Source organism: Panicum virgatum, chromosome 4N (assembly GCF_016808335.1).
Source record: "Panicum virgatum strain AP13 chromosome 4N, P.virgatum_v5, whole genome shotgun sequence".
NCBI lineage: Eukaryota > Viridiplantae > Streptophyta > Magnoliopsida > Poales > Poaceae > Panicum > Panicum virgatum.
The window spans coordinates 31,403,436-31,475,524 of record NC_053148.1 but is presented as its reverse complement, the minus strand read 5'-3'; the positions used below and the strand labels follow the sequence as shown (position 1 = coordinate 31,475,524).

At 46.2% G+C, this 72,089-nt stretch overlaps 3 protein-coding genes and 1 long non-coding RNA gene across 6 annotated transcripts; all 4 read right to left on the bottom strand.

The window, feature by feature from the left end:
• Positions 1–6,647: 6,647 nt before the first annotated feature.
• Positions 6,648–8,425, bottom strand: LOC120670621 (cytochrome P450 94B3-like). The gene has a single exon (XM_039950765.1). The coding sequence runs from the start codon at positions 8,366–8,368 to the stop codon at positions 6,758–6,760; it is 1,611 nt and encodes a 536-aa protein (XP_039806699.1). The 5' UTR covers positions 8,369–8,425; the 3' UTR covers positions 6,648–6,757.
• Positions 8,426–34,770: 26,345 nt separating this feature from the next.
• Positions 34,771–35,310, bottom strand: LOC120669321. Its single transcript, XM_039949094.1, has one exon. The coding sequence runs from the start codon at positions 35,308–35,310 to the stop codon at positions 34,771–34,773; it is 540 nt and encodes a 179-aa protein (XP_039805028.1).
• A 12,214-nt stretch (positions 35,311–47,524) lies between these two features.
• On the bottom strand, positions 47,525–48,103 carry LOC120669320. The gene has a single exon (XM_039949093.1). The coding sequence runs from the start codon at positions 48,101–48,103 to the stop codon at positions 47,525–47,527; it is 579 nt and encodes a 192-aa protein (XP_039805027.1).
• An 8,439-nt stretch (positions 48,104–56,542) lies between these two features.
• LOC120670739 lies at positions 56,543–61,352 on the bottom strand. 3 transcript variants are annotated; one of them, XR_005673345.1, is made up of 4 exons: positions 60,722–61,352; positions 60,480–60,593; positions 60,072–60,199; positions 58,310–58,578 (listed from the first exon to the last, which is right to left on the bottom strand). It is a non-coding gene; the product is annotated as an uncharacterized LOC120670739 (long non-coding RNA). The 3 variants fall into 3 exon arrangements; XR_005673344.1 differs by lacking the exon at positions 58,310–58,578 and adding an exon at positions 56,543–56,628 and having other exon boundaries at positions 60,072–60,593; XR_005673343.1 differs by having other exon boundaries at positions 60,072–60,593.
• Positions 61,353–72,089: the final 10,737 nt, after the last annotated feature.

Below are 72,089 nucleotides of genomic sequence, written 5' to 3'. Positions count from 1 at the left end.
TGGTCCATTCTTGTATACGCCGGTCCTGGACCTGCCTGAGGCTCTCCTGGGCAACCACTACGGTGTGGGGGAAAAGAGAGAGGGAGGTCCGTGGGGTCTATTCCCGGCCGCAGCTCGGGCGGAGGTGGAGCGAGGCGGCCTGGCCACGACGACCGGCGGGCGGCGGTCGCCCTGGGCCGGCATCCTGGAGGCGCGGCGGCGGTCAAGGAGGGAGGGGGGGAAAGCGAGAGGGGACTGAGAGGGTTCTATCCCCTACCTCGGCTTGGGCTAGGACGCAGCAAGGGGAGCTGTCCACGGGGACCGGCGGCGGCGGGCAGAGGAGCTTTTCGCGGCGGCGCTGCAGAGCAAGGGAGGAGGCTGGAGGTGGTTGTGGTGGTGGTGGTGGTGGTGGAGCGCGACATGGAGCCTATTTATAGGCGAGGCAAGGCAGTGGAGTGGGCGGTGCGTGGTGGAGGCCGGCGAGCATCCCGGGCGGCCTTTAATGGCGCTCTACGTCGCGGGGCGGCGGCGCGGGTGGCGAGGCCGGCACAGGACGACGCAACGGCTCGGGCAGGGCCGAGCGGTGCGCTGGGCACCGCAGGCGCGTGGAGCACGTGGGTGCAGTGTGCGCGTGCGGCCAGGGCGCTGTGCGGCCGGCGGCGAAGGCGGGACGCTGTTGCGCGGCTCTGCTCATGCGAGCTCGGGCGCCGAGGCGGCACAGGCGACGGGACTGCAGCGGCAAGCGGCGCGGTGGCGTGGTGCGCATGGGTGCGCAAGGACGCCCGAGTGCAGCGCGTGGTGGGGCACAGGGAGCAGCCAGCGGCAATGGGTGGCGGGGCGTCGACCGTGCGAGCTCCGTTCGTAGCGTTCGCGGCGAGCGCAAGCGTCGAGGCGAGCAAGGGGGCACGGACGCGTAGAGAGGATGGGACAGGGTGAGCAGGAGGCGGCCGTGCAAGTGGGGGCGGCGGTGGCCGGGGCTGGGCGCGCTCGGCGCGGCGCGCCTGCGGGAGAGGAGAGAAGCAGGAAGAAGGAGAAGGAAGGAGGAGGGAAAAGAAAAAATGAAAAAGGGGAAAAGGAAAGGGAAAAAGAAAAAGAAAAAGAGAGAGAGATGAAAATTGCTAATTTTGCGGATGATGGATCATGAAAGGATTAATCAAAGGGAGATTAGGCTTGGGATGGATTTGAGCTCGAGACTAGTTTTGAAAAAAAATTAACGAGTGATTTTAATTAGTGAGTTATTAGAGATCGAAAACGCGGGCGTTACATCGATCCACCACCACTAAAATGCAGTTATAGCCCTTGGATCTTGGTATGCCTTCAATGAAATCCATACTTATCATCTGCCAAGCATGGTCAGGTATTGGTAATGGTTGTAGCAGTCCAGGGTATTTGCTTCTGTCAGGTTTGGCCTGGTGACAGATCTGACAGTGCTGAACCCAGTCCTTGATCATGTTTTTCATGTTGGGCCAAGAGAACAATTGATGAACTTGAGCATATGTAACAGGAAAACCTGAATGGCCACCCATAGCACTGTTATGCAAGGCTTGAAAAACTTGGAGTTGCAATTCTAGACTGGATCCCAGCCAGATTTTGCCTTTATACCTGATGACACCCTGATGCAAGGTGTAATGGCCAGAAGTGCCAGCTGACAGACTGAGTTGTTGGAGGATCTCTTGAGACTTGGAGTCATGAGAGTAAGAATCCACTAGAGCAGTAAGCCACTGGGGCACAGAAGTAGTTATGGCCATAAGTTGAGCAGGTGGTGCTGGATGTCTTGACAAGGCATCAGCTGCAGAGTTGTCCACACCTTTCTTGTAAATCACCTTGTATTGAAACCCCAATAGTTTTGTGAAAACCTTTTGCTGCCAGGCAGTATGCAGCCTCTGAATGTCCAATTGAGCTAAGGCTTTTTGGTCAGTGTAGATTGTGAATTCTCAGTGTTGCAATTAGGATCTCCACTGCTCAACTGCTAGAATAATAGCCATGTACTCTTTTTCATAAGTGGATAAACCCATAGTTTTGGGACCAAGAGATTTGTTGACATAAGCCAATGGGTGTCCATTTTGAGACAAAACTGCTCCAATGCCCACTCCACAAGCATCAGCTCAACACAAAAAGGCAGTGAAAAATCAGGAAGAGCCAGAACTGGTGCTATCACAAGTGCTTTCTTCAGAGTTTGGAAGGAGGTTTCAGTATCGGGTGTCCAAACAAAGGGAACTGACTTTTTGAGCAAGTTGATGAGTGGTTTACTGATGATGGCATAGTGCTTGACAAATTTTCTATAATATCCAGAAAGTCCCAGAAAACTCCTAAGTTCTTTAACAGATGTTGGTGATGGCCATGACTGAATGGAGGAAATCTTTGATGGATCAGTGGCAACACCATCAGCAGAAATGACATGCCCCCAAGTAGGCAATAGATCTTTGAGCAAAAGTACATTTACTTGGCTTAACCTTCCAGCCATCTCTGTCCAGCAGTTTGAAAACAGCTTCAATATGAGAGATGTGATCAGAGAAGGTGGAGTTGTACACAAGGATATCATCCAGAAATACTAGAACACACTTTCTCAGTAAGGGAGAGAGAGTTGCATTCATAGCAAACTGAAAAGTGCCTGGTCCACCAGTGACACCAAATGGCATAACAAGGAACTCATATTGGCCAAAATGAGTTGAGAATGCTGTTTTATGTTCTTCTCCAGATTTGAGCAAGATCTGATGGAAACCAGACCTGAGATCCAATTTGGTAAACCAACTTGCCTTAGCTAATTCATCAAGAAATTCATCTATTATGGGTAGAGGAAACTTGCTTTTGATTGTGAGAGCATTCAAGAATCTGTAGTCGACACAGAAACGCCAGGTGCCATCCTTTTTCTTGGCCATTACCACAGAGGAAGAATATGGACTGGAGCTGGGTCTGATGATACCCTCCTGCAACATCTTAGAGACCTGTAGCTCAATTTCAATTTTCAGAGCTGGTGAATAGCGATAAGGTCTGATCACAAATGGCTGTGCTCCAGCAGTAAGAGGAATGGTATGATCACAGGCACGAGATGGGGGAAGACCCACTGGCTCAGCAAAAACAGAACTATACTGATCAATCAAGGCTTGAATTTCAGGAATGACAGGTGATGGAGCAGGGGTGTCAGACAGCATACTCACTTCCAGCAGAGTGATCTCAAAGTCTGAAGGAAGGTCACCTTGTAGTCGAACAACAGAGCCATTGTATGGTATTGTGAGCCACTTGTGAGACCAGTGTACTTGCATAGGGGAGAATTGGTCCAACCAATCCATGCCAACAATCATATCATAATGTTGCAGGGGAAGAACCTTCAGTGTTGAAGTAAAAGTACAGGACTGAACAGACCAAGACATGTTGATGAATTCAGTATTGCATTGAAGTTTGTTACCATCATCCACATGGACAGTAATAGGATGACTCATCAGGGAAGAACCAGATAGCATAGAAGCTATAGTAGAGCTAAGAAATGTGTGTGTACTACCACTGTCAACAAGAATGAGCACAGGGCATCCCTGAATAGTACCATGGAGCTTCAGAGTTTTAGGAGTTGACTTGCCTGTGACAGCTGCTGGGGATATGGCCATGCACAATTCTGAATGATCTGGAGAATCAGATTCCTCCATACTCAACTGAAAAAGCTCCCACAGTTCCTGAACCACATGAAGTTGTACTGTGGGTGAGCACTTGTGATTGTGTGCCCATTTTCGCCACATTTGAAACACTGACCCATAGCACGCCGATAAGCCTTCAGAGCTGCAAGCTTGTCGAATTTAGACTGGGGCTTGGTACAATGAGAAACCGCACTGTCTTGGGGAGATGCAGAATTCTTTGCTTTATCATAGAGAGGTGGAGGTGGCAAAGGGTGGGCTCCTTTGGTTGCCGATGATGGAAATGGTGAAAATCCCGGCTTCTTAGGATCACGTTGACGTGATGCATCAGTTACTTCCTCCTGCAAAGAGGCCAGAGAATAGGCAGTATCCAAATCCTTTGGTTGCTGTAAAAGAACAATAGATCTAATATCGGCACGCAGGCCATCAATGAAACACATAGTATAGTGGCGTGGATCAGCAGAGGACTCATATGTAGCCAGCTGATCAATCAATTCAGAGAAAAGGGTAATGTACTCAGCTACTGTACTAGTCTGATGAATATGAAAGAGCTGCCTAATCAAGGCATCGTGCTCGTCTTTACCAAAGCGATCTAACAAGAGAGAGCAAAAGTCTGCCCAACCAGCACTAGCAAGGCAACGTTCAACAGACTGAAGCCAACGTGCAGCAGGGCCTGTGCAGTAATGGCCAGCAACTCGAATCCACATATCTGATGGATCCGAGTACATCTCAAAATAGCTTTCACATCGAGAGATCCACAATTTGGGGTTGGGACCGTCAAATGATGGAAATTGCCGCTTCGGTAAGCGACCAAAACTAGAGCGATCGGATGAACGAGAACGGAACTCAACATCAGGAGAGCCGGAAAAGTGCTGGGGAGAGGTGGAATTGTAGAGAGGCGTACCCTTGACCGGGATATGGTGGGTGAAAACCATGCCCGAACCATGATCCCGGTGATTGTTATCATTGCGGTGCCCAGCGGGGCCGTCGGCGGCCGCTCCGGCCGGAGGTCGTGCGAGGGCCGACTTGGGAGGATCCAGCAGACCGGAATCCGGATATCGATCCAGAAGGACACGATCCATGTGCTTGTTTAGCTTCGACACCTCCAGCTTGAGATCAGTGACGGCAGTATCAACCTAAGGGCGCCAGGACTCGAACTCCGTGGAAGCCTGCGCGATGGTGGTCTCGAGCGCTTGGAGCGTGTGTCGTGGTGGTTCTCGATGTCGCCGAAGCGGTGGTTGAGCCTGGTGTTGAGGTCGCCGATCTGCCGCTGCATCTCGTCGGAAAGACGCCGGAACAAGTCGTCGAAGGCGATCTGCGCGTTGGGCTCCATAGCGCCGCGGCTGCGCTGAAGACAAGTGTAGTGATGGTGGGGAAACTCCAGAATCGAAGTGAATCTGATACTAGATTGTTAGGTTGGAAGCACGGATCGAGCTAGAGGAAGGAGGCGGAAGAGAATTGGGAGCCGGAGAGGGATCAGAGGAACGGCAGAGGTCTGTTTCCTTGGGGATAAAGTTTATATAGGTAGTCAGTTCATGCCTTCTCTCGTGCTCACAGGCGCACATATAGTGGCTCACGCAGGAGCGCTCACATACACGTTACACGGTCCATTGTGGGCCGGACACTCGCGCATTGGGCCGAGACACTCGCTTGCTTCTGCCGTTCCTCATGGGCTCAACTCCTGGGCCGTCAGCTGAGCCGGGGACGTCGTCGGTGACATTCACCCTCCCTTGAGCGCCCAAGCAGGCGCATTAGGAAACTTTTGCTTCAAGGCGACTTCATCTTCCCAAGCCGTGTTTGGTTTGGCCCAAAAAAAAATTTCGCGAAATTTTTTTGCTTCTTTGAACAAAAATTTAGAGTAGTAAAAAGTCTAATTACAAAACCACCTCCACAACCTCTGTGAAAATCGCAAGACGAATCTATTGAGACCTTTGGCCGCGCGATAAGAGGATGATTACTGTATCATCACTGTAGCAAATCATCAATTAATTACCGTCATTAGATTCGTCTCGAAAAGTTACACTCATCCCTAAAAAGGTTTTGCAAATAGACTTCATTTAGTACTCCATACATGTGAGATTCTTTTCTCGGAGAATGTGCGCGAAAAATTTACTGTAGAGTTGTTTGGCGCGCGCGGCGCGCGAGTAGGCAGTAGGTATTAAAAATGACTATAGTAGAGTTGACTTCAAAATAGTAAGTGTACATATATGTCTTGTTTAGTTGAGAAGCTCGCGGTAGTTATTCTTCATTTATTAGATTCAAATCTGACATGCATGTTGCGTGATGTATTAGAATAATGATTTAACAAATAATTTCCTCGAACCCTAATAAGCTGTTGACTTGTAACGTATAAGCAAACCAACGTATTTCGTCCATCCTGAAATGTAAAGCATTAGAGAGTTTAAAATTTGTACTTAATGTAAGGTATCCAAACACTACTGGCTGGCTGGAGACCGCTGGAGCAGAACAGGATCATAATAATAAGATGAATGGAGATCTCCTAGATTTTGATGTGACAATCAATAGCTAGCTGGTAATTTTACAGTTAATTAACCAAATAGAGAACTAATGAGGAGTATATGTGTCTTTTTTCCATCTCTTTATTTTATTGTCAAAAGCTATAATACCCAAATTTCAAGATGGAGGGAGTAGCAGCGAATCTTCTAAAATCTTGACAATAAAAGCGTTGAAGCACATAAGTAGCTGCATCTGTGCCGGAACGTGCACTGCAGGTAAGGAAAATATGTGCTAAAACTTTAGTACTCAACTTTTTGGACCAGCGCTTATTTTCTGCTACCGTCATTTCAACAAAACATTTGAGCAAACATATATTATTGTGAGCTGGTACAGTTCAACTTGACATATTTATTTTATTCAAGGATTGATATGATCTGTTTCATTTTCTGGCAGTACGTTTTCCATTCATCGATGCTTGTTTTAAGCAACCAACCCTACTATCACTACTAAAAAAGATTTTTAGAGGCGGGTTGGTCTGGCTGCATTCTCCATAGAGAATACACAGTGTGTATATATACATAAGAATAACAAAGCAAAAACATTCGAACCGGCCTCTGCAAATTAATATACGTGATAATAGATATGGAATGGCTAATAAAGTAGCCCAGGATTATTATTGGTACAACAGTTAATATCTACGCTAGATCTGCCTCTGCCTCTGCCTCTGGCACCGGCCTCTGCTTGGTCACTTGCATCGGCAGTCCGCCTTTCATCCTTAGCATGAACATTAACTCCAGCTCCGGGTGCTCGTCGCCGCCTTGGTACGGGAAGCTGAACCTCTCAAAGGCGCAGGAGACGATGAACTTCATCTGGATGTAGGCCAGCTCCTTGCCGAGGCACATCCTTGGCCCCGCGTGGAACACGGGGAACCTGAACGGGCTCTCTGGCTGGAACGTGCCGTCCTCTCGGAGCCACCGCTCCGGCCTGAACTCCTCGCAGTCCTTGCCCCACAGGCCCTCCAGCCGTGACATCGCGTACACGGAGTGTTGCACCGCCCACCCTTTCCCGACGAACGTGCCGTCCGGCAGGACGTCGTCCTGGTTGCAGTAGTGCAAGCCGACGGGCACCGGCGGGTACAGGCGCATCGACTCGGTGATGGCAGCCTGGATGTAGTGCATCTCCCGGAGCTCGTCGAAGGTGAAGGTCGTTGTCGTCGTCTCGCCCGTGCCGCCGCCATGGCTTGACGACCTTGATCCGCGGACTCTACGGATCTCGTCCACGATCTTGCTCTCGACGTCAGGCCGGCCGGAGACCAGCCAGAAGAACCATGTCAGCGCAGCTGACGTCGTGTCGCGCCCGGCGAGGAGGAGGTTGGTGACGACGTCCCGGAGGCTCTCGTCGCTGAGGTCGCCGCGAGCGGCGACGATGTGCGCCAGGAAGTCGCCCCCGCTCTCCGACCCGGCGGCGGCCGCCCATTTCTCCCGGCACCTCCGGACGATCCTGTCGGCGTAGCCGTGGATGACACCGAGCGCCTCACGGATCTGCTTCTCGGGCTCCATGTTGAGCGCCCTCTGGAGACGCCACAGAAAGATTGCCGGCGGCCTGAACCGGCCCACGATGGCGCTCTGCACGTAGTCGAAGGCGCGCACGAACTCCGCGGCCTCGGGCGTCGCCGCGCCCTCCTTGGCGAGGCACCCCGGGTCCTCGCCGAAGGCCACGTTGCAGATGTTGTCGAAGGTGAAGCACTCGAAGATGTGCTGCATGTCCAGAGTGCGCCCATGGCGCTCAGCCTGCTCGAGCAGCGGCAGGAGGCGCCCGACGACCTCTGACTGGACGGTGTGGACGATGAACTTCCTCAGCGAGCGCTTGCTGAACTCCATGCTGGCGGCCTTGCGCTGCCACAGCCACTGCTCGCCGTCCGAGTTGAAGATGCCGTGGCCGAGGAAGTCCTCGAGCTTCGACGACAGGAAGTCACCCTTGGGGTAGTTGGCGAAGCTCGTCTTGGCTATGTGCTCAATGTTGTCCGGGTTGGCGGTGATGACGACGCCGGGCAGGCCGGGGGCTTTGAAGGCCGTGGTCTGCGTCGGGCTCCGCTTCGCAACCTCGACGGACCATTCGATAAGGCGGTGGCCGTTCTTGGCCAGGTGAGGAAACCTGCCGACGATTGGGTAGGCCTTGAGGTCGCCGTCTGATGCGCGAGGTTGCTGCTTCCTGTTGTGATCGTGGCGCAGGTATAGCAAGCAGACGAGGGGGAGGAGCAGGACGAGGAGGAGAGGCCATGAAGCCTGGGAGAGTTGCATTTCCATCGGCTACCTTTGCCTTTCTCGTGCGTGCTGCAAGGCGATTTTGTGTGTGTGCCATGCCGACCTCTTATGGCCACCCATTATCGACCTGCACTGCACATGTGAACCATCGGTGGACCAACAATGCGGTACGAGGTACGACCTCGTGCTCCGCGTGTGTCCTCCATATATTATAGTAGAGTTGACTTCAAAATAGTAAGTGTACATATATGTCTTGTTTAGTAGAGAAGCACGCGGTACTTATTCTACATTTATTAGATTCAAATCTGGCATGCATGTTGCGTGATGTATTAGAATAACGATTTAACAAATAATTTCCTCGAACCCTAATAAGCTGTTGACTTGTACTCCCTCCTTCCCAGTTTATAAGGCATACACGTATATCAAGATTCAAACCTTCTCATCTTTGACCAATAATTTGACTATTAAATTTTTGTTTTTATAATGCAAATTTCATATGATTGGATTCATAATCAAATATAGTTTACAATGATTATAAGCTTATAATCAAAAGTGATATAATATATGATAAATAAATGGTCAAAGTGTTGTTTAGAAGACCGTGTCATGTTCCACCGTGCCTTATAAACGGGGAAGGAGGGAGTAACGTATAAGCAAACCAACGTATTTCGTCCATCCTGAAATGTAAAGCATTAGAGAATTTAAAATTTGTACCTAATGTAAGGCATCCAAACACTACTGGCTGGCTGGAGACCGCTGGAGCAGAACATGATCATAATAATAAGATGAATGGAGATCTCCTAGATTTTGATGTGACAATCAATAGCTAGCTGGTAATTTTACAGTTAATTAACCAAATAGAGAACTAATGAGGAGTATATGTGTCTTTTTTCCATCTCTTTATTTTATTGTCAAAAGCTATAATACCCAACATTTCAAGATGGAGGGAGTAGCAGCGAATCTTCTAAAATCTTGACAATAAAAGCGTTGAAGCACATAAGTAGCTGCATCTGTGCCGGAACGTGCACTGCAGGTAAGGAAAATATGTGCTAAAACTTTAGTACTCAACTTTTTGGACCAGCGCTTATTTTCTGCTATCGTCATTTCAACAAAACATTTGAGCAAACATATATTATTGTGAGCTGGTACAGTTCAAGTTGACATATTTATTTTATTCAAGGATTGATATGCTCTGTTTCATTTTCTGGCAGTACGTTTTCCATTCATCGATGCTTGTTTTAAGCAACCAACCCTACTATCACTACTAAAAAAGATTTTGAGGCGGGTAAAAACCTATTTTTACAGGCGGACGTGATACTCGCATCTAGTTTTCGCAGCTAAAAATCGAATTTCTAGAGACGGGTAATATGACCGCCCCTACAAATAATTTTTAGGGGCGGGTCATGGGCTCACCCGCCCCTACAAATCGATTTGTAGGGACGGGTCATGGACTCACCCGTCCCTACAAATCATTTTCCAGAATATGAAAAAATTAGAAAAAAAACTCGAAAATAGCAAAATAATAACAAATATCCCTACTAACCGGCCACCACCACAAGCCCCTCTCCTATCAAGGTACAATTTTTTTGACGACATATGCCCACTTGCGTAAATCAGTTTCGAACTGCTTACCACAAGCCTCGCGCGTACCTTTCTTACCACCACACTACGTAGTCACTTGTGACTCTATAGGGTATGCTATTGTTTTATATTAATTCTAAAATTGATATGTAGGGGCGGGTGATGCCACCACCCGCCCCTAAAACTAATTTTCTATTTTATCTAAAAATTTATTTAATTGTTTACATATAGCAAAACAAATACAAAAAATGTGAAACTTCAACAATATGGTTATTGTGAACTATAGAAACATAAAAAAATATGCCATGTATATTTCAGTGTATATAAAGGTTAAGATTGTGGAAACTTCAAAGTATGATTGGTGTTATATTAGATACTATATATTTATTGCTATTAGAGAACTTGTAATATTTTTTAGACCAATAGATGACCTTAAATGAAAAAGTTGTCAACTACAAAGTTTTAGATCTCGTCATTCTCTACAATTTTGGTGTAAAGTTTGACTTCATTTGAGATCATATGAAAAGTTTATGAATTTTTTTTATGTGCAACCATTTGTAGGGGCGGGCCATGCCATCACCCACCCCTAAAAATGGATTTGTAGGAACGGGTGAGGACATGACCCGCCCCTACAAATGCCACCATTTTTAGGGGCGGTTCATGGCGTCACCTGCCCCTAGAAATGTTCTTTTTAGGGGCAGGTGATGCCATTAACCACTGATGGTGGGTGAGTACCGCTAGCAGGGATTCGAGGGAACCCCCGTTTGGAGATTCGGCCAGGGGTGCAAAGCACGCAAGGATCTCCCTTACAGAAGTGAGCTGAGACAGTGGTTTTTAGACAGGTTCAGGCCGCCCAGAGCCGTAATACCCTACATCATGTGTGTTGCGATTGGTTCTTGCTGATCCCGAGTTGGAGAGCCCATACCCGGAATGAACAAATCAGGTCCCGAAAAAAGGGTCCTCTTACATGTCCTGAGATCTTTCTATTTATAGGCTACAACTGCCTTCCCCTCGTCACGTGGGGGAAGTGGGAGAGCTGGGAGCAGCAATGGTTGTACGTCAAGGTGGACGACCCATCTCCTCGCCTTCGTCTTCCTCAGGGACCACTTGTGGCAGTACCGCCCTAATTAATCCGGCTCAAGTGCGCTAACCATCATCTTAAAGAGAATCCCGGCTAACACGCACTTCAAACGGAGTAATTCGGCAGTGCTGTCGGGTAAAGTCCCAAAGAATCCACCTTAGCGTCGATCGAACCCAAAGCTTACATGCAACCCACACGAAGGTGAGTCCAGAGAGTACAACATTTCACAGATACATTACATTACAGGGTCTTAACTTAATTATTACAAACCAAGTTCGAAATCTCCGAAAGGTACTTGAAGTTCAAATTGAAAGTAGTTCAGAGTTCATTACAGCGGAAATAAAACGAGTTCTAAACGACGATACATGATGTCATGATGAAGCCCGTACATGACATCACTCGGCATTGCCATCGTTGGCCGGAGTCGTATCCCACTCCACCGACCAACCAGGAGGTAAAACACACGGCCAAGTCAAACTAGCTATCTGATCTTCAAAAGGATCACCTGAAAACAAAGTAGAGCCACAAGCAAGGCTGAGTATACTAATACTCAGCAAGGCTTACCCGACTAGGATATAACTAACCCTCTAACTAGACATGCAAGGCTTTTGGCTTGAGGGGTTCGTTTTCGCCGAAAAGCAGTAAGTCCTTATTTTCCGATTTTAGCTTTCAAGTTCTATTATGATTAACCATTCTACATTAGCATCTATCCTAAAGCATACATGGTGGAAAGCAATTATTTTTCATCATTCAACCATATTTCTCATCATCATTGTTCCACTTCTTACTCTATGTGGCAAAAGGGTTAAGCAGTCTCAATATCCGTGAGAGACGGACGATTCGAATCGAATTTGTTAACCTGGCCAGGCAGACCTAAACACACGCATGGGGAATGCAATCACCCACGCGACTTTTCCCCTTTTTCCCCGGGCATGAAACAGGCCCACCGTCCTAGAGTGCCCTGCACCCGTGCGTGACCATAGACCAGACAGTGGGGAGTATGTTCCACGGCCGGTTCCATCAGGTACTTAAGCTTACCGATTACCATATTCTCGGCATGTGGTTAGTACGTTCAAACGCTTAACCACCACTACCACACACCGCGGCCTTATCCATTTTGACTAAACAGACGGGGCATCACAAGTACAACAACCCCGCCCGTAAACCTTATATTGCAGTGTGTAGTAAGCATTCAACTCCTATGAGCTCGCGAGTGACAGGAAATCACTCGACTTCTACCGAACCATTAGCATAGCCAACTAGCGACCTACACATACTAGTGTTCAAGCATAGGTACCTAGGATCATGCAACTAAGGTTCCAAACAATTCCTGCAACTTAAATGCACAATAAACAGGAATACAAATAGTTGCATAAATTAAAATAGGTAGGACATGCTCCGGGGCTTGCCTTCCTGAGCGGAGCTAGCCTTGGGCTCTTCTGAACTCGGGTTCAGGTCTGCAGTGGCTTCAGTTAGATTCACTTGAGCTTCACGCTGCTCACTCTCGGACTCCGGCACCAACTCGTACGTACCGTCAGGAAGAGTAGTCGAATCTATATGAAATGCATATGCGTGAGCTATTTTAGTGATACGATTTAATCAATTCTTCACTATAGAGTTGTAATCCAACGCAACTCAAGATGATTTGCAATATATTCTGTTATATCATTTTGGGCAATCATTTATAGAGTAATAAACAACAATTATTAGTTCATAGAGTCACTGTGGGGTTTCCATCATTTACCAACACATACCAAAAGTCATTTTCTTTAACAAACACTAGAGATACACGTGCTGTCCAAAACTATAGTTACACAGTGCTTATAGGGTTGAAATTTTTATGTATTGTAGTTCAACAAGTGTAGGTCCTACTGTACAAATTTCAGAAAGTTTCACGCAAAAATAAAATTTATGAAAAACAAAATACACAGCCATAGCTAGGAACAAGATTAATTTGTATAGATCAAACCATGTAAGTACTAGTACTGAAAATTTAACTGAGTATTTATGATCCTATTATGAACCTACTGGAAAATTTTCAGATTTAACTAAATATTACACAAGGCATGAAAAATAGCACAATGTACAACTGCAGTAAAGAAAAATAAATTCTATAGGTAGTTACACTGAGTACCAGGAGCTCAAACATTACTAGCATGATTAAATACTCAAAATAAAGCTTTAGTAAAAGTATCAGATTTTTCTAGGCACAGAAGCTATTTTTCTCAGTTTAGTGCATTTATTCATAGCATAAATCACTTGAGAATGTTCTGCTTGGGTAAAAAGTCTATAAATCTTTCTAAAGCATCAAAGTAACAATTACAAATCACTGAAAAAGTTTCAGCTTATGGTTCAAGGTGGAACAACTTGGAAAATTAAAACTATTTATCCTAGGCATACATAAAGTCCTAAATAAAACCTACATCTAGGAGTGTCAAATGTCTATGAAACTTTTACACAAGGCTACAAATCTAACATGTAACACACTGACCAAAAATGGCTAACATATCATGCATGTAACTTGAGATCTAATAAAAGCTACACTTTCTTTGTATTTTTAATATAGCAAAAACTATTGAGCTAAAGAAAAAGTGAATGTAACGATAGTTGTAGGTTTTGATCTAAGGATTCCAAAACATTTTAGTTTGCATTTTTATGATGTTTCTACGATTTTATATGGAATTTACAAGTTTGCTGTTTTTGAAAACAAAAGAAAAAGGAAACGAACTTTTGCATCTAGGCCCCTGGAACTTCGTTTTCTTTTAACCCGAGGTCCCTGGTCGGACCAGGAACAGAGGAGGGTCGGCGCAGCTTTTTCCCGGCGAGGAGAGGCTCCGGCGGCGTGGGATAGGTGGGGGAGGGGCACGAGGAGGTCGTCGCGCACCTGCTGGCGGCCTTGGCTCGCGAAGAGGTGGTCCGAGGCGGCACCTCCACGAGCACCAGTGGCCGGCGGCGATGGGGCTCACCGGCAGCGGCGCTCCGGCGGGCAAGGGGTGGCGGGCTTTGGCCGATGAGCTTCACTGGGATTCGAGGATCCCGTTCCCGGGCTCTGTTGGGGCAGAAGAAGGCCGGAGGTGGGAGCTCCACGGGAAGCAGGCGGCCGGCGGGGTTCTGTGCTGCGGCGACGGCTTGCCGGCGGCGATTGAGAGGGGCGGACGGGTTTGGGAGGGTCACTGGGAGGCGGTGGTCGTGCTGGGGTACTTGGTTTGGGGAAAGAGAGGGTGATGGCGCGGGGCGCCGCGGTGGCCGTGGGCGGCGGCGGCCATGGCTCACGGCGAGCGTGGCGTGCGAGCAGGGGCCTGCCTCGGCTTTTATGGGCGAGCAGGGTGAAGGAGAAGGGAATGGGCGCGGGCAGGGGGGGTCGGGCAGCTCGGGCAGCGGCTCGGCACTCGGCCGGACGCGGCTGTCGCCGAGCGTGGCGTGTGCGGCGGAGCGGGGAGTCAGCGAGGGTGGCGTGCGCGCTCGAGTGGGGGTGATGGCGTGGCGCAGCGAGGCAGCAGCGCGGCGGCAGCAAGCGCAGCGAGACAGCAGCGCGGCGTCGCGTGGGCGGCGCAGTGAGGGCAGGCGCTCGAGTGCCCTGCCCTGCTCGGCCCTGCGCCCGGGAAGCAGGGAAGCAGGAGGAGAGAGAAAGGAGGGAGAGAGAGTAGAGAGAGAAAGAGAGAGAAGTAAGAGAGTTGACTCTAAATTTTCTCAAAATTTCCAATGGGAGCTCGAAAAAGTTTGAATACGAAAGTTGCTCAAAATGTCGAAATCTACAACTTTTGTTTCAGGCATTTTCCCATTTGAGGTTTCATTTGAAAGTTACAAATTCAAATTTAAACGCAAAAGAAATTACCCTAAACACATCGTTTTTCGAATTTCTCTCCAAATTTTGTGTGCTAACTTGAAAAACTTTGAACATGAAAGTTGTTTGTTATATGAAACTCTACAACTCTGGTTTCGGGCAAAAGTTTAGTTGAGCTATGGTTTGAAAATTATTTTTAAAGCATGTTGATAAAGATTTGAATTATTTCATCATTTCATGTGACCACTTTAAAATTTGAATTTGATTATTCTTGCAAAAATTTTAAACATCACCTAAGGTGTATATCGTTACATTCTATTTGTCATTTCATGGTGAGGGTGAAAAATACATGAGCACTCTATTCTACACATACCTTGCACACATACACCTAGATACACATACATACACATGCATTTGTAAACATACAAGAAATGCATTATCTAATTTAATCTTGATGATTATGCATGATGCTATGTTTAATATTTTATGTTTAGTGTTTTAAACACCCGGGGTGTTACAGCCTACCCCCCTTAAAAAGAATCTCGTCCCGAGATTCGGGTGAGTAAAATTAGAGGGGAACGTGCGTGTGCCTTGGAATGAGATTGGGGAAACACGAAAATTTTGGTTTGGGTAACTTCCAGTGTTACACGTGGCTTTGTCTTCGGTATGGTGACTTCTGAGGATCTTATATGTACATAATTGAATAGTTGCACCGGCACATGCGTAGCATGGAAAACAACAGGATCAACTCTACTACTACTTGAGGCATTTTTAACCCGAGATCTTGTTATGTGGCATAAGCAAGGTTTTCTCAAGACATTCTTGCTCAAAGTTGCTTTTATTTTAATGGAGTTGATATTTATTTTGAGAAAAATAATGTATTATGGAAATGCCAACATGCCAGGAGATCGATGATACAATGTATGGATGCGATGACCGATGCAATTATGAAATTATGCACATGGCGTGCAACCGTGGGAGTCATGCAGATACTCCTTAATACTTTTATTTTGACCCGAATTAGAACCCAAGTCATCATGTTATGCAGGTAGCGAAAATAGTATGCCGCGGGGTTGCTATCGCGGACTATGATACCAGCGCGCACCTAGTGACACAAGCGTATGGCTGTAGCGCATACGAGGTCCTAGGTTCCGTCGCGGCACCATATGTCAGTGACAAACACCACGACAAGATGAAAATATAGCGACCCAAATAATGTGCATGGCTAGGAAGGAAGATAGAGCCCCAAAATGCAGGTGATTTGGCAATGGCAATGCCACAACCATGCATGTAATGATCCTACATGATATTCTCGTATTTGTATGCACCGTCTTTTTTTTTCAAAAGAATTATATGAGCAAGAAGGCCAATTGAGATTTCCTCAAACTTGTCCAAGGGAGATACTATTACTCATCTTTGATGGGCTGACTAGGGAGCCAGGCTGGATCCTGGGATCCCGGCAAATATCTTTCTCAAATTCTACCTCCACTTGTTGTCCAACAATTCTCTCAGATTCTACTTACCAAATTCCATTCCAACTCAAAGCTAGGCTAAAAGTGTGCGGGCTGCTAGGTGCTTGTTCTAAAAATTCAGAAAAGGAGTGGCACAAAGCTGATCATAACTCGAAGTGGGGAAAACGATAAATGCTCAATATCATACAGGAGGTAGGTGACACATTTTCCCCTAGACAGGGTTGGCCCTCTAAAGAAATTATTTGGTGTGTGATATGGGAAAAACTTGTGAATCAAGATGATAAAAACAGATTCTAGGTAGTGCACTAAAGTAGCCATAACTCAAGGAGTTGATGTCCAAAAAATTTTCAAATTTCACCCGAACATGCCTAAGATAGTTGCGCACAACTTTGCTAGTCAACCCTTGGGCTAGATCAGATTCTAAGATGGTCATATCCTTATAGTTTTGCTTTGCTGTCAGCCCGAAATTTTCAGGGACCAGAGAGCCAGTAAACTGAGTGCTGAGGACAATTTACTAAGCCTAAAATTACCAAATTTTTACAGAAGCTTGGTAAGTAAATTTGGCACAAGTTTTGTGTTGAACACTTCTGCATAAAATATCTCTAGGAAGGCCTAAAATTCGTGCAACCCAAGTGCTCAAGGCTGACAGAAAACTGGGTGTCAAAGTTTCTAATGTGCCCCAATGTATACAAGTCGAAAAATTCCCAAATTTAAACAGCAACTAGTAGACAAGTTTTGGAGCAAAATTATCCACTGGCGCCTCTACAGATAAAGTCTTCTACCATGCCAAATAATTCATCTTCCACGATATAGCAGAAATGACAGATTTCTAGATAGACCTTAATTGAGAGAAGATGAACCGTGCTCACGTGCAAACCTTAACCTTACCGACTAACCCACATCTATTTTCAGTGGCTTTCAATTATATGAGTATGATGCATGCACGACCTAATCGTCCTCCCATGGAAAACAATTGCCAAATAGTTTTGGGCTTACGGGGTTAGCACCGGTGGCATGGCACAATTTACGTCTCTCCCTATATAGATTTCTAGCCGAGTTCTAACCGTGCTTAACTTACGTAATTGTGGTTAGTGTACCTGCAGAAAATTGACAGATATAAATTTCATTGAACCTTTCATGCCAGCACACATGAAAGCGTCCCCATACATTACCGCTCACTATAGAAGCGGCATCCATGCGTCCAACACTGCAGGGACAGCGCTCATACGCTACCGAGGTGACGTATTCACGGTTTCCTTTTACTCCCAATATAATCGACCGATGGTCGGTATATTGGCAACAGCTCAAGCGTTCGGTTCGCATCACCGACGGGAAGGTCAGACTCTCTCAGCTGACTGAGTATACTTTACTCCCAATATAGCCAACTAATAGTTGGTATATTGGCAGCACCTCAAGTAAGCCACTGCTTGAGGGCAGCGTTCGGCTCGCATCACCGACGGGAAGGTCAGACTCCCTCAGCTGACTGAGGATCATTACCGTCTTACCTTAGCGTAGGTGCGTCGTTACAAATGTAAATACTGAATTTAAAATACAGAAAGAAACGTGCTGGAAGTCAGTTATAAATAAACCATAAGTTAGATAGCCACCTAAAAACTCTCATAATATCCCTAGGGCTTTACGTACTATACACAATCCTTAACGAACCAACGTATTTACCAAACGTGATTATGTGGCTAAGTTTTAAGTAAAACTTTTAAAACCTAGTCGCACTCTCGGGTGTGCGCTTTGTTCGGCTCTGATACCAGCTGTGGCAGTACCGCCCTAATTAATCCGGCTCAAGTGCGCTAACCATCATCTTAAAGAGAATCCCGGCTAACACGCACTTCAAACAGAGTAATTCGGCAGTGCTGTCGGGTAAAGTCCCGAAGAATCCACCTTAGCGTCGATCGAACCCAAAGCTTACATGCAACCCACACGAAGGTGAGTCCAGAGAGTACAACATTTCACAGATACATTACATTACAGGGTCTTAACTTAATTATTACAAACCAAGTTCGAAATCTCCGAAAGGTACTTGAAGTTCAAATTGAAAGTAGTTCAGAGTTCATTACAGCGGAAATAAAACGAGTTCTAAACGACGATACATGATGTCATGATGAAGCCCGTACATGACATCACTCGGCATTGCCATCGTTGGCCGGAGTCGTATCCCACTCCACCGACCAACCAGGAGGTAAAACACACGGCCAAGTCAAACTAGCTATCTGATCTTCAAAAGGATCACCTGAAAACAAAGTAGAGCCACAAGCAAGGCTGAGTATACTAATACTCAGCAAGGCTTACCCGACTAGGATATAACTAACCCTCTAACTAGACATGCAAGGCTTTTGGCTTGAGGGGTTCGTTTTCGCCGAAAAGCAGTAAGTCCTTATTTTCCGATTTTAGCTTTCAAGTTCTATTATGATTAACCATTCTACATTAGCATCTATCCTAAAGCATACATGGTGGAAAGCAATTATTTTTCATCATTCAACCATATTTCTCATTATCATTGTTCCACTTCTTACTCTATGTGGCAAAAGGGTTAAGCAGTCTCAATATCCGTGAGAGACGGACGATTCGAATCGAATTTGTTAACCTGGCCAGGCAGACCTAAACACACGCATGGGGAATGCAATCACCCACGCGACTTTTCCCCTTTTTCCCCGGGCATGAAACAGGCCCACCGTCCTAGAGTGCCCTGCACCCGTGCGTGACCATAGACCAGACAGTGGGGAGTATGTTCCACGGCCGGTTCCATCAGGTACTTAAGCTTACCGATTACCATATTCTCGGCATGTGGTTAGTACGTTCAAACGCTTAACCACCACTACCACACACCGCGGCCTTATCCATTTTGACTAAACAGACGGGGCATCACAAGTACAACAACCCCGCCCGTAAACCTTATATTGCAGTGTGTAGTAAGCATTCAACTCCTATGAGCTCGCGAGTGACAGGAAATCACTCGACTTCTACCGAACCATTAGCATAGCCAACTAGCGACCTACACATACTAGTGTTCAAGCATAGGTACCTAGGATCATGTAACTAAGGTTCCAAACAATTCCTGCAACTTAAATGCACAATAAACAGGAATACAAATAGTTGCATAAATTAAAATAGGTAGGACATGCTCCGGGGCTTGCCTTCCTGAGCGGAGCTAGCCTTGGGCTCTTCTGAACTCGGGTTCAGGTCTGCAGTGGCTTCAGTTAGATTCACTTGAGCTTCACGCTGCTCACTCTCGGACTCCGGCACCAACTCGTACGTACCGTCAGGAAGAGTAGTCGAATCTATATGAAATGCATATGCGTGAGCTATTTTAGTGATACGATTTAATCAATTCTTCACTATAGAGTTGTAATCCAACGCAACTCAAGATGATTTGCAATATATTCTGTTACATCATTTTGGGCAATCATTTATAGAGTAATAAACAACAATTATTAGTTCATAGAGTCACTGTGGGGTTTCCATCATTTACCAACACATACCAAAAGTCATTTTCTTTAACAAACACTAGAGATACACGTGCTGTCCAAAACTATAGTTACACAGTGCTTATAGGGTTGAAATTTTTATGTATTGTACTTCAACAAGTGTAGGTCCTACTGTACAAATTTCAGAAAGTTTCACGCAAAAATAAAATTTATGAAAAACAAAATACACAGCCATAGCTAGGAACAAGATTAATTTGTATAGATCAAACCATGTAAGTACTAGTACTGAAAATTTAACTGAGTATTTATGATCCTATTATGAACCTACTGGAAAATTTTCAGATTTAACTAAATATTACACAAGGCATGAAAAATAGCACAATGTACAACTGCAGTAAAGAAAAATAAATTCTATAGGTAGTTACACTGAGTACCAGGAGCTCAAACATTACTAGCATGATTAAATACTCAAAATAAAGCTTTAGTAAAAGTATCAGATTTTTCTAGGCACAGAAGCTATTTTTCTCAGTTTAGTGCATTTATTCATAGCATAAATCACTTGAGAATGTTCTGCTTGGGTAAAAAGTCTATAAATCTTTCTAAAGCATCAAAGTAACAATTACAAATCACTGAAAAAGTTTCAGCTTATGGTTCAAGGTGGAACAACTTGGAAAATTAAAACTATTTATCCTAGGCATACATAAAGTCCTAAATAAAACCTACATCTAGGAGTGTCAAATGTCTATGAAACTTTTACACAAGGCTACAAATCTAACATGTAACACACTGACCAAAAATGGCTAACATATCATGCATGTAACTTGAGATCTAATAAAAGCTACACTTTCTTTGTATTTTTAATATAGCAAAAACTATTGAGCTAAAGAAAAAGTGAATGTAACGATAGTTGTAGGTTTTGATCTAAGGATTCCAAAACATTTTAGTTTGCATTTTTATGATGTTTCTACGATTTTATATGGAATTTACAAGTTTGCTGTTTTTGAAAACAAAAGAAAAAGGAAACGAACTTTTGCATCTAGGCCCCTGGAACTTCGTTTTCTTTTAACCCGAGGTCCCTGGTCGGACCAGGAACAGAGGAGGGTCGGCGCAGCTTTTTCGCGGCGAGGAGAGGCTCCGGCGGCGTGGGATAGGTGGGGGAGGGGCACGAGGAGGTCGTCGCGCACCTGCTGGCGGCCTTGGCTCGCGAAGAGGTGGTCCGAGGCGGCACCTCCACGAGCACCAGTGGCCGGCGGCGATGGGGCTCACCGGCAGCGGCGCTCCGGCGGGCAAGGGGTGGCGGGCTTTGGCCGATGAGCTTCACTGGGATTCGAGGATCCCGTTCCCGGGCTCTGTTGGGGCAGAAGAAGGCCGGAGGTGGGAGCTCCACGGGAAGCAGGCGGCCGGCGGGGTTCTGTGCTGCGGCGACGGCTTGCCGGCGGCGATTGAGAGGGGCGGACGGGTTTGGGAGGGTCACTGGGAGGCGGTGGTCGTGCTGGGGTACTTGGTTTGGGGAAAGAGAGGGTGATGGCGCGGGGCGCCGCGGTGGCCGTGGGCGGCGGCGGCCATGGCTCACGGCGAGCGTGGCGTGCGAGCAGGGGCCTGCCTCGGCTTTTATGGGCGAGCAGGGTGAAGGAGAAGGGAATGGGCGCGGGCAGGGGGGGTCGGGCAGCTCGGGCAGCGGCTCGGCACTCGGCCGGACGCGGCTGTCGCCGAGCGTGGCGTGTGCGGCGGAGCGGGGAGTCAGCGAGGGTGGCGTGCGCGCTCGAGTGGGGGTGATGGCGTGGCGCAGCGAGGCAGCAGCGCGGCGGCAGCAAGCGCAGCGAGACAGCAGCGCGGCGTCGCGTGGGCGGCGCAGTGAGGGCAGGCGCTCGAGTGCCCTGCCCTGCTCGGCCCTGCGCCCGGGAAGCAGGGAAGCAGGAGGAGGGAGAAAGGAGGGAGAGAGAGTAGAGAGAGAAAGAGAGAGAAGTAAGAGAGTTGACTCTAAATTTTCTCAAAATTTCCAATGGGAGCTCGAAAAAGTTTGAATACGAAAGTTGCTCAAAATGTCGAAATCTACAACTTTTGTTTCAGGCATTTTCCCATTTGAGGTTTCATTTGAAAGTTACAAATTCAAATTTAAACGCAAAAGAAATTACCCTAAACACATCGTTTTTCGAATTTCTCTCCAAATTTTGTGTGCTAACTTGAAAAACTTTGAACATGAAAGTTGTTTGTTATATGAAACTCTACAACTCTGGTTTCGGGCAAAAGTTTAGTTGAGCTATGGTTTGAAAATTATTTTTAAAGCATGTTGATAAAGATTTGAATTATTTCATCATTTCATGTGACCACTTTAAAATTTGAATTTGATTATTCTTGCAAAAATTTTAAACATCACCTAAGGTGTATATCGTTACATTCTATTTGTCATTTCATGGTGAGGGTGAAAAATACATGAGCACTCTATTCTACACATACCTTGCACACATACACCTAGATACACATACATACACATGCATTTGTAAACATACAAGAAATGCATTATCTAATTTAATCTTGATGATTATGCATGATGCTATGTTTAATATTTTATGTTTAGTGTTTTAAACACCCGGGGTGTTACAGCCTACCCCCCTTAAAAAGAATCTCGTCCCGAGATTCGGGTGAGTAAAATTAGAGGGGAACGTGCGTGTGCCTTGGAATGAGATTGGGGAAACACGAAAATTTTGGTTTGGGTAACTTCCAGTGTTACACGTGGCTTTGTCTTCGGTATGGTGACTTCTGAGGATCTTATATGTACATAATTGAATAGTTGCACCGGCACATGCGTAGCATGGAAAACAACAGGATCAACTCTACTACTACTTGAGGCATTTTTAACCCGAGATCTTGTTATGTGGCATAAGCAAGGTTTTCTCAAGACATTCTTGCTCAAAGTTGCTTTTATTTTAATGGAGTTGATATTTATTTTGAGAAAAATAATGTATTATGGAAATGCCAACATGCCAGGAGATCGATGATACAATGTATGGATGCGATGACCGATGCAATTATGAAATTATGCACATGGCGTGCAACCGTGGGAGTCATGCAGATACTCCTTAATACTTTTATTTTGACCCGAATTAGAACCCAAGTCATCATGTTATGCAGGTAGCGAAAATAGTATGCCGCGGGGTTGCTATCGCGGACTATGATACCAGCGCGCACCTAGTGACACAAGCGTATGGCTGTAGCGCATACGAGGTCCTAGGTTCCGTCGCGGCACCATATGTCAGTGACAAACACCACGACAAGATGAAAATATAGCGACCCAAATAATGTGCATGGCTAGGAAGGAAGATAGAGCCCCAAAATGCAGGTGATTTGGCAATGGCAATGCCACAACCATGCATGTAATGATCCTACATGATATTCTCGTATTTGTATGCACCGTCTTTTTTTTCAAAAGAATTATATGAGCAAGAAGGCCAATTGAGATTTCCTCAAACTTGTCCAAGGGAGATACTATTACTCATCTTTGATGGGCTGACTAGGGAGCCAGGCTGGATCCTGGGATCCCGGCAAATATCTTTCTCAAATTCTACCTCCACTTGTTGTCCAACAATTCTCTCAGATTCTACTTACCAGATTCCAACTCAAAGCTAGGCTAAAAGTGTGCGGGCTGCTAGGTGCTTGTTCTAAAAATTCAGAAAAGGAGTGGCACAAAGCTGATCATAACTTGAAGTGGGGAAAACGATAAATGCTCAATATCATACAGGAGGTAGGTGACACATTTTCCCCTAGACAGGGTTGGCCCTCTAAAGAAATTATTTGGTGTGTGATATGGGAAAAACTTGTGAATCAAGATGATAAAAACAGATTCTAGGTAGTGCACTAAAGTAGCCATAACTCAAGGAGTTGATGTCCAAAAAATTTTCAAATTTCACCCGAACATGCCTAAGATAGTTGCGCACAACTTTGCTAGTCAACCCTTGGGCTAGATCAGATTCTAAGATGGTCATATCCTTATAGTTTTGCTTTGCTGTCAGCCCGAAATTTTCAGGGACCAGAGAGCCAGTAAACTGAGTGCTGAGGACAATTTACTAAGCCTAAAATTACCAAATTTTTACAGAAGCTTGGTAAGTAAATTTGGCACAAGTTTTGTGTTGAACACTTCTGCATAAAATATCTCTAGGAAGGCCTAAAATTCGTGCAACCCAAGTGCTCAAGGCTGACAGAAAACTGGGTGTCAAAGTTTCTAATGTGCCCCAATGTATACAAGTCGAAAAATTCCCAAATTTAAACAGCAACTAGTAGACAAGTTTTGGAGCAAAATTATCCACTGGCGCCTCTACAGATAAAGTCTTCTACCATGCCAAATAATTCATCTTCCACGATATAGCAGAAATGACAGATTTCTAGATAGACCTTAATTGAGAGAAGATGAACCGTGCTCACGTGCAAACCTTAACCTTACCGACTAACCCACATCTATTTTCAGTGGCTTTCAATTATATGAGTATGATGCATGCACGACCTAATCGTCCTCCCATGGAAAACAATTGCCAAATAGTTTTGGGCTTACGGGGTTAGCACCGGTGGCATGGCACAATTTACGTCTCTCCCTATATAGATTTCTAGCCGAGTTCTAACCGTGCTTAACTTACGTAATTGTGGTTAGTGTACCTGCAGAAAATTGACAGATATAAATTTCATTGAACCTTTCATGCCAGCACACATGAAAGCGTCCCCATACATTACCGCTCACTATAGAAGCGGCATCCATGCGTCCAACACTGCAGGGACAGCGCTCATACGCTACCGAGGTGACGTATTCACGGTTTCCTTTTACTCCCAATATAATCGACCGATGGTCGGTATATTGGCAACAGCTCAAGTAGGCCACTGCTTGAGCGCAGCGTTCGGTTCGCATCACCGACGGGAAGGTCAGACTCTCTCAGCTGACTGAGTATACTTTACTCCCAATATAGCCAACTAATAGTTGGTATATTGGCAGCACCTCAAGTAAGCCACTGCTTGAGGGCAGCGTTCGGCTCGCATCACCGACGGGAAGGTCAGACTCCCTCAGCTGACTGAGGATCATTACCGTCTTACCTTAGCGTAGGTGCGTCGTTACAAATGTAAATACTGAATTTAAAATACAGAAAGAAACGTGCTGGAAGTCAGTTATAAATAAACCATAAGTTAGATAGCCACCTAAAAACTCTCATAATATCCCTAGGGCTTTACGTACTATACACAATCCTTAACGAACCAACGTATTTACCAAACGTGATTATGTGGCTAAGTTTTAAGTAAAACTTTTAAAACCTAGTCGCACTCTCGGGTGTGCGCTTTGTTCGGCTCTGATACCAGCTGTGGCAGTACCGCCCTAATTAATCCGGCTCAAGTGCGCTAACCATCATCTTAAAGAGAATCCCGGCTAACACGCACTTCAAACAGAGTAATTCGGCAGTGCTGTCGGGTAAAGTCCCGAAGAATCCACCTTAGCGTCGATCGAACCCAAAGCTTACATGCAACCCACACGAAGGTGAGTCCAGAGAGTACAACATTTCACAGATACATTACATTACAGGGTCTTAACTTAATTATTACAAACCAAGTTCGAAATCTCCGAAAGGTACTTGAAGTTCAAATTGAAAGTAGTTCAGAGTTCATTACAGCGGAAATAAAACGAGTTCTAAACGACGATACATGATGTCATGATGAAGCCCGTACATGACATCACTCGGCATTGCCATCGTTGGCCGGAGTCGTATCCCACTCCACCGACCAACCAGGAGGTAAAACACACGGCCAAGTCAAACTAGCTATCTGATCTTCAAAAGGATCACCTGAAAACAAAGTAGAGCCACAAGCAAGGCTGAGTATACTAATACTCAGCAAGGCTTACCCGACTAGGATATAACTAACCCTCTAACTAGACATGCAAGGCTTTTGGCTTGAGGGGTTCGTTTTCGCCGAAAAGCAGTAAGTCCTTATTTTCCGATTTTAGCTTTCAAGTTCTATTATGATTAACCATTCTACATTAGCATCTATCCTAAAGCATACATGGTGGAAAGCAATTATTTTTCATCATTCAACCATATTTCTCATCATCATTGTTCCACTTCTTACTCTATGTGGCAAAAGGGTTAAGCAGTCTCAATATCCGTGAGAGACGGACGATTCGAATCGAATTTGTTAACCTGGCCAGGCAGACCTAAACACACGCATGGGGAATGCAATCACCCACGCAACTTTTCCCCTTTTTCCCCGGGCATGAAACAGGCCCACCGTCCTAGAGTGCCCTGCACCCGTGCGTGACCATAGACCAGACAGTGGGGAGTATGTTCCACGGCCGGTTCCATCAGGTACTTAAGCTTACCGATTACCATATTCTCGGCATGTGGTTAGTACGTTCAAACGCTTAACCACCACTACCACACACCGCGGCCTTATCCATTTTGACTAAACAGACGGGGCATCACAAGTACAACAACCCCGCCCGTAAACCTTATATTGCAGTGTGTAGTAAGCATTCAACTCCTATGAGCTCGCGAGTGACAGGAAATCACTCGACTTCTACCGAACCATTAGCATAGCCAACTAGCGACCTACACATACTAGTGTTCAAGCATAGGTACCTAGGATCATGCAACTAAGGTTCCAAACAATTCCTGCAACTTAAATGCACAATAAACAGGAATATAAATAGTTGCATAAATTAAAATAGGTAGGACATGCTCCGGGGCTTGCCTTCCTGAGCGGAGCTAGCCTTGGGCTCTTCTGAACTCGGGTTCAGGTCTGCAGTGGCTTCAGTTAGATTCACTTGAGCTTCACGCTGCTCACTCTCGGACTCCGGCACCAACTCGTACGTACCGTCAGGAAGAGTAGTCGAATCTATATGAAATGCATATGCGTGAGCTATTTTAGTGATACGATTTAATCAATTTTTCACTATAGAGTTGTAATCCAACGCAACTCAAGATGATTTGCAATATATTCTGTTACATCATTTTGGGCAATCATTTATAGAGTAATAAACAACAATTATTAGTTCATAGAGTCACTGTGGGGTTTCCATCATTTACCAACACATACCAAAAGTCATTTTCTTTAACAAACACTAGAGATACACGTGCTGTCCAAAACTATAGTTACACAGTGCTTATAGGGTTGAAATTTTTATGTATTGTACTTCAACAAGTGTAGGTCCTACTGTACAAATTTCAGAAAGTTTCACGCAAAAATAAAATTTATGAAAAACAAAATACACAGCCATAGCTAGGAACAAGATTAATTTGTATAGATCAAACCATGTAAGTACTAGTACTGAAAATTTAACTGAGTATTTATGATCCTATTATGAACCTACTGGAAAATTTTCAGATTTAACTAAATATTACACAAGGCATGAAAAATAGCACAATGTACAACTGCAGTAAAGAAAAATAAATTCTATAGGTAGTTACACTGAGTACCAGGAGCTCAAACATTACTAGCATGATTAAATACTCAAAATAAAGCTTTAGTAAAAGTATCAGATTTTTCTAGGCACAGAAGCTATTTTTCTCAGTTTAGTGCATTTATTCATAGCATAAATCACTTGAGAATGTTCTGCTTGGGTAAAAAGTCTATAAATCTTTCTAAAGCATCAAAGTAACAATTACAAATCACTGAAAAAGTTTCAGCTTATGGTTCAAGGTGGAACAACTTGGAAAATTAAAACTATTTATCCTAGGCATACATAAAGTCCTAAATAAAACCTACATCTAGGAGTGTGAAATGTCTATGAAACTTTTACACAAGGCTACAAATCTAACATGTAACACACTGACCAAAAATGGCTAACATATCATGCATGTAACTTGAGATCTAATAAAAGCTACACTTTCTTTGTATTTTTAATATAGCAAAAACTATTGAGCTAAAGAAAAAGTGAATGTAACGATAGTTGTAGGTTTTGATCTAAGGATTCCAAAACATTTTAGTTTGCATTTTTATGATGTTTCTACGATTTTATATGGAATTTACAAGTTTGCTGTTTTTGAAAACAAAAGAAAAAGGAAACGAACTTTTGCATCTAGGCCCCTGGAACTTCGTTTTCTTTTAACCCGAGGTCCCTGGTCGGACCAGGAACAGAGGAGGGTCGGCGCAGCTTTTTCCCGGCGAGGAGAGGCTCCGGCGGCGTGGGATAGGTGGGGGAGGGGCACGAGGAGGTCGTCGCGCACCTGCTGGCGGCCTTGGCTCGCGAAGAGGTGGTCCGAGGCGGCACCTCCACGAGCACCAGTGGCCGGCGGCGATGGGGCTCACCGGCAGCGGTGCTCCGGCGGGCAAGGGGTGGCGGGCTTTGGCCGATGAGCTTCACTGGGATTCGAGGATCCCGTTCCCGGGCTCCGTTGGGGCAGAAGAAGGCCGGAGGTGGGAGCTCCACGGGAAGCAGGCGGCCGGCGGGGTTCTGTGCTGCGGCGACGGCTTGCCGGCGGGGATTGAGAGGGGCGGACGGGTTTGGGAGGGTCACTGGGAGGCGGTGGTCGTGCTGGGGTACTTGGTTTGGGGAAAGAGAGGGTGATGGCGCGGGGCGCCGCGGTGGCCGTGGGCGGCGGCGGCCATGGCTCACGGCGAGCGTGGCGTGCGAGCAGGGGCCTGCCTCGGCTTTTATGGGCGAGCAGGGTGAAGGAGAAGGGAATGGGCGCGGGCAGGGGGGGTCGGGCAGCTCGGGCAGCGGCTCGGCACTCGGCCGGACGCGGCTGTCGCCGAGCGTGGCGTGTGCGGCGGAGCGGGGAGTCAGCGAGGGTGGCGTGCGCGCTCGAGTGGGGGTGATGGCGTGGCGCAGCGAGGCAGCAGCGCGGCGGCAGCAAGCGCAGCGAGACAGCAGCGCGGCGTCGCGTGGGCGGCGCAGTGAGGGCAGGCGCTCGAGTGCCCTGCCCTGCTCGGCCCTGCGCCCGGGAAGCAGGGAAGCAGGAGGAGGGAGAAAGGAGGGAGAGAGAGTAGAGAGAGAAAGAGAGAGAAGTAAGAGAGTTGACTCTAAATTTTCTCAAAATTTCCAATGGGAGCTCGAAAAAGTTTGAATACGAAAGTTGCTCAAAATGTCGAAATCTACAACTTTTGTTTCAGGCATTTTCCCATTTGAGGTTTCATTTGAAAGTTACAAATTCAAATTTAAACGCAAAAGAAATTACCCTAAACACATCGTTTTTCGAATTTCTCTCCAAATTTTGTGTGCTAACTTGAAAAACTTTGAACATGAAAGTTGTTTGTTATATGAAACTCTACAACTCTGGTTTCGGGCAAAAGTTTAGTTGAGCTATGGTTTGAAAATTATTTTTAAAGCATGTTGATAAAGATTTGAATTATTTCATCATTTCATGTGACCACTTTAAAATTTGAATTTGATTATTCTTGCAAAAATTTTAAACATCACCTAAGGTGTATATCGTTACATTCTATTTGTCATTTCATGGTGAGGGTGAAAAATACATGAGCACTCTATTCTACACATACCTTGCACACATACACCTAGATACACATACATACACATGCATTTGTAAACATACAAGAAATGCATTATCTAATTTAATCTTGATGATTATGCATGATGCTATGTTTAATATTTTATGTTTAGTATTTTAAACACCCGGGGTGTTACAGCCTACCCCCCTTAAAAAGAATCTCGTCCCGAGATTCGGGTGAGTAAAATTAGAGGGGAACGTGCGTGTGCCTTGGAATGAGATTGGGGAAACACGAAAATTTTGGTTTGGGTAACTTCCAGTGTTACACGTGGCTTCGTCTTCGGTATGGTGACTTCTGAGGATCTTATATGTACATAATTGAATAGTTGCACCGGCACATGCGTAGCATGGAAAACAACAGGATCAACTCTACTACTACTTGAGGCATTTTTAACCCGAGATCTTGTTATGTGGCATAAGCAAGGTTTTCTCAAGACATTCTTGCTCAAAGTTGCTTTTATTTTAATGGAGTTGATATTTATTTTGAGAAAAATAATGTATTATGGAAATGCCAACATGCCAGGAGATCGATGATACAATGTATGGATGCGATGACCGATGCAATTATGAAATTATGCACATGGCGTGCAACCGTGGGAGTCATGCAGATACTCCTTAATACTTTTATTTTGACCCGAATTAGAACCCAAGTCATCATGTTATGCAGGTAGCGAAAATAGTATGCCGCGGGGTTGCTATCGCGGACTATGATACCAGCGCGCACCTAGTGACACAAGCGTATGGCTGTAGCGCATACGAGGTCCTAGGTTCCGTCGCGGCACCATATGTCAGTGACAAACACCACGACAAGATGAAAATATAGCGACCCAAATAATGTGCATGGCTAGGAAGGAAGATAGAGCCCCAAAATGCAGGTGATTTGGCAATGGCAATGCCACAACCATGCATGTAATGATCCTACATGATATTCTCGTATTTGTATGCACCGTCTTTTTTTTTCAAAAGAATTATATGAGCAAGAAGGCCAATTGAGATTTCCTCAAACTTGTCCAAGGGAGATACTATTACTCATCTTTGATGGGCTGACTAGGGAGCCAGGCTGGATCCTGGGATCCCGGCAAATATCTTTCTCAAATTCTACCTCCACTTGTTGTCCAACAATTCTCTCAGATTCTACTTACCAGATTCCAACTCAAAGCTAGGCTAAAAGTGTGCCTCGGGCCCGTATTCTTATTCTTTGTCTGCTTCTGAAAACATCTAGGCCCCTAATTCAAATTTTGGTAATTAATGACAATGTTTATGGACTAACGATTTCATTTGAGATGATGAGCATAGGTTGGCCAATGGATGTATGGAGTTTTATTGTGATCATGCAACGCTTTGGAGATGATATACAAAGCATGAGCTCAAGGCAAAGGTATATTGTAGGGCTTTCGCATTTTACCAGTCATAAAGTTGTTTAGTGGATGAAAAAAGACCGGTGGAAAGATAGCCGTACTATCAAGAGGGGTCGTGTACTCGTGCTTGACAGGTCTCTAGTGCCATTTTGCTCAAAATATCTAGTTGCATGCATGAGGGCTAACTTCATTTCGAGAAAATGGAAACTCAGTTTCTTTTTGAGTACTGACTACCTAAGGGTGGACAGTCCGGCCCAGAAGGGCGGACGGTCTGCCATACACTTGTGAAATTTTTCCAGAGACATGGCTGTCTCTGGTGGGAAAAAGAAATGAAGGGCGGACGGTATGGCCCTGTTGGGCGGATAGTTCGCCGGTATAAAACATTTTTGTCCAGAGAGGTTGTTTCTCTAATTGGGCCAAAGGTTTGAACGGCGGACGGTCCGCTCCTGGGGTGCGAACAGTTCGCCCCTAGGGCGCGGACGGTCCGCCGGTCATTTGACAAAAGTGACCAGAGATGTTTGCGTCTCTGGTGGGATTTAAGGTTGAACGGCGGATGATCCGCCCATGGGGCGCGGACGGTCCGCCGGTCATTTTGAGAAAACGTCCAGAGATGATTTATGTCTCTGGTGGGTTGGAACTCATAACCGCGGACAGTCCGCCCCTCGGGCGCGGACGGTCTGCCAGGGCTGTAATGGCTAGTTCTGACATACAATCAATGCACTCTGACTCACTGGTTTATAAGGGCAGACGGTCCGCGATTACGCAGAAAAGAGTGTAACGGCTTATTTTTGAGGGGAACTCTCTATATACCCATCTACCGGCCATGTGAGGTCTCTCTTGGCCATTTGGACAGCATACTTGACACATTAGAGCTGGTCTTCCCTTCTCTCACACTTGCTTTGCTTAGAGATTGTATTCTTGAGAGTGTGAGAGCATCCTTGTGTATTGCTTCAAGAGTTTGAGCTTTGTGGCACTAGGGAAACTTCAAGCAAGCATCATCGACTTGTTACTCTTGGGAGTTGCCGCTCCCTAGATGGCTTGGAGGAGTGGATTTTGTGGAGTACCTCCAAGGAGATTGTTGAGGAGCCCCTAAATTGGTTATGAGAGGTTTTGTGCTCAGCTCACCGGAGTGGTGAAGAGCAACTCTAGTGGAATCGAGGTGTGGAATGGTTCTTTGATTCAAGCCGGCTCAAGATCAAGAGGTCTCTTGATAGAGGAGCGGTTGATTCTTGGAATCCACCTCAACGTGGATTAGGGGTGACCGGCAAGTCATCGACAGCACGGAAAAAATCTCTTGTGTAAAGGTCGGTTATTTCTCTTGCTCTATTTGATTCTTGCATTTACTTTGAGCAATTTACTTTACTAGAGCTTGAATTGTATCTTGTCATCCTAGGTTGCAAATCCAAACTAGAGATAGTATTAGCATGACATAGGGCTCTCTTGTTTTACTATTTAAATTTCTCTAGTAGTTTTTTATTTTAGTTTTAAACCGCCTATTCACCCCCCTCTAGTCGGTGTTCTTGATCCTACAAGTGGCATCAGAGCTAAGTACTCCTTAATTGAGGATTTAATCATCTTGGAGTAGAACCATGACTAGTGAACATGGGATTCATGTTGGGAAGTTTCTTTGATGAAAATAATTATGATTATTGGAAGAATAGGATGTTGGTTCATCTCAAGGCAATGAGTAGAAAAATATGGAGAATATAAATGATGGATATGTCATTTTAGATGAGAAGAACTTGACCGCTCTAGATGAAGAAAATGAACTACTCAATGATCAAGCGGTGAATGTGCTTTTTAGTGCTCTTGATGTGCTTTTAACTAGAGCTTGAATTGTATCTTGTCATCCTAGGTTGCAAGCCCAAACTAGGATAGTAGTAGCAGGACATAGGGCTCTCTTATTTTACTAATTAAATTTCTCTAGTGATCTTTGATTTTAGTTTTAAACCGCCTATTCACCCCCTCCCCCCTCTAGAAGGTGTTCTTGATCCTACAGCTTTTTCCTAGGGCGACACTTGACGTGTCTCCCTTGACTTGGGTAGGAGAGCCATCGGAGGCCCCATGACCGGTAATGCAACCGCTGCGCCGCGGATGGGCCCTCCGGTGGGGATATCAACCACGCCTGCTGCGGTGCCCTTGGTGCTGCCTGTCGCGGCCGACGCCGAGACCGCCGACACGGGGGCATCGGCCAACCCGGCGGAGGCGGCAGCGGGTACTCCTGTGCTGGCACTGGGCTCAGAGCACGCGGTGGTGGTTCCTGACGCCGATGATGGGACCGGGCCCCTGGGGGCTCGCCCCGTCCCGGTGGAGTCGCTCCAGCCTGTCGGAGTGCAGGAGTTGCACCACCCCAGGATGAGGCACTGGTAGCCCCCCTATCCATGGCACAGGTTGTGCCGCTGTCGAGGCAGCGCTCCGGGGCCTGCGCAGGCTTCAGGCGAGTGGAGTCGCGCCCAACGATTCCTCCCGCCTTGAGGCATGGGAGCGTGACCTTCAGGAACGCGAGGAGGAATTCCAGCGGGGGAGCGACCAGCTGCAACTCGCCCTGATCGATGCCGCCCACCATGAGGAGGCCACGGCAATGCAAGAGTAGTGACAGGCGGTAGAGGCTACCGTGCTTGCCGCACGGGAGGCCTGGCTCCTAGAGAAGGAGGCGGAGGCCACTTCCCGCGAGGTCTGGATGCGCGCGCCCAAGACCTGGTCGGCCAGGAGGAGGTCGCCCGCCGGGAGATGGCTGCCGCTGCGGTGGCCAACGATCGGGCGGCAGCAGTTCAGCAGGAGGCACGCGAGCATGTCAGCGGTGGTGCTGGACGAGGCCGCCAAGGTCAAGGAGCCCCGGGCCAGCTTCGACGCCGAGCTGTGCGAGGCCACCCATCATGCCACGTACACAGAGGCAGTGGCAACCGAGGCTGTTTCATGTGCTACGGCCGTCGAGGAGAAGATTGCCCGCCTGGAGGGGGAACTGCAGGAGGCCATCCGCGCCAGCCACCGGTCGGAGGCGGCCGAGGCTCGCGGCCAGCACCTCTGGCTTGTCGACGGGGTACACGCCCTGGAGCACCGGTTCAAAGAGGTTTGGGAGTCGATGGGCCTGGGTGAGGTCAAGCTCCCACCCCGGTGTGATCTCCCCCAGGGCGAGCTCTACCTCCTTCCCAGGGCCGCTGCTCTCCTGCTCGGGGAGTGCTAGCCCCCAGCTAGCCAGCATCTGCCGTAGGCCTCAGTCGACCGACGAGGGATCCTCATCTTCCTCATCAGCTGGCGGCTTCCCTCCGGATGTTGGAGCTGGTTGCTACTGGTGCCATTGCTGGGGCTGGGCCAGTTCATGCTGCTGGCCCGGATGAGGGGCTCGGAGCCTTTCTTATCTTCCCCGGTGCGACATCTCCACCGGCTTTGCCCCAAGGTGGGGTGTAGCTTGCTTCGTCGGCTGCGCGGAGGTCGTCAACTTCCTCCAGCAGCAGCTTCAGCGGGGCCACTGCTTTGCAGAACTTGCTCCAATCTGCTAGCTCGGGATGCGTGGGGTGGAGAGAGCAGTTGAGCTTATCTCCTCCTCTATCTCGGAGCCGCAGATTGCCTCCGCTACCCTTCCTGCTCTTGCTACGGCGGGCGAGGCCACCTTGGCCTCACTATAGCCCCGCTTCGGCTGTGGCGTGGTGCTCCTGGCGTACCAGGAAGTCCTTCGCGGCAGCTTCATGTATCTGGATCTATCACCTGTACTGTGTATATGCCGAAAAAATTAATAAAGTTCTCCTTTTTCTGGGATCCAGAGATCCCGGTCTCTTTCAACCTTTCTTGTTTGTGGAAAACTTTATCTCTTGTTGTTGTTTCTTTTACGGAAAACTCATGTCCCGGGGTGGTTGCCTGTTCACTACTTTGGAGCATCCCAGCGCGAGGTGGAGTCGTGAGGGCGTCCCGGGGTCCGAAGACGAAGCAGGGAGTTAGAGTTGTCCAGGAAGAGCCTGTGAGCCCCGTAGCCGACATGCCGACCTGGGTGAGAGTGTCCTTCTGTCATGACGCTAGGCGTCCCTTCCACGAGACACAAAGGTTTTTGAATTTGCTAGGAATTCAAAACATGCTCATCATAAATGGAAAAAGCAAGGTAGTACATAGGTAGGAGGGAGCCCCATGGCTAAGCTTCCCGAGGTGGCCTCGGGTTGCTTGGTCCTTATGCCAGAGCGTAGAGACTCTCCCCTATCTACCGGTGGAGAGCCAGGTATCCGACTTGGAGGGACCTTGGTTGTACGTGGCGCTAGTGGTGTCAGCGGAGGGCTTGCTGATAACGAACAGCTTTCAGTGCCGCTCGGCATCGAACTTCCTCCAGATAGAGAACATCTTGTTGGCACCGTTGATCTTTATCTTCTTCCTGGTAGGCCCTAATGCGTGGGCTTCCCGGGGTCACTTCGGCAGGGAGGACTGCTTCGGAGCCATACACAAGAAAGAATAGTATTTCCCCAGTTGCTCGGTTCGGGGTGGTGCGATTTGCCCAGACCACCGCAGGGAGTTCATCTATCCATCCAGACCAATGCTTCTTGAGCTCGTTGTAGGTCCAGGTCTTTAACCCTTCGAGAATTTCTGCGTTGGCTCGCTCCACCTGTCGGTTGCTGCGAGGATGAGCGACGGAGGCGAAGCACAACTTGATGCCCATGTCGTCGCAGTAATCACCAAAGAGGTTGCTGGTGAACTGGGTTCCATTATCGGTGATGATCCGATTTGGATTGATGAACTTGAGCACCGAGTTCTTGTTGGCTTTCACGACTGCAGTTGCCTCGGGCCACTTCGTGAACTTGTCAATCGCCATGTACAACCATTCATAATCGCCGATGGCTTTTGGGAAAGGTCCCAAAATATCGAGCCCCCAGACCACGAACAGCCATGACAGGGGAATGGTATGGAGTGCCTGTGCTGGTTGATGTATCTGGTTTGCATGGAACTGGCACGTCCTGTAGTGCTTAACCAGTTCGGCTGCATCCTGAAGGGTTGTACGCTAGTAGAAGGCGTGCCGAAAGGCCTTCCCGACCAGCGTGCGGGAGGATGAGTGACTCCCACACTCGCCCTTGTGGATGTCGACGAGTAGCTCGCCGCCTTCTTCCCGAGAGATGCACCAGAGAAAGACCCTGTCCGTGCCGTGCCGATAAAGATCCCCATCTACCATGGCGTAACGTTTGGACTGTTGTACGATCCGTTCCATGGTGGCATCATCCTCGGGAAGGAACTTTTCTTTCAGGTAGTCGCGTATGTTGTCCATCCGTGACCTGATCTAAGAACGTGCCGATGCCAAGTGGTTGGCTTCAGCGGGTGGCAAGGCCTGGGTCCCCCCGCTCGACGGCGGGCTTCCCCCTTCGTGAAGTTCGGCAGCGGTGATAGTAGGTTGGCGTAACTTTCCTTCGAACACCCTGGGGGGTAATGGAGCTCGTGAGGAAGCGAGCCGGGGCAGCTCGTCAGCCTCAGTGTTCTCTTTCCTGGGAATGTGTCGTAGCTCCAGTCCATCAAAGTACCATTCCTTGCACCGGACCTTAGCTGTGTAAGCAACCATCTGATGGTCGACGCACTGATACTCCTTGGAGGCCTAGTTTATGACAAGTTTGGAGTCGCCCTGTACGAGCAGGCGGCGGACTCCCAACCCAACGACGGCCCGCAGCCCAGCAAGGAGACCCACATATTCGGCCATGTTGTTTGCGGCTCGCAAGTCCAGCTAAACTGTGTACATGAGGGTGTGACCGTCTGGGAAGGTCAGGACCACCCCAGCGCCGGCCCCCTGAAGGTTAGCGATTCGTCGAAGTTCATGCACTAGTACTCCAGGGTCTAGGGCATGTCGTCGTCGCACGTCGGAATGGCGGTCTCCTCCATCGGCTCTAAGTCTCCGATGGGAGTCCATTCCGCAATGAAGTCGGTGAGCGCATGGATCTTGATGGCGTGACGCGGCGCAAACCGCAGCTCGAACTTGGCCATCTCAATGGCCCACTTGACCGTGTGCCCAATACCTTCCATGTTCTGGAGGATTTGGCCCAGGGGGTACGACGTGACGAAGGTGATCTTGTGTGCTTGGAAGTAATGGCGCAGCTTGCGGGATGCCATGAGAACGGCGTACAACATCTTCTGCGCTTGGTGGTAGCACTCCTTAGCATCTCGGAGCATCTCGCTAACGAAGTACACCGGGCGCTGTACCTGGCGGGTCTTTGTCGGTGTAGCCCCCGGCGTCATCCCGGGGTTCGGGGCAACTGCATTAGTGTCTCGAGCGACCGCACCGGGACTCGGGGAGACCGCTCCAAGATCCGGGGTGATGGTCCCAGGGTCCGTGGAGTCAGCACTGGGACGCGGCGTAGTAGATTTGGGGTGCTCCCCAGGTGGGGTCACCGCGGCATCATCCCGCGCTTCTTCTCTTTCCGCCACCAACATCGCGCTTACAACTTGCGGGGTGGATGAAATGTACAGGAGAAGTTCCTCCTCGTCCCAGGGTGCCACCAGGACGGGAGGGGAAGTGAGGTACCTCTTGAGTTCCCGGAGCATGACTTCAGCGTCTTCTGTCTAGCTGAGGCATCCGGTTTTCTTGATCAGCTTGAAGAGGGGGAGGCCACAATCCCCGAGCATGGAGATGAACCTCCCCAGTGCTGCCATACACCCCGTGAGGCACTGCGCCTCCTTCAGGTGCATTGGGGGTTGCATGCGGTCAATTGCCTCCACCTTTGCTAGGTTCACTTCGATGCCTCGGCTTGACACCAAGAAGCCCAGGAGCTTCCCTGCTGTTACCCCAAAAACACATTTTTTGAGGTTCATCTTGAGCCAGGTGGTGCATAGGCTATTGAAGGTTTTCGACAGGTCCTGCAGGAAGGTTTCCTGCTATCGGGTCTTGACCACAATGTCATGGACATACGCCTCGACATTGCGGGACTGCAAGTCCTGCAAGGTGATGCACATGGTTCGCTAGAAAGATGGACCAGCATTCTTGAGCCCGAAGGGCATGCGGACGTAGTAGTACGTTCCCACCGGAGTGGTGAACTGTTGACGCTCCTTAGCGCCCCAATTTGTATACCACAAGCGCACGGTTCGTGTAGCTTTTCCCTTAGAGTATTCCCCCAAGGTTTATCAATCTGTGGATCGACAATGAACTTACTAGGGATTTCCATCTAATCTAATGGATCTATCCTAACATGAAGCATGAATTGCACATATAGAGGGTAAACCTTTAAAAGATATGAGTGATGTACAAAGGTTGATGTCATCCATGAATATAGGCGTAACCATAGCAAAACCAAAGACATGACCAGGCCTATCGTCATCTAGTTGTAGTTCAAGCTAACGAGCAAATAAATCATGCATCTCAATCAAAAGCATCTTTAAATCAAAATCTCCAATCCGATCCCTCGATACTCTGCTTACTCAGTGGGAACGGCCTGTCACGATGCCCCCCCTTTGGATGAAATACCCTGAAGCAAGTCGAACCCCCTTTGGTAGTTCCGCCATGAACCTCTAGCCACCATGACTACAAGATCATGCTAAGAGATCTATCTCGATAATAGATCTAAGATGAAGCAAACCCAAAGAAAAGAACAAAATCGAAAGAGAGAACATGATCGCTAATAGATTCGGAAGACATGATTATCATTACTCACATAATAGATTCGTTTGGATCATCACCACTGAGTACATACCATTGATGACTGAAACTAGCTCATGAACTCCACCATGGCACAACAACGCAGGGAGGCCATGGCGGCTAGGGGTGGCCGAAGCCATCTCCTAGACAACTTCGAAGACTTGCGGCGGCCATCGTCTCCCTCCGGTCTTGGCCCTAGGTTTTCGTCGAGTTCTGGGTGGATGGATGCTCCGAGTTGAATAAGGTGCGAGCTATTTATAAGCTGAGGAAGCCACCGGTCGAAGGGCAGGCCGAACCGCCTCAGAAACGGGCTAGGCCGGCTGGCCCCATCAGCCTAGGCCGGCCGGCCTACCCCCTTTCGGGCTCGCCTCGGTCTCATCTTTGGCGTGCAGACTCCTCGCATCTTCTAGAGTTTATGTCCTTCACGATTGCACCCCTTTGGACGTCGTTATCTTGGAGATATCTTCGAGGAAAGGATAGGATAGGGAATCCTTCCTTAAAACTTCATTTACTTTGCTTAATCCCGAAGTATCTTGATCTCATCTTCGTGGGCTTGGTCCTTTGGGCTCTCTCGGAGGATGGATGTGCGTGAATGGGCTTCGAATCAACATGGGCTTTGGTCCTCCCTTTGGGCTTTGGCCTTCGTCTTTCTCCGTGTTAGTGCTCGATCACGGGCCTCGTCATTTCATGCTCCAAAATAGGCCAAAAACCTGCAAAAACAAAGTTCCTCCAAAATATATGTGCAAACGTGAAAATGACCAATAATTAGGCCGGGGTTAGGACGGTTAGTGATTTTGATATTAAATTCATACCATTATCAAGGATAAACAAGGTATAAAGTGGGTACTTAAGGAGCGCCAACATTCCCCCATGCTTAAACCTTGCTCGTCCTCGAGTAAGTCCAGGAGCTTTGCTTATAAGGAAATCAGCGTTGCCCCTCAATGTCCTCTCTGCACTTAGTCATACATAACAAGACATATTGCTCTCTCAAGTATTTAGCATTTAAGTTCATGTTGTGACCGGCTACTTTTCATTATGGAAGATAGACTAGCAATTAAAGAACAAGCCACGATAATAAATAAATGCAATGCTCTTAAACTTAAGCGAACTTCAAACCTTTACCTTGTTTCATCGTGAAGAGTTTTCAAAAGAATGCATATCAAACATAAGTGAGGTTCTCTTGCAAAAGATCATGGAAATACTCATCTCATCAAGTCGCTCAAGCCTACAATAGATTGTCTTCAATCTATTCTACTCATATATAAAAGTGGAAGGCTTATGTGGATCTTGGTAGTTAAAAACAATCCTAGGAAAACATTATATCTGAAATATTGTCAAACTAAGAGAGAGATCTATTGGATTTACTGAGACTAGTCAAAAAGGCCATTGGAAAATAATGTTGGAGAGGGAGAAAGATGAAACACACTCATTTAGATAGGTGGACATGTGCAAGTGGCAAATGGATGATCCCGAGATACAAATGAAGTTCTCGTTATCGGATTGCACATGGTTGGAAGATTTGAGTATGGAATAATTCTTTAAAGTAACTTAGAAAATTAATGAAGCCAAAAAGAGCTAAGGAGCATTTTATTCTTCTCTTTTTTTTCTTTCATTTTTCTTTTCTTTTCTCTATTTTTTTCATTTTTCTTTTTTTTTCTTTTTTTTCTTTTTGCTCCTTAGAACTTTTGATAGCATAGAATACTTACCCAGCCATCCCCCCATGCTTGAACGAATGCTTGTCCTCGAGTATGAATAGTGGGAGAACCAACTAGCTAGGGTAAGTATATCAAATTCACCTTCTTCTTCGTAGAACCTCTTGAATCTCCGAGGGAGCCTTGTCTCCCAAAACTTTTCTTTATATGGTGCCCTTGATTCTTTTGATTCCGTCGAAATGATAATCCATACTCAAATTGCGTTGTGGTCAAGGAGGTAATCACAAAAAGATATTTTTGGTTTAGGGTGGATATCCAGCAAGGTTTGCAAAATTCCCGAGGTATAAACTCACAATGCATGGATAAATAGGCTAGCAAAAAGAAGGTTACACAAAAAAACGGAATGACCAGCTTCTTAGTCTCATACCAAAGAAATCAATCTTAATCCAACTCATCAAAATATAAGTTTGCAATCTAAAGGTTTCATCATGAAAGAATATGTATGTATAGGCTTTGGTAGGTAGAACTTTGCAAGAGATTCACAAATGTAGATAGCATAGGAATTAAGTTTTCAAATTAAACAACACAAGGTGTATGGTCATCGGTAGACTTAAATCAAAGAGCAACATAGAATATGTGGGTTTAGAATTTAGTCATTTAACCTCCACAAATAAAAGAGCCGGTATTTAATCATTTTAATTCCATTTAATTGAGAGCAAATGGTCAAGTCATTTACAACATAGCGTAGGTAAAACAAAGCAGCAACTTTCATCATTTTTCCATAAGCATAAGGCATTGCCAAAATGTATCAATGTGGTGAGCACAAAGTGATGGTGATCCTACACTTATTGAAAACAAAAACAAAACTAGGTTGTCCTCCTAGAAGCCATGTGATAGGTCGAGAGGTATATACAAAGGTTGCATCTATGGTTGAAGGCATATATGTACAAGCATTTAGAAAAAGAGAGAGTTGAGGAAGAATTACCGTCCTTCTCGATGCTCGTAATGAAGTGTAGCGCGGCCTCCCCCATACTTAAGCATTGTGCAAAGCATGGAAGAAGAATCATGAGCATCTTGTGGCAACCGTGATTATCTTACTCCATGAGATCTTTCTTCCTTGTCCACGAAATCCTCCCCCATGCTTAGCATGATGCTAGGCGTGGAAGGAGAAGATGGACAATCTTGCAATTCTTGAAGTTCTTCCCTCATGTGTATGAATATCATCTTCAATGTGTCTTCACCTTTGTTGCCTCAATTTCCTTCAACTTCTTCTTGTACTAAGTCATAGTCCCAATCATTGCTTCACATCGTCGTCGCCTCCTTCAATTCCTCGTTATGCCATTGCTGCCTCATCTTCATGAATTTTTTTCTTTCAATTTCCAAAATGGAACATTTACTGAAACATTGTTCCATTGCGAAGTGCATGAATTTTCCTTTCCAACGAGTCCTCGTTTGCCCAAAACTGATTCCGAACAAGAGAGTTATGTCCATTTCGTCCCAGTGCTGCAATCTGCCCTAACGAATTTCAGAACGCGCAACGTTCAATTTTCTTGCCATATCTCCTTGTACGGGTCTTCAAATTCATTGATCTTGGATGTGTTGGAACGGGAATTTCATGGAGCTTCTGAATATCAACTTTTTCTTCCTTTTACGTCTCTGTCCATGTGCAAAATTTGATGAAAACAACGGGGCTTGCTCTCGAACTTTGGAGATGTTGACGAATTTGATTTCTTCTTTGATCACGAATTCATGGGAACGCTTTGTCATGCCTGCAAAACAATCAAGTGCACACACTACCACCGGGGTGACGGTCAGGAGTAGAAACAATTGCCAACAAACCAAAAACATCCCCTAAGATACTTAACTTGTGGCATAATTGGTCTAGTGAAAAATAAACCTAATGGGTGTATGTGAATGCAAGTGGGAGGTGTGTGTATGCAAATGAGAGGAAAATGGATTGCTATCTTGGTCAGAAGAGCTTAAAGATGGAGGTCTGCAAACAAGTTTAAACACCACGTTTACACAAGATTGCAAAAGGTAAATGCTTTCATGATAAGCATTACATGGATAGGAAAGCATACATCAATAAAGTTCTTTCGAAGGATCAAGATAACAAAATGAAAGTGTGGACAATGAGGTGGATGCAAAATGTAAATGCAAAGTTAGCAAAAACAAGTGTTAGCAAGGTTGAAAGGACTTTTCGATGTTGTTCCGCAACTAGCTTATTCAAAAACAATTGCTAAGAGTGACAAAAAGCATTCGCGACACTTCATAAGAAGTGAGGCTTTTGTCAATGAAAAGATTATTTATCGAAAAGGACCAAGCAACCGAGCTAACAAGGTTTTAGAAGTAGGTTTATGGGTTTCCTATATTTTTTTGGCTTAAAACAAAAATTTTGAAGAGAGAGTGTTGGGTATAGAAATTCTATCTAAGGTGGTTTAAAAAAAACTAGAGAGAAACAAAAGTTAGATTTTTTTGAATGAAAAACATAACATATGGTTTTAGGATTGCTCTATGAGTGGTTTTCCTAAGGGTTTTAGGATCTCAAAAGCGAGGCTAGTCAATGTTTTTTTTAGAAAAAGTTTTTTTTATAAATGCAACATGCAATGCAATGCAAGGGCGAGACAAACAAAATGATATGACATGATGAGGTGGTCTAAAACAAAACAAAAAGTTAGCCTAAGTTAACTAGCCACAAGTTTAGAATCAAAGGGTGGTGCAACACTTCATATTTCCCTCTAAAAGGACACAAATAAAAAGACTCTAAACACTAATAGGCACACAAAAAGGTCTACAAGTTTCCCAAGATCAAATAACAAAGTGCTCCCTCAATAACATTTAGAATGAACAACATGAAGTTGTGGTTTTTATTAGAGCAATGGTACAATGTTACTTGATATTCCGATTAAAGAGTGCAATGTAGATGGTCATATTAATATATATAAAATAAAAGATCGGGTTGCCTCCCGCAAAGCGCTTCATTTAGAGTCATAGAGCTCGACTTTCTTACATTCCTTCTCATTGATGCGAAGCCATGGTCCTTCATGCAAGAGGTGAAGGTGTTCCATGCAGCTCTTATTCCACTTCCCATGTTGAACATGATCAATCATGCTTAATGGAAAACTTGCCCAATCGTCTCTCACATCATGGTCACCTCCTTCTTTGTTGTCCTTCGTCGCTACCTTTCTTTTCACGGATTTTCCTCTCTGTCTAGATTGGGAATTGCACCAAACAATTGATCCAATTCAAGGTGCACAAAATCTTCTTTCCAACAAGTCTTCATTTGCCCAAAACGCATTCCAATTGAGGGAGTTATGCCCCTTTTTCCCCGTCACTGCAATCTGCCCCGTGCTGATTTCAGCACGTGCATCTCCGATGTTTGAGACATAGCTCCTCCCGTGGGTCTTCAATTGTATCGATCATTGATGCATTGAACCGAGGACTTGATGGAGATCCTGAATATTCAACTTTCTTGCATTGTAAATCTCTGGACTTGTGCACAAAATTTATGAGTCTTAGCGACATCCGTTCTTGAAACTTGAAGATGTTGATGATGGTGTTCAAAATTTTGGGCACAGTTTCCGTCCTCATCATTTGAGTTTTATGTCCTGCATGGTAAGTGAAATTCGGGGCTTCTCCCGACATGTGCTCTTTTAGGGTCATGAGCTTGACCAAGCGCAAAGCAAGATCGAGATTTGCAATTATTTGTAAACATATGCAACATAATCACATCCTCAATTAAATTTCATCAACAAGGCATGGTGTAATTAAATGCAGCATGTGTTTCTTGCATAGCACGGAGCTCATTATTAGGAAGAGGTTCTTTAAGCATGAAATCAACCTTCTCAAGAAACTCTTGCCTATCATCATGAAAAGAACAAGGCATAGAATTTAAACTTTCATTCCGACTATTGGTTCGAGCATCAGATTTTTTAACGATTATCAACAAAACCAATAGAAGCTTGAGAATTCACTGTATACCTTAGCCTCAGACCTTTTTCATACTCATTGGAGTTGTGGTGCTTTGTGCGAGATGTCATCTTGATGCACTCCTCATGGTCCGTCGTGATTTGCTTCTCACGTCTCCATGTGTTGAATGTTGCGCTCTTGTATTCCGTTGTGGTTTGTTTGCAACATCTTCGTTTGTCGAAGGTCGACCGCTTGTGCCTTCATTTGCCAATGTCATTAGGGTTCTTCCTCTACTCCAAGCCTCTGAATTTTATCATGTACGCTTGATGTAAACATCGCCCAATCTCCCCTTCATTGTTGTCATAGTCATCTTTTCTATCTTGTTCTCATCGCGTTGCTCCTGCCTCTTCTTCGTGGAATCTCTCCTGTATACTCAACAGAACATATACCAAAATATAGCTCTATTGAAAAGCTTATGAAATTACCTTTCCAATGAGCGGTCATTCGCTTTAAACGGAGTCCAAACGAGGGAGTTATGCCCGTTTCACTTTTGGCGCTGCGTGCTGTCCAGAAATTTTCAGAGTGCACAACCTTCAATGTTTTGGCCATACCCGCTTGTAGGAATCTCCGATTGACTTGGTTCTTGATTCGTTGGGACGGGAACTTTGTGGAGCTTTTGAATATCCAAAAATATGCTGCTATTTGCTTCTGAGGTTGAGCAGAATATTGATGATAACAATGACTTCTTACGAATCAATCCGAAGATGTCGATGATCTTGATCTTGTGGTCTTCGGAGCGTCTTGTTGTGCATCCTTGGCTTCAAGGTCATCACCATTAATTCACCAGCGAGTAGCATGGCTCCAATGGTCTGTCTCCATGGTTCTTGCTTTGCCTAAGGTGTCGGGATTGAAGGAGGCTCCCGTGCTTTGTGTCAATGATCAGAGCGTTCTCTTTCTTTGATTGCACTCGACTAGAAGCTTCTTGAGCATCCCATGGAGAAGATAGGTGGCATCATGGTTCCTCTAATATTCTTGCCTCTAGTGTTGGTCAGCTTCAAATCATCAACTTTTGTGCACAAGGTTCTCCAAACATCTTGCGACATCGTCATCACTTTCTCCATTGTTTATTGCTGCCTCTTCTTCATTGAATTCCTTGATCATCCTGCACAGAATATGTACCAAAATTCTACTCCATGGAAAGCCTTATGAAATTACCTTTTCAACGAGTGGTCATTGATCCCAAACGGACTCCGGATGAAGAAGTTATGGTCGTTTTACTCCGGCACTACGCTTTGTCCCTAGACATTTCAGAACGCGCAGCGTTGAAAGATTTTACCATAACTCTTCACACCGATCTCCAAAATTCATGATTCTTGATGCGTTGGAAAGTAGACTTGATGGAGCTTCAAAATAATCTATTATTTTCTCATTGTAATTCTCTGATCTTGGACGAAAAACTCATTACAACAGTAACACTTTGGAGATGATGATGATCCGATCGCACGATTTTCTTCGCGGGCATGCTTCATACCTATTGCTTGAACAAACAATTTTTCCCAAAAATATTAGTCTTTAAAATCAATTGACACGGCGGCGTACCTTATTTATCATCTTTTGCTTTGGGGAGTGGGGACTCGATAGCGGATGCTGGGCCACTAACAAAAGTTAGCACCTACCACTAAAGAGCGGGTCTTCATGTAGCCATCAACTTGCTTGAGTGAGATTGGACTTGTCAAAGTACAGACGTTGAGAACTTCTCAATCGCTTTGTGTCTAGGGTTTTACCTGCATTCATGGACACAAACAAGAAACACAGGATATATGCAATAATAAAATTAGGGTTAGTCCAAAAACTAGATAGATCGCCCTAGGGTCCGTGTTGCCGATCCCCGGCAACGGCGCCAGAAAAGCTTGTTGACGCTCCTTAGCGCCCCAATTTGTATACCGCAAGCGCACGGTTCGTGTAGCTTTTCTCTTAGAGTATTCCCCCAAGGTTTATCAATCCGTGGATCGACAATGAACTTACTAGGGATTTCCATCTAATCTAATGGATCTATCCTAACATGAAGCATGAATTGCACATATAGAGGGTAAACCTTTAATAGATATGAGTGATGTACAAAGGTTGATCTCATCCATGAATATAGGCGTAACCATAGCAAAACCAAAGACATGACCAGGCCTATCGTCATCTAGTTGTAGTTCAAGCTAATGAGCAAATAAATCATGCATCTCAATCAAAAGCATCTTTAAATCAAAATCTCCAATCCGATCCCTCGATACTCCGCTTACTCAGTGGGAACGGCCTGTCACGACGCCCCCCCTTTGGACGAAATACCCTGAAGCAAGTCAAACCCCCTTTGGTAGTTCCGCCATGAACCTCTAGCCACCATGACTACAAGATCATGCTAAGAGATCTATCTTGATAATAGATCTAAGATGAAACAAACCCAAAGAAAAGAACAAAATCGAAAGAGAGAACATGATCGCTAATAGATTCGGAAGACATGATTATCATTACTCACATAATAGATTCGTTTGGATCGTCACCACCGAGTACATACCATTGACGACTGCAACTAGCTCATGAACTCCACCATGGCACAACCACGCAGGGAGGCCATGGCGGCTAGGGGTGGCCTAATCCATCTCCTAGACAACTTCGAAGACTTACGGCGGCCATCGTCTCCCTCCGGTCTTGGCCCTAGGTTTTCGTCGAGTTCTAGGTGGATGGATGCTCCGAGTTGAATAAGGTGCGAGCTATTTATAAGCCGAGGAAGCCACCGGTCGAAGGGGAGGCCGAACCGCCTCAGAAACGGGCTAGGCCGGCTGGCCCCATGGGCCTAGGCCGGCCGGCCTACCCCCTTTCGGGCTCGCATTGGTCTCATCTTTGTCGTGCAGACTCCTCGCATCATCTAGAGTTTATGTCCTTCACGATTGCACCCCTTTGAACGTCGTTATATTTGAGATATCTTCGAGGAAAGGGTAGGATAGGGAATCCTTCCTTAAATCTTCATTTGCTTTGCTTAATCCCGAAGTATCTTGATCTCATCTTCGTGGGCTTGGTCCTTTGGGCTCTCTCGGATGATGGATGTGCGTGAATGGGCTTCGAATCAACATGGGCTTTGGTCCTCCCTTTGGGCTTTGGCCTTCGTCTTTCTCCGTGTTAGCGCTCGATCACGGGCCTCATCATTTCATGCTCCAAAATAGGCCAAAAACCTGCAAAAAACTAAGTTCCTCCAAAATATATGTGCAAACGTGAAAATGACCAATAGTTAGGCCAGGGTTAGGACGGTTAGTGATTTTGATATTAAATTCATACCATTATCAAGGATAAACAAGGGATAAAGTGGGTACTTAAGGAGCGCCAACATGAACAATGCTTTCTCCTCGTCCTCCTTTGCCATGCTAATCTTGGGGTACCTGGAGTATGCGTCCAGAAAGCAAAGGAGGTCACACCCCACCATGGAGTCGACAACTTGGTCGATGCAGGGTAGCGGAAAAGGATCTTTTAGGCAGGCCTTGTTGAGGTCGTTGTAGTCGGCACACATGCAAAGTTTGCCGTTGGCCTTGGGACGACGACCGGATTAGCCAGCCACTCGGGGTGGATGACCTCCCGGATGAAGCCGGCCTCCAGCATATTCCGCACCGAGTTGCAGATGAAGTCTTGCCTCTCCGAGGCCTGACGCCGGATCTTATGTTGAACGGGCCGCGCACCTGGTGCGTGGTGAGATGGTGCTCGATCACCTCCCTGGGGACCCCAGGCATGTCTTGCAGTTTCCACGCAAACACATCAGTGTTTGCCCGGAGGAAGGCAATGAGCGCGTTTTCCTATTTCCCCCAGCTCTGCCCCTATGGTTACGGTTTTCTCGGGATCATAACCAAGACAGACCATTTTGGTGAGGGCGGAGCTATTGGGAGAGAGGCGTTGCTTCGCCGTCGGATGGCGGATGGCTCGGGGCGCTCCCCATCATCGAAGGACGTGGTCACCACCGCTTCGAAGAGCCATTTGGTGCAGTGCACCGAGCCCTTCACGTCGGCCATGATCGAGATGACCCCGGCTAGACCCGAGATCATGAGGACGCTGTAAGCGTAGTGGACCGCGGCCATAAACTTGGCGAGCGCAGGGCGCCCAAGTATGGCATTGTAGGGGAGGTCGAAGTGCGCCACATCAAATGTGATGTTCTCCATGTGAAAGTTGTCCCTCCCGCCAAATGTGACGGGAAGCTGGACCTGCCCCAACGGGAGAGTTTTCCCGACAGTCACACCACAAAAAGGGGCAGAAGGGGTGAGCTTGCTCTCCATTTTCTGCATCTGCCGGAACACCTCTGGGGATAGCAGATTAAGGCCCGCTCCGTCATCCACCAGGGTCCTACCAACCCCGATGTTGCAGATGGTGGGTGTCACGACGACCAGGAGGAGGCCCACGCCTGTCATGTTGGAGGGGGTCGCTCCGGTCGAACGTGACTGGAGTGCATGACCACTTTAGAGGCTGGGAGCCCCCGGTGCCGGGGATGCCACGCAAACCTCCCTCCAAAGGAGCTTGGGCCTCCTCTGTGATAGGGATGCACTTACCCCACCGAATATGGTGGCGACCGTGTGCTGCAGCTCCTGGAAGCCCAAGCCAGCTCCGCTTGGGTTAGCCTGGTCACGGTCGCCGCGGTCATCACGGCAGTACTCATCACGGCCCCGCTAGCGGTTCGCCGTGAGATCCTTCACGAGGAGGCACTCTGTGAGGTCATGCCAGTTGGTGCGATAAAGCTCGCATCACTTTCCTCTATTCTGGTGGGGAGGAGCAGGCCTCCTTTCGTCATCGGCAGGGTTTCCCCTGGGCGGTGGCCTCGGGTGCCCCTTCACGGCTTGGATGGCGGCAGCCTTCTGTTTATTCGCCTTGATGCCAGGTTTCAGGCCATCGCGCGCCGGAAGCTCCTTGGGGGTGCGCCAACCTTCAACCCTGTCGTGCGCCTCGGCTTCCCGAGCGCACTTGTCCGGGTCTCCACATTGTGGGTCTCTAGTTTGCCAACGAACCGCTTGTTGGTGACTCCTTCACTGAATGCCATGATGACGGCGGCCGGCGAGATGCGGGGAATGGTGTTGCGTACTTGGCTGAAATGCTGGATGTACTGGCGCAGTGTTTTGCCTTTCCTCTGTCGGACAGCGAGGAGATTGCCGCGAGTTCCAGGTCGTGTGAACGACCCGGAGAAGTTGGTGACGAACTGCTTGCACAGCTCCCCCCAGGACCCGACGGATCCAGGCGGGAGGTTCACAACCATGACCGGGCGGTGCCCCGGAGGGCAACGTGGAAATAGTTGGCCATGACCTGGGGACCTCCCCCAGCCGCCTGAATGGCGGTGGTGTAGATCTGGAGGAATTCATCCGGGTCAATGGTGCCGTCGTACTTCTCGGGCAGGTGCAGTCGAAACTTGGTGGGCCAGTTGACCCGCCTGAAGCTCGCCGTGAATGCCCGACAGCCAGCCCCGTATGGGCCGATGTCGTCGTCGGAGGCGGAGCCGTTGGTCGTGGGCAAGACAGACGATGCTTCCTCATCGGTGGCTTGGTGCCGCTTCTCCCGCGCTCTCTGCAGAGCGGTGTGGGCGTCCTCGCTGGCCCTCACCTCATTGAGGTGAGATCGGAGGTCGGGAATCCCCCCGATGTAGGTAGCCGATCGCTGAGGTTGCGCCGTGGGCTCTCCATGGGTGGCGCTAGAGTTCAGCGCCTTCGGTCCTGGTGCCGCCTTCCACACAAGGCTAGTGTTTGCACTCCTTAGCCAAATCAAATTACTCTGCAAGCGCACAGAGACCGATTGTAGCTTCCACCTAGGAGTATGCCTGGAATATCGAATCCAAGGAACGATAAGCTTCGACTAGTGGTCTGGAGCGATTCAGCCAGACCCGCCATGGAGCAGAGGTACGAGGGTAGAGGGTTTATCTTCAGATAGAATCCTAATTACTAAGCTAACCTGATAGACTACTAACTTGATGTGTTTCGGCGGCCTAAGAGAAGGACTCAGAAAGGTATGAGAAGGGAGTCTGACGTCCTTCGGCAACTACTGCTATGAAAGCACCCGAACATGGTGGACTACTAGGGACGGACAAGGCTGTCACCACTTACCGCCTACCACTGCGGTATTGTGGGGTGGAACACAATCCGAGATAGCTATCCAAGCCTAGGCACCACACCCACAGCTATCGAGCTACTTACTCCTATCGTGTACTAATGAAGAAAGTAACCTCAGTTAAGTAGAACTTACTACTTACGCAGACTCAGGATCTCGCAGATCAAAGAAAGTAACTAAGCAAGTAACTTAAGTAAAAAGTAAAACTAGCGAGAAACTAAAGATAAACGAGGAACTTACTTGATTATAAATTCCCCCGAGGTGGATGCAAAGTTGGGGTAAGGTCGAAAGAACCCGACTCCGCCCCTTTCGCCCGGCTTCCGCCAAAGTTCTCACCTCACACTCTCACTATTCTACTAAGATGGAAACTAAACTTTGAGGCACTCAAGCTCCAAGTGGTGTGTGTTACAAGTGAGGTGAGGGGGTCCTATTTATAGCACTCCAAGGTCGGTTCCTGGTAGTTAATTCAGGTAACGCCGGTTGTACGCGACCATGGCAGTTGTGCTTGATTTCCATGCGAAGGCTGGTGATCAGACGCTGAAAAGTGGGGCCAAGCGGCCTGGCCTAGGCCGGCCGGCCTGGCCCTGCTGCCACCTAGCACCGCCTTCCCGTGGAACGGTCTTGATCGTCTCTAGAGGATGGTACTTCTGGTGGTTCGTTCAACTGACACCGTCTTGGGCCGGGCGGCCTGGCTCTGGGTGTTTTTTGGCCCTCCGTTGCACTGACATGATCCTCCATGGCCGTAGATCATTCCTTGGTGGGGTGGATATCTTGTGTCTGATCATGGCCCAAGATTCCTTCACTTTGGGATATGGGTTCAAGCCTTCCAGGTCCAACTTGTGCATTTTGGGATACTACCCATTGGAATGACTTGAATTCGCCCTCTAGATGACTTTGGTAAAATCTCATGCCAAGATTCCACAGAAAGCTTTGGGTCAACTTTGGATATGTTATCCCTGAAGTCAAATAAACACCAAAACTTGTGGAACTCATTAGATATAATAGTTATGGCATGGTTGTGGACTAGGTTTCATGAAATCATGTGGAGTGTTGGCGGCGAAAATCATCGATATCGACCGCCAATAGCTAACCAGCTCGTCGAGCCATTCTCCATCGTGGGTGCTGACTCCCGCCCTCAACGGAGGGTGGCGTAGCCAAACACGGGCTGCAGCGAGCGCTTCCCCTGGGGGATTGCTAGCACGGCTGAGGCGACTGCGAGCCGGTGGGCCTCGATGCATCGTGCAGCCCCGTGCTTCTGCCCTGAACTGGGCGACACGGGCATTAGCTGATGCCATTCTGCCAGACTCAGCCCTAGGGCCATCAAGTCGTGGCGGCGCGGTGAAATGCGATATTGGTCGCCAGACGGTCAGAATCGCGGAGGATAAGCCCCCAGCCCCCAGACGAGGAGGGGCGCTGGAGAGCGCTCGGCGTGGATGTGCGGGCTCGTTGCCGCTCTCCCCATCGGAATGGTCGGAGTGGTTTGCCATGGATTCTACGAGGTTGAGCTTCGCATAAAGGAAAATCTTACGCGCTACACCCCCTACCTGGCGCGCGAGCTGACGGTGGGTGAGTACCGCAATCACGGATTTGAGGGAACCCCCGTTTAGATATTCGGTCAGGGGTGTAAAGCACGCAAGGATCTCCCTTACGGAAGCGAGTGTTGGAAATATGCCCTAGAGACAATCATATTTCATTGTATTCATGATTAATAAAGTGTTCCTTGCATATCCATGGATGACAACTTGTATTGATTAATACTTATGTGAAGTATTTGTGAAACTCTTTATTTGTATGGATATTCTGAAATATTCCTAGTTGGAGTTCATGTGAGGACACACATGAATATTAGACAAGCACATGTATTAATTGATTGACAACGTTTCACAAGTCATGGACATGGGGATGTCAAACTAATCATGTGGGCTCATGTGAGACGTGAGACTGAACTGACCCAACACGAGATGATAACTTCTCATTACACAATATGTACGCTGTGTCCTAAGACCTGAGATCGTCGTATGTACTCAAGATGTGAACCAACTTACTTAGGAGCCATCAAATGCTACACCGTAACAGGGTAGTCATAAAGGTGGCTTTCGGGTTTGTCAAGAAGCATGCTGTGAGACATGGTCGGTCAAGATGGGATTTGCCCCTCTCTGCAAGAGAGAGATATCTCTGGGCTCCTCGAATGATTCAGATCAAAAAATGCATGGCCATGCTGCGGTTAAGAGTTAACCAAGGATTCCGAATCACATGATCGAGAAAGAGTGGCCGACTTCAATCTAGACCAAATATCATGAGGCAAAGAGAATAGCATGTATAAGATTGTGATGACTCGACAGATATGATTCGCGCATGCATAGGAGTTGACATGTCTTGCTAGAGACCACTATCAACTATTGGTGAGTAGGAGTACTCGACCATGTCTATTCACGTGTCAGCCCATAGGGTCACACACTTAAGTGCCAGAAGTCTAATAAGGATGAGATCCTAATTAGACTTGGTTTTGATGCACTAATGGGCCTCGACATGCCCATAGGGTTGGACCCTTGGTTGGGCCCAGGGTAGCCCACCTAGGGGGCGCCCAAGGTGGGGGCCAGGGCAGCCCACCTAGGGCGCCCAAGGTGGGGCCCACTAGGGCCCATCTAGGGGTGCTCACCAGGACTATATAAGGTGGGGAGAGGGGGGCGCCCAACCTTAGGAGAAACCCTAGCCGCCCCCTCTGCAGTTGGTGCCCCCCTCTCCTTCCTGTCCCTCCTCATTGTGCATCAAGCTCTAGGTGCTCTTGCGGATCTAGCAATCCGGAGTTTGACGCTTCTTCCCATACATGTGGACTTCGTGGAGGTGCTGCGCTTGCTGCACAAGGACGAGCTGTTCGTGAGATGGTTCACTCAACTGCACTGTGGCTACCATCTACACTACACCGATGCACTATAGAAGTACCGCAACCACGTGTCTAGTAGTAATCCCGTGATCTATAACTACAGTAATCTTGATTTATGTGGTAGCAAAAAATTTGTTTTTGCTACCCCATATTCCTACTGCGAGTTGAGATAGTGGTTTTTAGATAGGTTCAGGCCTCCCGGAGGCGTAATACCCTACGTCATGTGTGTTGTGATTGGTCCTTACTGATCCCGAGTTGGAAAGCCCAATCCCGGAATGTATGAATCAGGTCCCGAAAAAAGGGCCCCCTTACATGTTCTGAGATCTTTCTATTATAGGCTACAACTACCTTCTCTGCTCTTCTCTAATTCGTGTGAACGCCCCTTTTGCATGGTGGGCGCTGTCTTCCATACTGCCCCGCCTTTGTCAGACGGGCAAGCAGCTTCTCAGTCCCGCTGTAGCAGGCATTGGGGGGTCCACTGGAGTCAGGGGTGCTCGGAGACGGCATAGGGGCATCCCGGGGTGGCCATGGACACTGGCAGGTGAACCCCAACATCCCGGGGTGATCCCGGGGGCGTCCAGCGGGCCCTCGTGCTCCGAGATGCACAAGGGGACATCCCGGGGTGGTCCGAGGCGGCCGCCTAGCGTTTTCGGGGCACCCCGCGGACCCCTCGTGGTCCGGGGTGACCCTGGTCAACCCCGGGGGGATGGCCGGGGCTGCCCTGGTTTTATCGCGATGGGGGCGCGGTAAACTGCGGTGGGTCCCGGCCACCGTTCATCTTCAAGTTGATGGGACGGGTAACTAAGGGATAAGCTATCTGTCGCCTATCTTCTTATCATCTGAGCGCACGGCATCCCTGTAATCATGATGTTCTTGTGGGGAAGCCACGCGCTCCCTCAGGCTCCGTACCGAGCTTGGCAGCTGGGCACCGTAACATCCGGGATTTCCCATCTGGTAAATATCTTTTTAACAAGTGAGTGTCTTCGAGGGGAAGAAAAAGGTATTCCCGGGCTTCTCGTGCCGGGCCGGGCTCGGCCCGTTCCATGCATCCGTCCATCTCCATGGGGGCAGTCGTGCTTGGCTGACGTCACCGGTTGACGCAGCTGGCACCAGGGTTAAATTTCCCAACCGGAACCGGTCGGTCCGGACCGGTTCCGGTTTCGGCCGGTTTGAAACCGGCCCCAATTCAAAATTCAAATTTGAATTCCAAAAAATGAAAAATTCCCAAAAAAATTTCTAAAAATACTTCAACGTGCGACGAATATAATGGTGTTAAATTTTCTCAAATATTCATTCATTTAGTATAGTTTGCTGGCAGTTGAAGTTAAACAAAAAAAAGCATGCATACAAAAGTATACAAATACAATGTAAAAGTAGTACAAAAGAGGGTTGGAGGGTTCATTTAGGCTAAAACATGTTATACAAATTTTCATTTAGTATACTTTGCGGGCATTTGAATTTAAACCAAAAAAGAAAAAAATTTGAATTTGGCCGGTTACCACTCAAATCGACCGGTTACCACTCAAACCGACTGGTAACCAGTCAAACCGGACCGGTAAACCGGTAAAACCGGTCGGTAAGCCAATCGGAACTGGTTGAACATGCGATTTTGAATTTGATTTTGAATTTGACCGGTTTTAACCGGTAACCGGTCAAACTGGTCCAGTAAATCGCTACTGGTGGGTAGTGGTTTGAGTCCACCAGTCGGTAAAAAAAAACCCTGGCTAGCACTACTAGAAAACGGCCCATGGGAACCGGTTGGAAACGGCCTTAGGAACTGGTTTTCCAACCGGTTCCCCCAAACCGAGACCAATGACCTCGGCCTAAGACATCGAGTTATTCACCCGGTGCCTTATGTATTCATTGGTACCGGTTGGAAAGACCAACCTGTACCAAAGAGTCTGCCACACTAGCGCAAGCTGGCAGCCCCTACCAATGAGTTTTCCCTATTTTGCCCAAATCCAGTATTGTTTGTTTTATTTATTAATGTTTATTCTTTTATAATTGCTAAGTGTACCCGAGCTCTACAGCACTATACGTTCATTGGTCGTGTTCGATTTCACAGAATAGTTGAAACTAACTAAAAGTCAAATGCAAGCATATAATTAAAGTAATTAGCTAAACTAATATATTTACAAATATACAAACAACAAGACATCACGTTTAGAAATATTTACAAATGTACAAGTCATGTTTATAGTCCAACTACTGGGCTTCCTCTGATAGTTTGTATTGTTTGAACTCTTCCCAGTATGGTTTAACCTGAGAAAGATCGTCCCAGTTTGGCTCCTCATCCTAATTGATGTAATTAGTGTACAACTTCTTCTTGAAAGTTGTAAAGGCAAAGGCCATCTTTTTCAAGGCACATTTCTTCACAAGTTCTTGATCAACTCCTTCAGGAAGAGTGAACATATCCTTGAGTTCTGTCCATAGCATTTCCTTCTGATGTGGAGGCACGACGTGTTGCTGTTCTTCTGGTTTGCTCGATTTCCATAGTCTTGTGGTGATCGGAATTCTTGCCCGAACAATAACCCCACATTGGTTGACAAATTTCATGCTAGCAGCCTCTGGAGCACTTGGACAACCCTCTGCGTCCACTTCTGTGACGACCTGTCTTCCCTCCATTTTCTTGGTCGGCCGGTGTCTCCCTTTTGATTGGCTCAACGAAGTCGATGCAGAGGTCAACTAAATTACAGAAAAGATATGTTAATCGCAAAACTAATCTACCTAAGTCACCATGCATAATTAAGATACATACTGGAACGTGCTGTCGATTGGGCGGCAGCGCAAAGTCATCATCTTCTTCATCGCCATCTCCAGACATATTTAGGAACGAATCAGTTGTCCTAGCCTCTTCTTCACCGATTTCATGGGTGGTGTTGGCCCTCGTATCTTCGTTTATTGCGTCCATCATGTATTTTGTGCCGGCCTCCTCATCACCGAAGGGGTCCATCCTTAACTAAAACCGTAAAAATGTGTTAGAGTCTATGTCCATCCTTATCTGAAGCACAAGAATTCAATTCTTTGAAGGAATGGGGATGTGTGTGTGTGTGTGTGTTAGAGTGTGTGAGTGTGTGAGTGTGTGTGTGTGTGTGTGTGTGTGTGTGTGTGTGTGTGTGTGTGTGTGTGTGTTATAGGGAGAGAGCGAGAGACCGAGCGTTTGAGAGGAGACAACGAGAGAGCGTTGAACGAGTGTGTGTGTGTAAATGACACCTTTGAATTAACCATGAAGAATAACATAATTAAATAATAAATACATGGTGAATTAAAGTCTATGAATACATCTACAATGAATAAGGACATAGAATTACACAAGGAAAAATAATAAAATTAATTGACATGTACAAGGAATCCAAATTCTAGTTAATAAAAAATAATGGAAACACTATATCTATAATTAAATTCTAGTTAATATCTAATAATGGAAACACTATATCTTAATTAAATTCTAGTTAATATATCTAATAATACAAACACTATATCTATAATTAAATTCTAGTTAGAATCTATAAATAAATAAAAATAATAATAAAATGATGAAAGAAAAAAGAAAAAAGTAGCCGACGGCCACTTACACGGCGGCGCACGGCGGCCCGGGTCGAGGCGGAGGCGGCAATGCGGCGTAGGCGGCGGCGTGCAGGGTAGGGGGCGGCGGCGTCTCGGCGGCGCGTAGTGGAGGGAGAGACGGCGTGTCGAGGCAGACGGCGGTGGCGTGTCGAGGCAGAGACGGCAGCATGCAGTGGAGGGGGCGGCGGCATCGTCGAAGGCGGCCGGGGCGGTGGAGGCCGGCGCGGCGTTGAGATGGAGACGGTGGTGCGCAGACGACGGGGCGGCGGCCTCGAGGCGGAGGCGGCAGCGACGAAGATGGGCTACGCGGGGGGCGTCGAGGCGAGGTGGCCAGATGGTGGCAGCGCTGTGGAGGCCGACCGGCGGCGGTGTCGAGGTGGCGCGGCGATGGACGACCTGGCGCGGAGGGGGCGGCGGCGCAGGTCGACGATTGGGCACGGTGGGGGCGGCGGCGGAGGTCGTCGATCGGGCGCGGAGGAAAAGTGAAGGAAGAAGAACAGGGCACTGTTGACGGTCGTTAAGTATCATTTCTGACCGTCAACTAGACTCAATAATAAAGGAAAAACTATACACCTTACTCACATTTATATTACACTAACCTAGTTCCACAGCTATTTTGAGTTTGTAAAATTTCAAATGAGCAAGAGTGAAATAAGAGGAAAACACAACGAAGACGCGACGCAACTACACAGAAGATCGCAATTGGCGTCACTCACTTACAAGTAGGGCCCACAAATCAGATAAAATGGGAGGGCCAAGGCATATGCCCCTGTGGATAAGATCAGGGGCCACGTGTCAGCATCTCGGAGATGGATGAGGATGACCGGCTGCCATGTGGGGCCGGCCGACCCCTAGGGTCGGCCGCACCTGGGCCGCATCCCGTCCAGGTGCACTTCGATGTGGCGTGCCCCATACTCCTCCTGATCACCTTCCATACGTGCAGATGGCGGGAACCGACCTCCAAGACTATAAATAGGGCCTCTCTCCCCCCCTCCCCCCTCAACACACACACACACCATTTCACACCCTCTCTCTCTCAAGGCTCTCACTCTTGCTCTTAGTTTAGGATAGTGGAGCTAGGCTAGTTTCTCTTTAGTGAATTAAGTCATCCTCAGAGTTGTTGAGCGATCCTCGACTCTCAGTATGGCTTTGTATTCTTTCTATCAGTACTCTATTCATAATATAGAGTTTGTTCATGGTTGCTATGCTATCTTGATAGTTTATCAATCCATGTTTATGTTTATCATGAGTCATGTGACGAGTATGGTTAGGCGAGATGTTTGGGGGTTGGATAATACGTTGTGCTTTCGGGCTAGCTCTAGTGCTTTGCTTGGCCATCCGAAGGGTGGGAGCCCTAGGGGCATTAGAGTAGTGATCTCATACACGAGCGTGGTGCTCGGGTATGCGGGATCCAGCGGATATTTCCGTGCTCCACGGTATGAAAGGGGTAGACAGCATGAGGTGACAGCCATGTCCGTCCGGCGTAACAACAGTTTTGTGTTTAGCAAAGTCCCTGACGTTCGGGTTCGGTGCAGGAGGTACATAAAGAGGTAACAGGACTGGATGTTCTCCAGTGCGGGACCTTCTCCCCTCACTATAAGAAATCATTTAATCCATGACGAAACAAATTTGTCACAGATTGTTGAAAAAATGTCGCAAAACAATATCTATGACAATTTCGTGACGATTTTCAATAACGTCATGGAATGAGCGTCACAAATTAAATCGATCGACGTTTTTTTGCATAAACATCACAGATTAACACAATCTATGACGTTTCTTAACCGTCACAAAATGACCCTAAGCCCACTTAGCCCAACCCAAACCCAATATCTATGACAAAAATTAACGTCACAGATGTTGTCACAGATAATGCCATGTGTTCAACCATCAATGACATGGACATTGACGTGACGGCTGATGTGGCTAATGTATTGGCGCTGACGTGGCTAATGACGTGGCAGCTAGCAGGTAATGTGACGTTCGCAGCCCAGTTTTGAAAGGGCCATCAGAGTGGGCCTAATTTCAGCTCAACATTCATTATTAGCTAACCAGATTCAACTTTATACACAGCCCATATAAAAAACAGCCCACCAATTTTTCCAGTCCACTTATTAAAACAAAAGTTCCATCCCAGAAGTCACAATAAGCTATTACAACCCATTTTCAGAATTACAATACCAATTTTCACAAGATATAAGACAATATGCAGTGACATTTCATCATAAATTAGAAAGTAATAAAAAAGTAATGGATCAACGCCTTAGTTGCCATCTTCAAATTTTCAATCTCTTGCAATGGGGTGTGTTGTCGTCCTCCCTCTCACCTTGTCCACTGTCTCCCTCTCTGCATGAACCAGAGAAAACATGGAGACAAATTAAATGCTGAACATATGTGAATAAAGAAAGGAGACATGGAGAATTGAGACTAGACATAACCAAAAAAACATATAGTACTGCAACACAACACTACTAATAAGCAGTGAAACCACTGAAAATGATGCCAAGATATAATGTTGACATATATATATATATATTATCTGACAGCAACATGCAAGTGCCTTGGGCACAAGAACAGTACTCCACTTTTTTGATTCGACCGGATCGTAAGCCACCTTGAATAGTAGGCAGGGATACCAGCCGGATATATCTATCTAGAGCAACAGCTCCGATAAAATGAAATTGACAGATGGGTGACCCAGCTGGACCAGAGAATAATCATGCATGTGTCCCAATATAAATTAGTAATAGCATTTCTCGATCTCGCAATTTTAATCACATCCATGAAGATGAGGATGATGAACCATCTAAATATGTATATCATCCTGGTTAGTGGGAGGATAACATCTTACTATTACTAATTGGAGGTTCCTTTTGAACCTCCAGGTAATGCCACCTAGGATCCTAGGTGGACAGTCTAAAAAAATAGAGAAATTCTATAAATTCTCAAAAAAATCAGAAATATCTGGCCATCAATTCGACAACTCTAATCATAATAGCCGTTGGATCTGTTATCTTTTTTAATAAATTACCCACCTTTGCCATTATGCAAATAAACTAAAGTAACCCCTACACATGTATCTAAATTACCTATCTCTGCTATTATAAAAATAATCTAAAGTAAACCCCTAATCTTCATGTAAATTATCCACTTATGCCATTATAAAATAATATCTAATAACCCTATAAATTTTTGTATATATTATCCAATGATATCATTATAAAAAATTAAAATCCCAAATCTGAATCAAAATTATATTATTATAATAAAATCTTAAAGTGCACCAACATAAAATTCTAAATTATTATTTTTATCATTATTAGTATATTATTTATGTTATTATTTATATAAAAATACTAACCATAATGTGTGTGTCACCACATATTCATGTATAAGAGAAGAGATACGAATACCAATTTTCATGTTGTTCACATAGATCAAACAAAGTGTTCAATTAAATACATATCAAACATATATGGAGGTATGATGCAAAGTGAGAAAAAATTGTTAGTAACTAAACATATCACATTTATTACAATTACATAATGATAAATATGTATCTTTATAATACTGGATCAGAATATTTAATTGGTTAAAGAGAGCGTGAGATAGATAATTATTAGATATCTCTAACTAGCCCGTGCGGGAGCACGAGTTGATAGACTAGTAAGTATGACAATCCAAATAAATTAGTGCTATTATCCAAAGAGAAGCTCAAACATGAATAGATAAGATGCTTCGCTCTACAGAAGCTCTAACAGGGTCATGAAGCAGTTGAACAAAAGAAATTGTTAATGTGCCGAGCTTGTCAAGTAAACAGAACCAAAGAAATGACTAACCAGTTGCTTAATCATGCGTGTCTTATCCAGCGACACAGCTAGCATTACATCTTAAGCTTAAACTTAGAAGCATAGAAAGTATGGAGATAAAAGATCATCTCTGTTCCTTGCATATAATCATCCTCAGCCTGAAAATGAAAAGAGCACATTGTCAAAATGTCAAATTCTTACAGTCGGCAATATTGCAATAAAAGGAATTGTGATCAATGGACTACTATAAATTTATAACAGCAAGTAATAGCTCTAAGTTACTAATGAAATTCAAACATAAATAATTGACTACACATTAGATCCACCTATCAGTCTAACTACTGTTTTCAGCAAGTAATAGCTTTAAGTTACCAATGGAATTCAAACATAAATAATTGACTACACATTAGATCCACCTATCAGTCTAACAATGGTTACCACACAGATATGGTAATAGTAATGAGAAAGTGACCCATAAAGAGTGAACCCAACAGGCCAGATCGGAACATTCGAGAGCAGTCAGAAATCAAAGATCGGCCTGCCTTCGTAGCCCTGCAAGCATAAGTAGTGGTAGAAACAGTTAAACAGCAGTAGAATTAGTATCACACCAGTGAATTCATGACACAAATTTTGTTCGCAAAGCTAGATTAATCATGTGACCAAAATGATTTTTCCCTCACCATGTGATTCAAAGGAGCACATGCAGCCACCATTGTTCGTGGTCTACTCCTGTGTAGATAAGCCGACTGAAGTCAAACAGCAGCAGGAGCATGAGAAAACAACACACAATCACATTCAGCATCTAGGCCGAGCTTAACTACCAAGCAAGCATCATTACAGACCTACAAAAAAAAATTCAAGGCGACATGCAAACAACCACCAGACAATAAAAATAGTACTGAAAATAACTACTTAGTCTAGCAGCACAAACTAAATTAGCTAGCAAGAAAGTTACTAGTCATCATGCAAGCAGAGAGAGCACTCAATGCTAATGCAGAATAATTACAAACACGGAGTAATCTGCAAGGCGCACAAATAAGCAAATGCAAGTTGGTAGCAGGATTAACCAACAACAGTATAATACCAAGGCAACAGGAGTGGATAAGCATAGTCATCTAACAAATTTCAAAGAGATATCAATTTCAAAGTGTTTGCAGTAGTTTGAATGCAGGTAGTACATCGATTTAGCAAACACTATACTTTCAGATAGATATATCTAAATGGTTCTCCCAGCACTAGTAGCACCCTGCAATATGGAAGCTCCTGCAATATGGAAGAGCCCAGAGCGAAGCGCCCCGGAGGGAGATTCATGCTCACCTGTACTCCTCGTAGCGCACCTACAATCCATGACAAAGAATGCCAGCAGGGAGAGCGCTCACGACGCTGGACGCAGCGTGGACCTCAACCGCTCCAGGACGTCATGTGCTCGTGTAACAGAACCGCCCAAATTAAACCGGTTTAAGTGCGCTAACTATCATTTTAAGTATTAATCAAGCCACTGCACACTTAAAACGGTGTAATCCGGCAGCCTGCTGGGTTAAGGATTGAAAACACCAGAAGTCTCACCCGAAGGAGAGCACAGATGATTACAAGCAGATAAAAGTTCTCAAATTTAATTTACAATGCGGAGTTTTGCAAACAAATTTACATAAAATATCAGAGATCAAAATGCAGCGGAAATTAAATAGAAGTTTAGTTTAAAAAAACAATGATAACTACGATGACACGAGGACGTCACATCGAGCCCACTGATGTGAAACCTGATTAGCTCCAACCAGCAGCAGCTACCTGAAAACAGGATAACAACAAACCCTGAGTATACTAATACTCAGCAAAGCTTACCCGACTAGTGGTATATACTTAGCTGACTCCTAGACATGCAAAGTTTTTTGGCTATGGAGTTATTTTGCTCAAAAGCTACTAATAGTGGATCCTTACTTTCAATATTTTAGCTCAAATTTATCATACAAATACCAACTAGGTTTGTCTGAATATCTAGAGCATGCATGGTTGATCACATTATCTTTTTAGAGTACCAAAGTCATATCTCATAATCTCAACTTTCCAATCTCATTTCAATCTTTTACTACGATGTGACGCAGTGACCAAGGTTCTCTTAACTGAGAGATACAGCAAATCGATCCGATTTAACCTTACAAGGTGGACCTAACTCACACGCCAAGTGCGACCCCGTCGAGTCACACCGAGCAACCGTTCCCACAATTACCCCGAAGCCTGAATCAAGCCCGCCAGCACCCGGATGAGGAGCCCCACACGTGCGAACTCCGCGTGAACCCGTGGATGACTATCCCATCCGTCAACCCTTGCCCAGCACCGCAGGTCGAGAATCAGATTCCGACGCAATTTAGGTAATTAGCTTACCGGTTTCGACTACCTCCTACTTCCGGCATGTGGTTAGTACTGTTCAAACTCGGTCAGCAGGGCCAACAATGGTACGGTCCTTAATCGACACATGCGGAGGCTTACTTTCCATCCATTCCATATCCAAAACCAAAATCATCTCCGCCCGGTCTCCATTTCTCTTTCCTCATTGATTCATTCTCAAGTCACGTTGCCATTAGTAACAGAAACCTATAGCTCGCGAGTGACAGCAATCACTCGACTTCTACCGGATCCTAGTTAAGCATGGCAATACTAACGATACATGTATACTAGTATAGACTCATAGGTACCTAGGGAGACACATGCATACTGGGGTTCCATACAACTCCTAAAAACGTAAATGCACAAATACTTAAATAAACATTGAATACTCAAATTAGGGTTATGTTCCGGGGCTTGCCTGGGAGTAACACTAAGCTAGTGTTAGTACTAACAAGGCCTTGGGCCCTTCCAACTTTGAGCCGGGTCTTCGGTTGCTCCAGCGGGTCCTTCACTTTTCAGGACGCATCCACCCAACACCGTCTTGTGGTTCGGTTCCATCAGCACGTGCTTCCCGTCCACACGTTGTACGTCTATCGTACCTAAATGATAGGCAACAATGCAAGTACATGAACTTCAAGAAAACAACCCTGATGCATGGGAGTTCATGATGTAATGCAAGGCAATACGATTAAGAAGAAAAACATGACTGGGCAATCATTATCGAGTAAACACGACAAACAAGCTCAAAAGGCAAAAATGGGTTGGTGCTACAATACGAGAGTTCATTCAATTTATTTTAGCCTGAAGTGTTTCCTACTAAAAAGCATTACCAGCTTGTTTAGAAAAGGCTAAGCAAAGATATAAAGCAAGAAAGAACAAATAGAACAATTTATTTCACTAGCAAGCAACTTCAGCAAGCCCAACAAAAGCAACCTACAAACTGATCATAACAGAGTTGGAAAGATCTAAAACTGAACAAAATACGTTTCTGAAAAGTACACGCGCAGAAAAAGGATTTACTTAACAACATAAAAAGAAAACTATAGCCGGAACTAAACAATGCAAAAACTAGCAAGACAAGTTGAAAAAGAAAGATCTAAAAACATGCATATAGATTATGAGCCTAGCAATTTACAGTGAAATACACATGCAAATACGAGGCTATTATATAAATATTGCATGCTCAGGATTTATAACTTAATTAGCACCCACAAAACAAGTTTTAATTGAACTTAAACATATGAGAGCAAGATAAAGATAGAACTCAACATTTTCAGTAAGCACATGGCCATGCTAAATGTTTAGAAGGCATACGAATACCATCCAAGGGCAGAGGAAACTCATTATATATATATATATATATATATATATATATATATATATATATATATATATATATAATTCTGTTATTTATAAACCATTTACTCAGCATTCAACGAGTTAAGTCAATAACTCGGGCATACTGCACTCAATGAACTTAAAATTTTTACCACAGCACAGACATCACAACAATAGCCTACCACCAAATTTTTACATCATTTGGAGCACTAGAACTTCAGTTACGAAAAAGACAAGCAACACTAGCATTTAAAACCTTAACAAACATAATCTATTTTTATAGTAAACATTTTCAACTAACACCCATCATATTATGATTCCACTGCATAGATCTACTTACAAGGATTCCAAAACATTTTCATTTGCTATTTTATGATTTTTCTACAATTTGTAACTGAATTTGCAAGCTCACTGTTTTTGAAAAAGAAAAGGAAAAAGAACTTTGCAAACAGGCCCCTGGAAACTTGCACCGGGGACCCTGGAATTATTTGGGGCCTTGCAATTCGGCCCTTGGCCGGCCAAAAACAGGGGAGGGCACAGGTAGGGCGGTGCCGGCTGGTTTCCGGCCGCTAGGCTCGCCGGCGGCAAGGGGGAAAGTAGGGAAATAGCTTGAGGAGGTAGAGAGCTACCTCGTGGTGGGTCGAATCGGGGTTGGGGACGGCTGGACGCGGCTTGCCCGCGGCAAGCAGGGGTAGGCGGCGCAAGGCGGCGGCGCCAGGCGAGCTCCGACGAGGCTAGACTAATGGCGCCGGGCCGTGGAGCTTCACTAGGGCAAAGGGAAGCTTGCTGCAAGGTCGGTTGGGGCGGAGAGAGACCGGAGTAGGGATCTCGACAGCGGCCTAGGGGTGGCGGCGGCCATGGCGTGCAGCGGTGGCGCTGTGGCTCCAGCCAGCACAGGGCCAAGCGGCGGCGCTGTGGAGCGGGGTGAGCACCAGCGCGGCTGGCCGGTGTCGACGCGCATGGAGGCTCGGCCCAGGGCTGCGCAAGGGCAGCCCGTGGCGTGCGACGGCGGCGAGCGCGGCGGCATGGCTAGGAACGCGAGTGGAAACTCGTCGAACACACGAAACAAAGGGGAGCATGAGCTACCCTGGATCACATACAGTCGATTTGAGTGGTCACTCGAAGAAAACGGAGGCCGCAGGTAGGAGATCGACAGCGGGGCAAACCTTGGGCGGAGCGGTAGTGGCGGCCGCGGCGGCGCAGGCCGATTCGGCCGGGGTGGGGGCTCGGCTGAGCTCGTGGAGGGGCGGAGGAGGTTCGGGGCGAGGCGGAGTGGCTCTGGGCGTGTGGAAATCGGGGCGGGATGGCGTGGGGCGGCCGGAATCGACTCCGGTGATGAGCTCCTTTCGACGAGCTCAACCCGAGCTGGAGAAGGGAGAAGGGGAGGGTTAAACGGATGAGGCTCGTGCTCGGGATAAGGACGCGCAGTGCGGAGGGCGAGGATCGCCGGCGCGGCGACGCGTGGAGTCGCCGGCGATGACGCGGGGTCGCGGCATGGGCACTCGTGTACGGGCACAGGAAAGAATAGGGTAGCATAGTGCCCACGTTTAAAAAAATTTTGACCTGATTTTGACCATCCATAACTCAAAATTTCATGTGGGAACTTGGAATTTGGCCAAAATAGAAGTTGTAGAGGAAGAGAAGGTCTACAACTTTGATTTTAGGTGAAACTTGATTTGAGGCTCAGACCAGGGAGAAAAACTGGATTGAACTCAGCTAAACCGTAGTATACTACGCATGCTTAATTAACTCTAATGACCCAATTAGGATCATAATTAGCAAATTAAGCATAAAATTAACACCGAGGTGTTATAGCCCGCCACCGCCGCAGCGCGGTGGCCACCACGCCAGTGCTCCTCCCCCCGACCGCGCATCCAGGATGCTCCACACGCAGTAGGCCACCTCGGTCCGCCTGGGCACACAGGCCCCCCGAAGAAGTGGAGCAATTGGATGAGCCCCCCGGCGGGGAGGCACGGCGAGGAGGGGGCCCGCGTCCGCACAGGCCGCGGCCACTATACATTGAATATCTGCCGGGGCCGACGCTTGGAGCTCTCCCGGCACTCCTCCATGCGCCCAGACGGCTGCGACGAGGTCAAGCGAGACGGTGGTCGCGGCCCTGGACGAGCGAGAGGGAGCAGCGCACAGATCTGAGGAGGAAGAGAGGGAGAGGTGTGGAGGCCGGAGGGTCAGCTGCGCAGTGACTAGGATGCGAGGGCAGAGTGGGGCGGCGGGCGCGGTGAGCAGATCCAGAGAGAAGTAGCGGCGATGGAGGTGGGAGGCCGACGGAGCGCGTGGGGTGGCGGCGGGGTGCGGAGGGGCGGCTGGATCTGAAGAGGGATGTGAGGGAGGCTCATCTAGGGTTTGCTGGCCTATTTATACCACTACGGATCAATCCGAGTCGTTGGATTGGAGATGGACGGTCTGGAGATGTTGGGCTTTGATGGAAGATGGCTCTATCTAGTGTTTCGGCCCATTTACTATTTTTCTTTATTTTTCCCATTTTATTGCGCCATAGTGAAGTAACATACAAAAATAATTATCTTCTATACACTAATATATTTTCTGAATATAATAGACTGCATATAAATTGTCTTGAAGAAGTTTTGACAATTTTCAAACTTATTTACTATTTTAAATGGTTTAAATGAATTTCTGAATATTTATTGAAAGTAAATACAATTTGATCTATGTGTACCCAAAAAGAAACAAAAAATTGTATTTAGGCTCATATGTTCCATTGTGTCCCCTGTCTCGAAGATGGATGAAAAATTCAATTGTCTTCTAGGGATAATTCAAACTTCTTTCTCCAAATTACCATATAATAATTACAATAATATCCAATTCTAGTAAAAAAATTCTATAAATTGATATGACAACATATTTTTGGTCGTTTAGCTTCCCATAAAAAATCAAGTAGTTCTAATAGTATGTCACTGTACATTATTTACAAATGGATACATCTCTCACATAGTTTCATATATCTCAAGTCAAACTTTGAGATTTGAATACCTTATAACATGTTCAAACTTGTATGCAGCTCAAATTTGGACACCACCTTATGTTGACCATAACAATGAAAAATATCAAGTTATATTAGCAGTTGTTATGCAAAAATATGTTTTTCAATTCTCTATTTAATTGGAATAAAACATGTATTACAAAAACAATTTAGATATAGCAATAAACGTACAAAGAAAAGCCACTAAATAAAAGATTCAGATTTTAGAAAAAATCAGAAAAAAGAATCATTAAATTTGGAGTTCATATGAGGAAGAAATACTAATTACAAAATTTAATTCCGGATCAAAAAGAAAAAGATGAATCACATATCTGTTCTTCCCTGTAGGGCCACGTTGCATCACTAATATACAACCTTGTCCTTTTTCCTGATGTCTGCAACCTAAACCATGTTCTAACATAACCTTTGCTTTGAATAGATACACTAGGACACCTAACCTAGCCTAAGCTCCAGCTAACATAACATAGGATAGTTTAGTTCATTCTTTTGTTCTTTTATTCCTTTCTTCCTTGGGTGTTGGATGTGTGATCGTGTCTGTTGACGCTCCTTAGAGCGCCAATTTACGTACCGCAAGCGCATGGATCGTGTAGCTTTTCCCTTAGAGTATTCCCCCAAGGTTTATCAATCCACGGAACAAGTGTATTACTATGCTTAACTAAGCACTAATGATGTTGGTAAAAGATCTATATTGAGTGATTGAGTGTGAAATAGATCTAATCTAACCAATCTAATCCAATCTAGACTAGTGAGCAATGATAGGTGTGTGCACAAGAAATGAAGAGCATTTGTCCATAGGGTCTAGGATCACTAGAGATGTAATCGCCAAGCAACGAAGAATGGATCTAATCTACCAAAGGTGTGTTCCAAGATCAAAACCTTTCCCTCCCGCATACTGTCACTACACGAGGATAATCGGTACCGAATCAACAAGAACACGATAGTTGATGTAATCTAAATAAACCATGCAAGAGCAAAGCAAACCCAAAGCCAAGTCACGAACTATTAGGCATCAAAGCATCATCAACAAGAATTGTGATAGATCAATCTCATAAAGGATTCGGCAATTACATCTCAAGATCTCCTTACAACCCCATGAACAAACGAGGACTTTACCCCATGAAGCTAAGCGAAGCGTAGTCGATCATGGTGACGAAATCTCCGGCAAATGATGGATCCCTTGCTATCCTCCAACTTGCAGCGGCGCCGAGGGACAATGAGGCCTCCGGTGTCGCCTTTCTCTTGTGTCTAACTCGAATGGATCTCTGAAACTCGTCTCTGCATGCTCTCTTCCGAATCTCTCTGTGATCCCCCCTCTTTGACGGCGGCTTCGGGGTATATATAGGCGGTTCTGGTCGGTGGTTTTGGTAAAACACAGATTAGGGTTGACGCATACTTCGCGCTGAAGAAAATTCAGGCCCATTGGGCGCCGTAATGGGCTAGGCCGGCCGGCTCAGAGGGCCCCAGGCCGGCCGGCCTGGGCCCTTTCTGGCCCCTTTAGGTCCCATCTTTCGCGTGCGGCCTCTTCTCCTTATTCCTCATCTTAGCCCAGTTGTGACCATGCGTCAAAACATCTCCGAAAATGTCCAATTTCCTGCCAAAACACAACATGCTCCAAAATCCAGGACAAAATCGAAAACGGTCAAGTTCGGGTGCCAAGTGGCGGGTTAGTACATGAATCATTCCGAAGAAATTACCAAAACCTCTCCTAATTGTATAATAAAATGGGTACTTAAGGAGCGCCAGCATTCCCCCCATGCTTAGCTTTTGCTCGTCCTTGAGCAAATCAAATAATCAAGCCCTTCCATGGGTTGCTCGAGAGTTCTCAAACTGCAAAATTTACTTATGCAAACAAGTCTAACAATATTTCTTCAAACAAAGGTGAGAGGAGCAGCGAGGATAATCATATCATGGGCGTTTAAAAACTCATCCAATATTACTCCACGACTCTTACCATTAACCGGCAACTCGAATATCGACAACACTTGCTTTTCTTGCCATCCTTGGAGGTTTTTCTTTTTTTTAGAAGCAAAATACCCTACAACAAAGGTTAGACCAAAAATTCTTGCTCAAGTCTTTTCATGTCTCTCGATATAAGCGGCTATCCTATTATTATTTGCAAACTCTCATCTCCCAAAAGTCTCTCAAGTATAAAGTGGGGCTATAGGTGAGGCTTAGCAAAGTATATACATATATTGTCAAATTAAGAAAACCTTCTAATGATTGCTTACCTTTCGAGCCAATGATCATGAGAGTTTCTCCATAATGTAAAGGGTTCAAGGGTAAGAAGATTTAGAATGGTGGACATGTGCAAAGGCATACAAAAAGATTGACTTCAAGTCACAAGCATCGTCCTCGTTGTCGGATTGCACATGGTTGGAATTGAGGATATTGTTCTCAAACAACAAGGTGATATCTCTTTGCACTTCTCTAACCATAGAATACCTTCATTTATTCTTTTCTTCTCATACATTTTTTTTCTTTCTTTCTTTCTCCCGAATTTTCTTTCTCTTTCCCGAACCTTTCCATAGGACACTTTCTATAAAACATAGATAGGCAAATCTCCAAAGTGGCTCCCTGAATTTTTAGAGCCTGAGCCGAGGCCAGTGGGGCCTAGGCCGGCCGGCCCAAGGAGTGTAGGCCGGCCGGCCTGGGGCTTTCCTAGGTCAGCTTCGGTCCGTCTTTCCAGTACTCCTTCCTTTCTTCATCCCAAAATTATATTTTATACAACTCATGCGCGGGAACAGAACGTGTCCTCATAATTGGGTTCTGGACAAGGAAGAGGATAATAAACAAGATAATTTCAGGTTCGGGTTTTGGAATCCGGTAGATTTTATGAGTTGTTCCAATGAGGAATTCTCATTACCGAATATTGACGGGGCTAGCAATTCAGAGATGAAAAAATATGGACATGATCATTGCTCGAAATTAAAACTCCCAAGAGAAAGAAATCCTAACTCAACTCAATGTACATCCAATACTTATGGTGGAACGAATATAGCTTGTGGATGATAGGATTTTTACTCTCAACTTGCCAAGAACTTGATCAACTTTATTTTTGTATGGGTTTTATTATTTTTATGAAATTAAAGTCCTCCAAATCATGCCTTACTCGCAAGCGTAATCAAAACCAAGTGCTAGATCAAAGCTCAAGTGTGGGTATTAACATGGACGAATAATTTACTAAGCTCCACAAATACGAATTAATTTTCATGACAACGCTCGTGAACAATTGCTTTAAAGAAAATAAAGTAAAACTGAATGCATAAATAAAATTGCACGATCCAAGAAAAAACAAAGACTCTTTTTATTTTGTTTTCATGACTCAACACTAATTTAAGACTCACTCTCACACATGCGAAAAATAAAGCAGACAACTAGACTATGACTCTCACAAACGAAATTAAAGACACGCACATGACAAACTTTCGACTAAACAAAGACTAACAAAATTCAATCTACGAGCCGTCGCACCTTTTCCCCCATGCTTAGATTATGCAGCGTCCTCGTCACAATGATATAAAAGACGGGTGTGACGCTCGTCGGTGTTCTCAACGGCACCTAGGGCAATTGCATCTAGGGCGCCCTCCTCCTTGCTTTTGTAGATCTCCGACCATCCCGAATAACTTCCTTATGTTGCGGACAAGGAAGTTGTAGTCTCTCTCAACCAAGCTCTCAATGTCGTCCATCCTTCTATCCATTGCCACGAGTTGATGGTGACACCTATCAATGGTGGCGCAGAGATCCGCGATTTCATTGCGGCACTTGAAATAGCACCCGGAGTGATGCCCGCTGCGGTTGGGGCTTTCGTCCTCGGGCTCGTCGTCGTCCTTCTTCTTCTTCTTGCCGCTGTCACCTTCGGATGGGTCGTCTTCCTCCCTTCTCTACTCTTCGGCCCACCCCGGCCAATCATCATCGTAGTCACGACCGGTGGCGCCCCATGAACTAGGGCTCATGTAGCTCTCCCAATCGTTGTCCCCCGTAAAATCCTTCGGCTCCGGGGTGTGCTCGACGTAGTTTTTCCTTTTAACTCCGAGAAGGCGCAAGGAACGCCTAGGTGCGGGTGGCTTTTTGTCTTGTCGCTTCTCGCCTTCGTCTTCGTCGCTGCTGATGACGATGACCACCCTTTGGGCTTGAGCTAACTTCTCATTGCACCATGGAAGGACCTTCCCTCCGACGCTCATCCATGCTTGGGTATTGAATTTCTTCGGAGGGGCCTTCACTTCACATCGCTTTGCTTCGACAAGGAGAGGTGTCGCACCAGTTACCAAGATGGAGCTAGGCGTCTTTGGTGTGGGGGTGTTGGGCGTCATGCCCCTCTCCTTGATCTCCATCGCTTCAATCATGGCTCTTGCGCTCGCTGGAACGGCCATTGTCGACGTCTCTCACGAGGTGGTGGTATAGATTGAAAAGTATGAGAGAATAGATCTAACATGCGCCTCTATTTAAGTCCCGAAAAGACTTGGACAAGAAGTCCAATATCTCTTCGGTTTTGGCATGCGAAATCTATAAGGCACAGGTTTGAAATTTCCTTATCTCGTACCTACCAAAAATCGAGACCGAATCGCACACGAGGAGCCTCTGGCCGGCCGGCCTAGGGGTGTTGGGCCGGCCGGCCCAGGGGGTTTTTCAGCCCCCTGGACTCCAACTTTTTCCGAGGTGCCCACCAACAAATTATGAGCCTATGTTTTACTCGAAGTTCGTCTAGAATAAAAATAAAACTGCGAAAATAAAATCTAAAAGAGAATATTTACAAACTTACCTTGCTTAACGTCGTTAGGCTTGACGTTCCGGTTCCTCCTCCATGGTATATATGTTGATGTAATGAAGGGGCACGACGTCGGGCTCCAAGAATACCTTTAGTCGCTGTCCGTTCACCACATATTGGTCTCCTTTCACATCCATGATTGTCACCGCTCCCGTGGGTGAAACTGAGTGTACGACGTACGGTCCATCCCATTTGCTTTGTAATTTTCCTTTGCCAAAAAGTTTGAATCTTGAATTGTAGAGCAGGCCCTTGTCTCCTTTTCTGAATTCCTTGTTTTGTAATCGCTTGTCGTACCACCTCTTCATCCTTTCTTTGTAAATTGATGCACTATTGTACGCTTTCAATCTTAACTCCTCCAATTCGCTTATTTGGATTCTCCTTTTAATTCCAGCGGCTTCCGCATTAAAGTTCATCTCCTTCATCGCCCAATACACCTTATGTTCTAGCTCAACCGGAAAGTGGCATGTTTTTCCATAAACAAATTGATGAGGAGTCATACCAATCGGGGTTTTGTGTGTCGTACGATATGCCCATAGTGCAT

Bases quoted from the DNA above. Each gene is read 5' to 3' on its own strand.
- LOC120670621 (XM_039950765.1), bottom strand. From the start codon at position 8,368: ATGGAAATGCAACTCTCCCAGGCTTCATGGCCTCTCCTCCTCGTCCTG.
- LOC120669321 (XM_039949094.1), bottom strand. From the start codon at position 35,310: ATGGCGATTGACAAGTTCACGAAGTGGCCCGAGGCAACTGCAGTCGTG.
- LOC120669320 (XM_039949093.1), bottom strand. From the start codon at position 48,103: ATGACAGGCGTGGGCCTCCTCCTGGTCGTCGTGACACCCACCATCTGC.